General features: G+C 35.2%; 2 protein-coding genes and 2 long non-coding RNA genes across 4 annotated transcripts; 3 read left to right on the forward strand and 1 right to left on the reverse strand.

The window, feature by feature from the left end:
* Positions 1-1,103: 1,103 nt before the first annotated feature.
* On the forward strand, positions 1,104-15,216 carry LOC115927416 (putative uncharacterized protein DDB_G0275629; the record flags this gene model as incomplete). The annotated part of the gene is made up of 5 exons (XM_030993278.1): positions 1,104-1,154; positions 1,479-1,596; positions 13,290-13,292; positions 13,772-13,786; positions 15,203-15,216. Coding segments are annotated over 5 exons (201 nt in total), but the record flags the coding sequence as incomplete, so codon positions are not given.
* Positions 15,217-20,296: 5,080 nt separating this feature from the next.
* LOC115927554 lies at positions 20,297-23,338 on the reverse strand. Its single transcript, XR_004065733.1, has 3 exons — positions 23,159-23,338; positions 20,949-21,159; positions 20,297-20,378 (listed from the first exon to the last, which is right to left on the reverse strand). It is a non-coding gene; the product is annotated as an uncharacterized LOC115927554 (long non-coding RNA).
* A 10,639-nt stretch (positions 23,339-33,977) lies between these two features.
* LOC105440972 lies at positions 33,978-39,594 on the forward strand. Its single transcript, XR_004065477.1, has 5 exons — positions 33,978-34,283; positions 35,830-35,940; positions 37,494-37,612; positions 38,018-38,119; positions 38,884-39,594. It is a non-coding gene; the product is annotated as an uncharacterized LOC105440972 (long non-coding RNA).
* Positions 39,595-51,695: 12,101 nt separating this feature from the next.
* On the forward strand, positions 51,696-53,083 carry LOC115927175 (putative nuclease HARBI1). The gene is made up of 2 exons (XM_030992657.1): positions 51,696-51,746; positions 52,374-53,083. The coding sequence occupies exons 1-2, from the start codon at positions 51,697-51,699 to the stop codon at positions 52,654-52,656; spliced, it is 333 nt and encodes a 110-aa protein (XP_030848517.1). The 5' UTR covers position 51,696; the 3' UTR covers positions 52,657-53,083.
* Positions 53,084-55,063: the final 1,980 nt, after the last annotated feature.

The following is a 55,063-nucleotide window of genomic DNA, read 5'->3' on the forward strand; positions in this document are numbered from 1 at the left end:
TACTACTACTACTACTACTATTACTACTATAACTTATAGTCCTACAACTACTACTACTACTACTACTACAACTTGTAGTCCTACTACTACTACAACTATTACTACTACTACCACTACTGCAACAACAACAACTACTACTACTACTACTACAACTTATAGTCATACTACTACTACAACAACAACTACTACTACTACTACAACTTATATTCCTACTACTACTACAACAACAAATACTACTACTACTACTAACTACTACTACTACTACTACTACAACTTATATTCCTACTACTACTACTACAACTTATAGTCCTACAACTACAACAACTACTACTACTACTACTACTACTACTACTACTACAACTTATAGTCCTACTACTACTACATCATTTACTAATACTACTACTTCTACTAAAACTTATATCCATACTACTACTTCAACAACTACTACTACTACTACTACTACTACTACAACTTATAGTCCTACTACTACTACTACTACAACAACTACTACTACAAATTATAGTCCTACTACTACTACAACAACTTCTACTATTACTACTACTACTACTAAAACTTATATCCATGCTACTACTTCAACAACTACTACTACTACTACTACTACTACTACTACTTATAGTCCTACTACTACTACTACAACAACTACTACTGGAACTTATAGTCCTACTACTACTACAACAACTTCTACTATTACTACTACTACTACTACTACTACTTAAACTCATATCCATATTACTACTTCAACTACTACTACTACTTCTACTACAAGTCCTACTACTACTTCAACAACTACTACTACTACAACAACTTATAGTCCTACTTCTACTTCAACAACAACAACTACTACTACTACTACAACTTATAGTCCTACTACTACTTCAAAAACTACTACTACTACTACTACTACTACTACTACAACTACTACAACTTATAGTCCTACTACTACTTCAACAACTACTACTACTACTACTACAACTTATAGTCCTACTACTACTTCAAAAACTACTACTACTACTACTGCTACTACAACTTATAGTCCTACTACTACTTCAAAAACTACTACTACTACTACTACTACTACAACTTATAGTCATACTACTACTTCAACAACTACTACTACTACAACAACCTTTAGTTCTACTACTACTTAAACAACTACTACTACTACTACTACTTTTACTACTACAACTTATAGTCCTACTACTACTTCAACAACTACTACTATTACAACTTATAGTCCTATTACTACTTTAACAACAACTACTACTACTACTACTACAACTTATAGTCCTACTACCACTTCAAAAACTACTACTACTACTACTACTACAACTTATAGTCCTACTACCACTTCAAAAACTACTACAACTACTCCTACTACAACTTATAGTCCTACTACCACTTCAAAAACTACTACTACTACTACTACTACTACAACTTATAGTCCTACTACTACTTCAACAACAACTAATACTACTACTACTACAACAACAACGTATAGTCCTACTACTACTTCAACAACAACTACTACTACGAATACCTTGATAATGGAGCAAAACATGTGCATGATCAAACATTGTGCCGAATCCATCTTGCTTTCTAAAAATACATTTTCCACTTTGAATCATAATTTTAAAGAAATGGTTCCTCTTTCCTGACACCATGATAACAAAGCCTTCAAGCGACAATCATTACACAAAGCAATTGTGAATTGCGAATTGTTCCTTTAGAAAGAGCGTCCTCGATTGGCCGCGGTTGTGTGCAGCCTTTGTGTTAGTCTTATTCCAGACTCGAAAGAACATACAATATGTATTTGAGACTCGAATCCACACGTAGTTATATAACTCCACATTAAAAATAAAATTAAGGAGATAAATACAAAGCGCTCTAACAATTCCTTCCACTCTGAATAAAATGCCTGGCATTTAAATCAAAGATGTTTTCAGTCGATCCATGCTAGATGTAGGCGTATAGAGACTGAAAGGATAAACTACACGGAACCAAATTACTGCAAACCTCATGGGCCTAAAGTACTTATTTTCATAATTATGTTCATCGGGTTTGTCATTGCGCCTTCGCAAAAGGCACTGTTTTCCTCTTACCTAAGGTGTAGCCTGCGTAGTCGTAAATACATGTGTGTGTGTGTATGTGTGTGTGTGCGTATGTGGGCCTTTATTTGGACATTTGGTTAAGGTTACACACATTTAAGGGGTTAGTTATTCATTTGATCGAATATTAAAAGATGATTTGAATTATAAAGAAATTCTAAGTAAAAAAAAAAAAAATGCTTATATGGTGGAAAAAAAGGGATTTAACTATTATGGGTAAAATATATATTTTGTTTAAGTATGCGCTTTCAAAATCAAATTATATTTAATCTCTCGTTATTGTCCCTCATTGGGTATACAAAGAAGTTTCAGAAAGTTCATTTAAATTTATACAGCGCATAATGTGGATAAAACGTCTTTTAAATGGAGAGAAAAAATTGGGATGGAAATTGTTTTTTTATCATTGCTTACAGTTTGTGGGTGGTAGATTTTCTTTTTAATGTGATTATGATTTTAAAAAGATTTAACTCGTTTTAGATATTCCACATACTATATGGAAATGTTGCAAGCATGGCAAGAGAAAAGTAATTTAAGATATTTGGAGGGTTATATTAATTCAATTATTTAATAATAATATAAATATTTTTAATAATCGGAATATATGTATAAATGGAAAAAGTATATTTAATAGATACTTGTCTGAAAGAGGGATTGTTCAACTGAATTACTTGGTTGAGAAAGGCCATGTTAAGTCTGTTAAATATTTTATTAACCTCGGTATGAAAGGTAATAATTTGCTTATGATTATTGATATTTATGATGCGATACCCAGGTTATGGAAGGATGATTCAGGGTTAATAAAATTCCTCGACGTTGATTTAATAAGCTTTAATACTTATTTTCATATTTCAGGTAAAAAAAAAAAAAAAATTGGATGTGGGTTCAAGAACAATTCAAGATTATTTTATCAAAGCAATGCAGCAAACGTATGATTTGCAGGTAAGGGATATGGGCAAAATTATTGTGATTTTATAGATAAAGAATTAAACGAAATATTTGTTAGACCAAGTATTACTATACTCATTAGAAAGCAACGAGAATTTCAATTTAAATTATTGCATGGAGCCACATATACTAATGAGCATCTTCATAGATTTGGTTACGTTGGTGATAATTTATGTTCGTTTTGTAAGCAGGAAAAAGAAACATACAAGCATTTATTTTTATCTTGCGGGAGCGTTCAAAGGATATAGCAGGCTTTAGTTCAACTTTTTGAGTTAGATGAAATTAAAGATTTAGAATGGCGAAATATATTTGTTGGGTTGGCAGGTAGTTCATATAGAATACAAATGTGTAATACTATCATTTTCATGGTGAAGTATGTTACATCTATGTCAAGATAGGGGGGGGGGGGGCGAGTACCAACTTTAGAAAAGTATGTGTGTGAGAGAGGGAGGTAAAGGAGGGCTGGAGGAATGGTTGATGTTCCTCGTGTGTGTGTGCGTATGTCTGTGAGAGAGGGGGTGGAGGGGGGGGGGCTTGAGGAATGGTTGATGTTCCTCGTGTGTGTGTGTATATGTGTGTGTATGGGTGTGAGAGAGGGGTTGGAGGAGGGGCTTGAGGAATGGTTGATGTTCCTGATGTTGCGCTTTGACGTTTTACTGCAGTCAAAGAAAGTGGTATGTCGCATTACATTATTCTATACTTCAGCATATTGTATGCAAGCAATTTGGTGATATTTAATTCCGTTTTTTCTAAGTGTGTTAACAAATGAGGGCAATCGCCGTAAAATTCCCGATAAATGAAGAATACTTAGGAAAGCCAGTGAAGAGTAAACAGAATAATAAAACAGGATTGTGCCTTTGTTCTTTCCCTTGATGGAACGCAATGTATCGAAAATAATTTTGATTTTTGTATTGTGCCCGCTATTTGATAGTGTAGCAGGGGCGTCAATCAGGGGGGGGGGCAGGGGAGACGCCCCCCCGATTTTTCCTAGGGGGGATATCATATTAAATGTCCCCCATGTTTTGTCAGAAAAGAAGGGGGACCACCACGAACAACTACAACAACAACATTTAGTGCTTCTTTATACCCCCCCCCCCCTCGCTTATTTACCGGCTGGCTGATTCGCCGCTAAATATTTTCTCACGAATTGGAGAAAAAAATAGTGCTCCTTCGACAATTAAACATTTTCCTTTCTAATAAGAGTCATCTTCCCTTCTAATAAGTGCCTCCTTTAGTTTGACACGTGCCACTTTTCCTTTCTAAATACGTGAGCCTTTCCCTTTTGATAACTGCCCCTTTTTCTTCTATAATAAATACCATTCCGCATTTCTATAAATGCCCCCTTTCCACCTCTAATGAGAGCCCTATCCAATCTGATAGGTGCCCCTTTTTACTTTGACAAGTATCCGTTTTCCTTTGTAATAAGTGAAGTTTACCTCATAGGAAGAGCAACCTTTCTTCTCTGATGAGTGTCACTGTAAACATATGAGAAATGCATTATTAGGGATGATCTTCAAATATTCATCTTTTCGTAGTCCGAGATAGTGGTTTAGCACGATGCTCTGCTGCTGTGTGTGGTGTTCTAAATGTTCATTTGCAAGCGAGCCAAACGAGCAAGGAATTGTTCCAAATAAAATTGTGGTCACATTAGGACCGTTAGTTCTCAATATTACATGTAATAACCGGTCCTGATGGGTTTTTAAATCAAAATCTCATAATGAAACCAAGAAGAACCTCCATAGGCTACTTAATGAGATGCACTTTAAATGCTAGCGAGCGTAGCAGGCAAGATTTGGATTAGCAGCACATATAGCAGCACATTTATCAGCTATAATCGGTCATATAACTGTTTCTTGTCGCTCCCTACTAGATACAACTTAGCATACCTTAGTGCGTTATATCTGAGAGGGGAACAAGGGAATCTCAGAAAAGCTAGGCTTGTTGAGCGTGATCCCAGTATGCATTAAGAACTAGACCATGGTCTGCGTGCATCAAATCCTGCACATGCCTGCTCCCAGAGTCCAGAGAGACCCAAGACGCGCGAATTCACCTGCCCGCGCCAGATCCCCGGGTCTCCACCGCCGAGGCCAATTCCGCATACCCAATGGTGGTAGTGGTGGTGGAGAGGGTGGAAAATTGACATGACATGTTGTCAAATAACATTGAATAGTAGTTCTCACAATTGACATTTAAGTATAAATCCATAATGTTATAAACACAAGTTACTTAAACCATTATTGACCATAATAAGAGGATGTATGTACTGCTTTTCAACCTCCTATTTTTAGGAAAACATAACCATTATAAACCATGTACATGTTTCAAAGTGATTATATATATATATTATGTATTAACTAAGCATATTAATTTTATACCTACATTTTCTGTATTCATAAGGAGAAAATTCGGTCGGAATGTTTTAACTTTTGAAAATATGTGGACCATTTCTTATCTCTTTCCAGGTGTTTATGTAATATTTCGTAAATTAAACAAAATACATGTATACATAACAATCAAATCAGTTGAATAAAACCAAAATCCTCAAGATTTTCAATTCACTGAAGCCCGTTTCAATGTATGTAGAGGTGTTGTGGACTAGTGGACAAGTCACCCGACTGCAGATCACAAGGTACGGGGTTCAAGTCCCGCCGCAGCACTAATGTCCTTTGGCAAGACATTGATCTACATTTGCCACTCTCCCCCCAGGTGTAAATGGGTACCTGATATGCTTGAGCGCTAGTTACTTTGGCAGCTCGATCGGCTACGACCAGGGTAATATGTGTAAAGCGTCATGAGCGCCAGACCCTGACGGATACCGGCGCTACGTAAATAACCATAATATTTTAAAAATTTATTATATGTATTTCGTCTGCTCCAGAATAGCAATTGAACCTTCCTTCAACAATGCGGTCTTAATTAAAGACTGTGTGCGCTCAATCATGACAATTGTGACGACATTTCCCATAATAGCTCTATGCCATAATTATAATCTGTACATTATAACAACACAGTGGGTCTACAAGCGCCACTTCGAGAGGGCCCAATATTTAAGGTAGGCAAAATGCTACATGAACGTTTAGAACAAAGTTAGGTGGATATGTTTGAACACATTATTGTTGTTGTTGTTGTTGTTTTTCGTACATTTGTCATCACAACTATATTTGATCTTATTGCTTCCTCCTTTGCAACACTCCGAGTGCAAGATATAACACTGCTACAGTAGACCTATATCCGTGTGTGTATTATGGGTGTGGGCCGGGCCTATTTTTCTTTCAATTTCGTGAACAGTTTGTAGTGATATACATCCGCGCTGAACGTTATGCACGCGAGCTACACGCACAACAGCCCCGAATTGAAGCAATGTATATACGGAGAACATCTGTATATCTAAAATGAAATACTCGTGTAAGTTAAGTACCTTCCGAAATAGTCTTCATAATTCAAGAATATTCCAGAATATCCTCAAAAATAGTCCTAACGGATTAAAGAAATACAGCGTGTTTGTCAAACTAAAAATAGCTAGCAGCATTGTGCGTAAAGTATTCAGACTAGCTGTGTACACGGATCGTGTGAAGTATGACCATACGTAAGAATAATGAAATATCACCATTGATGTTTACGAATTGAAAGAACTTATTATCACTCAAAAGGCATTGTGTGGTTAACATTGTTATTTATACATGAAGCTACGTATCAGTTTTGGCAAACGATATCCCTAATGGTCTTCTTGTAGATACCAAATTTGTTCACAAGCAGAATGTTTGTCATAGGCCCACTAGTTCCATTCCCGCACCGTGATGCGTTGCAAACAAGGTGGGGTTTGTGTCGGTTAATATAACGATTTGTAAACCCATGTCACGACTCATTTCAATGTATGTGTATGCCACAATAGAGGCATGTGAACATTACCTAATGTTTAAAAAGGGGGAAATATTTATCGGGCTTTCAAACAGATTATGTTGTACAAAAACAGCAGCACAACAAAAGTATTGGCAGCATGAAATTGAGATGTCAGAGTCATCACTATTCTATCTGGTAGTAAAGACACAAATAGTGCATACGGGACTATAAGTGAAGATGACTTATTGAATATGGGAATAGTTGATAAATATATAGATGTGCTATTTGAATAAACACTGAACGGAATTTTGGGATAATGCATCGCACCCATGCTAAAACTCTTGCAAAATATCGAGGAATAGGATAAGGATGCCTGCCATGTCCATTCTTTACCCAAACATGTCCCTTTCGGCCCAAAGTTCGAAATAGTGTCAGCAATCTTGAATTTGTTATTTGTTGACCGAATATATATTAACTGAAAAAAGACCCTTCAATTGATATAATGTTTATTATTAGTTCGAGGTAATAACATGTCTAGTATACATTTTAATTGTTTGTTATTGCACACATATGTATGACACAATGAAACATGAAAGTGAGATCTACTTAGGATATAAAACACGGCCTATATGTCAGAGTTTGTTACACAAATAGACAATCAATTCAGAATAACAAACAATGCCAAATGATTAATACTGTTGTCTAGAACCATCATTTATCATAATCTGCTGGTTTTGCCATAACGTTGGTTGTGGATGTGACCACCATGGCCGTTTCACATTTGAATTATGTGAATACCACACATTTGTATTTGAACGTATACAAATATATGCGTCAAACTACATGTAATTTGACATTTCAGTTTGATTTCGTGTGTACATGTATTGCTAGTTATCTAGGTTTTGATATATTAAAATATTTTCGTGTCATAACAAAAACACTGCCTGTAGGTCTCTTCATTTACTATAAATATTACCAGTATATGTGGAAACACTGTATCTTTAGAAGGGGTGGTAACCTCTAGGAAGAACAGAGCCATTTTAATAATGGCTCTGAATAGAGCTTTCCAGCCGTTTTTTAATTCTTGATTTGTATTATTTGTAAATTGTATTCTTGTATGTATTGAATTTTTATACGGAAAATAAAACCAAACCAAACCAAACCAAGATGTCAACTAAGCTTTACTAGGCAATATGTCTTAAGCTTCACTAGGCAATATGTATTCATACAACTTTACCAACAAAAAAATAGCAGCCTCTGCCCTATTTATACAGCCTAGTTGGTAACTAAAAGGTCTCTATGTCAACTTAAACTACATTAGATGTAACTTATAAACAACTAGTATTCGTTTGGAACTAAATATCTTGCAAAATTTAGAGTTGATGTAAAATGTAATTGAAATCACTAGATGGCAACTTGTAATTTCATTACCGACTGTTAGATGTACAATAGTAGTCAGAAGGTCGTAGAATGGGTACATATTTGTCACGGAAAGTGAAGAGGGAGGGTACTTTTCACTTTTCATGACAGGAGGAATCCCACAGACATGTAGTGATGCAAAAAGCCGAGTGTTATCTAGGTTCCCCAGAAAAGTTATCATAATACCTGATTTACCTTACATTCCTCATGTACAAATTATGATTTATTTTGTAATGAATATCATCTCAATCAAAGAGAATATTTACATCTTCTGATGTGAAAATTATACACCAATCGGTCGTACTTAGTGAATACTTAAGTCTATTCACGTTATCTTGGGTTAGTTTACGACAGCCAGTTGTAAACTTACTGTTTAAACTACCAGCATTGAAGTTGTATTTCTAGGTTTCAAGCTCATTACACTTGAGATGACCATCACTCTACCAGAAAACAAGAGCCAAGTCATCAGAGATGCTCGTATGGTTTGCTCAGAATGAGGGCCCCATCTATAAGCGAAGTGGCGAGAATAATTGGAAAATTAGTATCCACCTACCCTGCTGCATAATATGGGCCTTTGCATTATGGAGCACTTGAAAATGACCAAACTTGAAAGTTGGGCCTATACGCAAGACAATTTCGTTTGTGGTGTGCACTCCTTAAGACAATACATCCGTAGGACTACGGATATTAGAAAGACAGAGAGATATATGTCTGTCACCTATCGAAAGCCTCACAAGTGAGCAAGCACATACACATTTGTTAGATGAGTCAGGGCGGTCCTTAAAGCTTCTGGCATTGACACAACTAGGTGCACAGCTAACTCTACCAGAGCAGCATATACACCTTTTCAAGCACCACGAAGTGCCCCTTTGTAACAAAGGACCCTTTCCCTTCCCATTGGTGCTCCATTTCACATTCGATGAGTGCCCCTTTATACGTGCGAGAAATGCCCCTTTTTACTGCTGATAAGTGCCTTTTTGTTTCACACTTGCCCTTTTTCCCTATGTAATAATTGTCCTTTTCCCATCTGATAAGTGCCCGTTTTCCTTTCTGTTTAACAGCCGTTTGATGAGTACCTCTGTTTACCTTTATTTCCCATTGTCGCATCAAATATTTTGGTCATCTTTCTGAATATTTTTCTTTGTATTCATTTTAGTATTTTGTAAGCTCACCACGATAGAATGATTGGGTGTTTTGGAAATGCTATCACCTATCTATGATAATTTCTGAGCATCGGTTTTGAAATTTTAATTTTCAAAACATGTTTTCTAATATAATTATATTGATATATATCTTTTTTCCTCTGCCCTTGGTCTTCTTTCATAGGAAGTAAGTATCCATACATATTCCCAATATATCTTTGTTATATGTTCTGGTCATTTTTTTCGGAATCTTGTCCATGTATTCACGAATTCGCTTTTGTTCAGCTCACCACGTTATAATGCTTAGGTGTTATATATTTTATACCACCTATCCATGATAACTTCAACTCATAGGTTTTGAAACTTTATTTTTAATCATTAATAAAGTCACGGATGGTATGCGTGTATTGTGTGTTAAGCTATGGTCACAACACCAAAAGGTAGCCCGGGCGCGAAATTTTTATTCCCAAACAGGTTTGCAATTTCTTATATTTCCGTTCTCCTCAATATGTTCTCCGTCATTAGCAGCTTGGAAAGAGGTCACAAACAATTAGATTTTGACTTTTTAAGAAATTGCAAACCTGTTTGGGAATAAAAATTTCGCGCCCGGGCGGCCACCGAGCGTATTTTGGTGGCCCGCCGATCATCGGCCGGCCTCCGGGCAATTTCCCTAAAATCAGCCGGGAGTCCGCTCTGGAATCGGTGGGTCATCAGTCGGTCACTGCCGGGACGCCGCCCGGAGAAGCTCCCCGATTTTGCCCAGTTTTGACCTTAAATCGACCGGCGACGGCATCGCCCACATCACTGGGGCTCTACAGCCTGCTCGACGTTTCCAAAAGTTGTTGGGCGATGCCTAAATTCCAGGCGACCGAGCAGGCTACAAATCGGTGGGTCGCCGCTCTGAGTTGTGACCATAGCTTTAGTTTAACTTACTTTTACAGACTGATGTTAATGTCGTGAGTTTGCCTTACTTAGGCGAGGCGTCAAAAATAAATATACCAGCCAGCGGCAGCTAACTGCACTTGTGCGTCCTGGCTGCATTTTTTAAATTAGCTCAGCCGGCTACCGCTGGCGGTAGGACCCTCAATTAACTCATGATGTCATCATAATGGTCTCCGAACAAAAGCATGCGCCGGCTGCCGCCTTTCGAATGGAAACCGAGCCTCAGATCCCAGCCTGGCGCAAGCCGGCTGGGCTAATAAGTGAAAAATAATTGCCCCAGCCAGGCTTCGGCCGTAATTGCAGCCTCGATGCGCCAATACGTGAGGCGGCAGCCTGCTGGTATCGATATTTTTGACGCCTCGCCTTAAATGAACTAGTATTATAGTCCTTCGGTAAGAAGGAATATTCGTAAACAATGATGAAGGTATGTTTCCCAACCATTCAAACCCAAGATGTAATTGAAAAATAAAGGCATGGAAACTGTCTTTAAGGCTTCCAATTGATGATCTCCTTCTTCCCCCTAAAAATGAAGATTAAAAAGATGAGAATCATATGTATATACAAGTTGTTTCTTATATTTATCTTAATCTATTTCTCTCTTCCGTTTGGCTTCGTTCATAGTGGGTAAGTATTAATCTAAATTTAATTATAACTTCTTTCTATATTCCGGTCATCTTTCTGAATCTTTATCTATTATTCACTGTTATTTGTTTATTAAGCGTGCTACGATATAAGGATTAGCTGTTGTGCACATACTATTACCTATCTATTTTGGGCATTAGTTTTGAAATTTTCGTTTTAATCTTTTATAAAGGCACGGATTTCTTTTTTATTTTATATGTCTGTTTTACAATAAGCATTCGGTGAGAATGGATATTTGTTTTCATGAATAAATATATGTTTCCTAAACCATTTCCCCCATAAATAGTCCATTAAAATAAAGGTCTGAACATTGTATGTAAGGCTAACAACTGATGATCTCCTGCTTCCTCATTAAGAAAAAGAAATGAAAAAAAAATGAGTGTCATTAGTATATGTAATGTATTCGTCTTTAATTTCTTTCTTCTAACTTTATTCTTTGTTCATAATTCTTAATTCATTCATAAATTTTACTTTGTTCTGGTCATCTTTCTGAAATGTCATTTTTAGTTGTATTAACTTTAGTGCTTTTTTTTTTTAGCTCACCACGATATAATGCTTGGGTGTTGTAAAAATGCTACCCCTTATTCATGAAAAGTGCCAACCATAGGTTGCGAAACTTTCATTTGTTCATCTCTTATGAAGTCACGGACTGTACGTTTATCTTGTTTGTTTGTCTTACTTAAAGTAGCTCGGCGAAGAAATTTCACATATTCACTCAAAATGGGCAAATTATACATGTCCGGATAGCGTAGAACAATATAAAGACACACATTCTGCTCTAAAGTCTTGTAAATATAAATGAAACGCGGTAAGAAGCTTTTTCCAAGAAACTTTTCAGAACTTAAATTCCTGGCTTGAACATTTTGTTCGCGCAGTAGGCCGATTATGACGTCCCTGGTTGGGCACGATCGCAATTCTAGGCCTCAAGCTCGCCTCTCGCACAGCTCGCGTGCGGTATTTTGCATAGCTATACGTATACATTATCCAGACTTCGCATGCTTCATATCCTGACCAGAAAGTGGAATAACAATCTCTAGAAATCATGTAAATACATATAATATTAAGCAAATTTATGTAATATAATACGAGGGGTGAATCATGCAATTCGATTTGTCCAAATACCCTTCCATTCTGTGTAATTTGCTGAGATCATTTGTTCGGTCATCATGCCTTGGCGTGATAGTGATTGCTGTTGATTATATACGGAGACCATGATGAGTGAATCGCGAGCGTCCTTTTGCATTTGTATGATGTCCTGCAGCTGCAGTTCTATTTCTGAATGGTGCATATTTGTAATTGATTTTCGCCAAATATAATCTCACATCTAATCATCTTTGTTTTATTATCCGTGAAATTTGCCAAAAAGCCCCACACATCCCGAAAAATTAGAAAATGTCTCGCCCAGTCATGACAGATCGATCGCCAGTTGAGCGGGGCCGGGGGAGCTGAGCGGCAGCTGGCAGCTCAGCCAGCTCGCGCTGATATGCTATCACTTGACCTGCACCAGCATCGACGCCGTCTTCTCCGAACTGTTCTCTTTCTTCCATCTCCCTTACATCCCAATCATCATCATCATCATCACTATCACTACCAGTACCACTGTTGTGGAGCTGTGCTCATCAACTTCGAATTCTAAATCGAGTAAAACCTCTTCTTCGAGCTCGGACATTTTGATCAGATATTTAGCGTTCGAGTGGCGTTTGTATACGTATAACGCATGCAGGCGAGAGTTGTGTGAGAGCTTGAGGATCGCACTCTCGCTCATGTGCCCAACCTCCTACGTCACAAATCGTACGTCACAATAGCGGGCCGATCAAGGGCGGAATAATCGGGTAGTAATTTCACCACTTTTAAAAGCAGATAAGTCAAATCTGTAACAATTTTTGAAAACTAAATATGAACCATTAGAAAGATTGTAACATTAACTTTGCAATGATACCAACATTATTAAGGTTAAAAGCCTTTCGAAACCTTCGCTCAGCTTCTTTAAATACACTTTTCTTGTATCCCTTCAGTAAGAATATTCGTACGCAATGATACAAATATGTGTCCCAAACCATTGTAACCATAAGTTCCTCTTATGGCATGAAAACTGTCTGTAAGGCTTTCAACTGATGATCTCCATGTTTCCCATAAAGACAGAGAAATTTAAAAGATCATTATCATTTGTATATTAAGTGTAAGCTAATATCATCTGCATTTGTTTTCCTATCCTCTTTGTCCTTGTTTATAGATTGTAAGTATCCATAACGATTCAAATGTATCTTTAATAAATGTTCTGGTCATTTTTCAGAATCTTGTTCATGTATTCCCTTTTACGCTTTTTTGTTAAAGCTAACCACGTTAGAATGCTTGGGTGTTGTAGAAATATTGCCACCTATTTATGATAACTTCCAACTATAGGTTCGAAATTTTTCATTTTTCATCTGGAATAAAGTCCTAGATTGGATGTTTATATTGTGTGTTTGCCTTGCTTGAATGAACTGGAGTTGTAATCCTTCGGAAAGAAAGAATTTTAGTGCACAATGATAAAGTTTCCTACACCACTGTTACCATAAAAGTCATTTAAAAATAATGGCATGAAAACTGTCTTGATGGCTTTCAACTGATGAACACCTGCTTATTTAGAAAGAGGAATGATTGAGCTGAATATCATTTGTATATATATAGGTTGATTCTAGAATTAATCTTTATCTATTTTCCTCTACCTTTTAGCTTCGTCCAGAGCAGGTAAGTATCCATCTGAATTTAATTATAACTTTCTTATACATCCCGGTCATCTTTCTGAATCTGTTTATTTGTATTTACTTTTAATAAGGCTCTTTTAAAGTTCACCACGAGAGAATGCTAGGTTGTTGTAGAATTGCTACCACTTGTCCATGATCACTTCTATCCATCGTTTTTTTTTAAATAATACATTCTTATCTGTTAAAACGAACGAACTATTGTAACCATGAATGCCAAAGTATGTATTTTGAATATTTATATAACTTGTATTCTTTGTTAAGGCTTTTGTTTTATGCTCGCACCGATATAATGCTAGGTTGTTGTAAAAATGCTACCACTCGTCCATGCTCACTTTTAACCATCGGTTTACAAAATAAAAGAGTAATGTTTGAGCTGAATATCATCTTTATATAGGTGTATTCTAAAATGTATTTTTATCTTTTTGCTCTACCCTTTGGCTTCGTTCATAGCGGGTAAGTAGCGTGACTGTATGAAGTCACAGGTTGAAGGCTTATATTGTGTTTGTCTTACTTAAATGAACTGGTGTTGTAATCCATAGGTAAGAAGAGATATTCGTACACTATGATATAAATTAGTGTCCTTAACCATTGTAACCATAAATGCCACTAAAATTACGGCCTGAAAACTGTCTGTAAAGCTTTTTACTGCAGATCTTCATCTTGTCCATTAAGAATCATGAATGAAAAAGATGAGTATCATTAGTTGGTTGGTTGATTATTTTCCGAATAAAAATTTAAATACATACAAGAATATAATTTAGAAATATAATACAAATCATGAATTAAAAACGGCTGAAATGCTCTATTCAGAGCCATTATCAAAATGGCTCTGTTCTTCCTAGAAATCCAGAAATAATTAAACATAGAAATAACACACAAAATATTACGAAAATAAAACATTACAAACGCATTATGTACGACCCCCTCCCAAACGCTCTATAACAAATTATGAATACAACTATTACCATCCCTTACCCCTCCCCGTTCACACCAAAAGTTTATACATCAAAATCTAGTATCCATTCATTTAGGCCATGCCGAAATCGATTGAGTGAGTTTTGTCTACGTAAGTTAATTGGTAATTCATTCTACAATTAAGATCCGCGATAAAAGAATGTTCGTTTACAATAATTAGTTTTCGGTTTGGGCAAGATTAAGTTATCGACATTACCTAGGGCATAATTAATTTCTTTGTAAACAGAGATTATTTCGCATATAATCTGGAGTTAAATTGTGGACAATCTTATAAGTGTATTCTAATATTTATTTTTCTTCTACCCTTTGGCTTCGTTCATAGAGCATAATTTTTAATCTAATTTCAATGATAACCTCCTTATAAAGTTCTGGTTCTCTTTTTGAATATTTCAACCTGTATTCTTTTTGTAAGGTTTTTGTTTAGGCTCACCACGATAGAATTTAAAGCATCATTTTTTTTTTTTTTTTCAACTTTTTATTGATTTTCGAAATTTTTTGTAACATTACAAAAACAACAATCATACAAGAATTAAATAATTGTATAACATTAAAAGAACAATAATCAAATACGAATCACTGTAACAATTACCCCAAAAAAACAACAACAATCAAACAAACAAACAAACAGACCTGATGTAAAAACTAAAAAATCAGTCTCGGGTGGTTTGAACTATATCATTATCAAAATATAATTAGGGATAATTAGAATAAATTCTCAATAGGGGACCATTTTCTATAGTGCATGTTTTCTTTGTGCTTTTGTTTAGCAATTACCAATTCTATATGTCTGATTTTGCAAATGAACGTTTCAAAACCTATGAAACTTACTACTAAATTCCTGCATTTCTGAATATAAATGTATCTCTTGAATTTAAAGCATCATTTGTATATAAAATGTAATCTAATATCATCTGTACTTTTTTAATTTCCCCTTTTTCTTTGTTAATAGATGGTGAGTATCTATGACAATATTAATATATCTTTGTTATATTTTGTGGTCATTTTTCAGAATCTTGTTCATGTATTCACTTCTACGCTTTTTGGTAAAGCTTACCACGTTAGAATGCTTGGGCGTTGTAGAAATGCTCTCACACATTATGATAACTTCAAACTAAAGGTTTCGAAATTGTTGTCGTTCATCTTTATTCAATTCACGGCATGTAGGTTTTATATTGTGTGAAGTAGTCTTGTAATCCTTCGGTAAGAAGGAGAAGTCATACAAAATGATAGAAATAAGTGACCCAAACCATTTTAACCATAAAAGCCACTACAAATACGTCATGAAAACTGAATGTAAAGCATCAATTAATGATCTCCATCTATCAAAAAGATGAATTTTGTTGCTGTATCTATTTGCCTTTACGCTTGGGCTTCGTTTATAGTTCATAAGTATTCATGTAAATTTAATTACAACTTCTTATATATCTCTGGTCGACTTTGTTTTTTAAACTTGTATTCATTTTTAAGGCTTTTTAATGTTTTTTTCTTACTTAAATGAACTGGTGTTGTAATCCTTTAGTAAGAAGGGATATTCGTGCACAATGATAAAGATACATTCCAAAACCATTGTAACCATATATGCCATTCATAAATTATGGCATTAAAATTTTCTCTTAGACTTCCAATTGATGATCTCCATATTTCACATTAAAAAAAAAAGAAAAAAAAGATGAGTATCATTTTTATATAAACTGTATTCTAAGATATATTATAGTATTAATGACTGCTTTGAGAGAAATAGTTTTTTTTATACGCACAACCCTGCTGGAAAGAACACACTAATTCACACTCATTCACAGTGTGAATCACACTGTGTTTCACACTGTGAATCATAGTGTGCTTCACAATGTTAAATTGGGCCGTTTTCACACTGTGCTCCACAATGATAAATTGGGCGCTTCACACTGTGCTCCACAATGTTTAATTGGGCGCTTCACAGTGTGCTCCACAATGTTAAATTAGGCGCTTTACACTGTGATCCACAATGTTAAATTGGGCGCTTCACACTGTGATCCACAATGTTAAATTGGGCGCTTCACACTGTGCTCCACAATGTTAAATTGGGCGCTTCACACTGTGCTCCACAATGTTAAATTGGGCGCTTCACACTGTGCTGCACAATGTTAAATTTGGCGTTTCACACTGTGCTCCACAATGTTAAATTGGGCGCTTCACACTGTGCTCCACAATGTTAAATTGGGCGCTTCACACTGTGCTGCACAATGTTAAATTTGGCGTTTCACACTGTGCTCCACAATGTTAACTTGGGCGCTTCACACTGTGCTGCACAATGTTAAATTGGGCGCTTCACACTGTGCTCTACAATGTTAAATTGGGCCGTTTTCACACTGTGCTCCACAATGTTAAATTGGGCGCTTCACACTGTGCTCCACAATGTTAAATTGGGCCGTTTTCACACTGTGCTCCACAATGTTAAATTGGGCGCTTCACACTGTGCTCCACAATGTTAAATTGGGCCGTTTTCACACTGTGCTCCACAATGTTAAATTGGGCGCTTCACACTGTGCTCCACAATGTTAAATTGCGCGCTTCACACTGTGCTCCACAATGTTAAATTGGGCGCTTCACACTGTGCTCCACAATGTTAAATTGGGCCGTTTTCACACTGTGCTACACAATGTTAAATTGGGCGCTTCACACTGTGCTCCACAATGTTAAATTGGGCCGTTTTCACACTGTGCTCCACAATGTTAAATTGGGCGCTTCACACTGTGCTCCACAATGTTAAATTGGGCCGTTTTCACACTGTGCTCCACAATGTTAAATTGGGCGCTTCACACTGTGCTCCACAATGTTAAATTGGGCCGTTTTCACACTGTGCTCCACAATGTTAAATTGGGCGCTTCACACTGTGCTCCACAATGTTAAATTGCGCGCTTCACACTGTGCTCCACAATGTTAAATTGGGCGCTTCACACTGTGCTCCACAATGTGAAATTGGGCCGTTTTCACACTGTGCTCCACAATGTTAAATTGTGAAAACGGCCCAATTTAACATTGTGGAGCACACTGTGAATCTATAGTTATTCACAATGTGAAAACGCCCCAATTTTACATTGTGGAGCACACTGTGAATCTATCGTTATTCACAATGTGAAAACGCCCCAATTTAACATTGTGGAGCACACTGTGAATCTATCGTTATTCACAATGTGAAAACGCCCCAATTTAACATTGTGTAGCACACTATGATTCACAATGTAATTCACACTGTGAAATTCACAATGTGACCACACTGTGAATCTATCGTTATTCACAATGTCAAAGCACCCCAATTTAACATTGTGAGCACTCACACAGTGAAATGCCCACCACACTGTGAAACACCAAACACACTGTGAAACGCGCACAATGTTAATTTGGGGCGTTTTCACATTGTGACACATTATATTGTATGAAATTATCACACTGTGAAACGCCCACCACATTGTGATACAAGTTTAGTTTTTGAATTCTATGTGAAATATTTTAAATTATGACAATGTAGTCGTGTAGAGCTTAGTACGTATAAATACGTAGGAGAAAAGGTTTATAATCAATGTCTCACTTATAAACTCAACTTTAATAGAAATATATCCCTGAAACATCTGAAACTAATACAATAATCTAAACATATACATGTATTTCAAAAGCTTATATTTATTTTCGCTAAAAGGACTTATGAACATACATCCTTTTAAGTATACAAATATTGTAGTAATACTATACTTACAGATAAACAAATTTTACTCTGTGAATGCCAACATAATGTAAACCAGAATGAAAACAAAGACAAATGAATCCAAACAGTTTACATTAGATAGTAGAGATACTTCTGAAAAGAGAACTTGATATCTACAGTGAAATCTCATTATAATAAGCACATTGGTGTCCACTGAATTGACCTCTTTATATCAGATATCTCATTGTACTAGGGTTTAAAACAATGCATTACACAAAAACATGGAATGGTGAAAAAAAACCTTGCCGTATCAGGTACCTCCTAAACACGTTATAGAGGTTCCACTGTATAACATTGAGGCATAAATTACAGAGACGGCAACAAATTAGCACATATCATCAATATTTCCCTGAAAATGTATTTTAAAGGTGTAAAGACACTCGTAAAACATAATAAAAGCACATTAGCATGTTACAGCAGTAAACAAAATAGTTTTAGAGCGTCTCTGGCAATATATCTTAAACAGTTTTGTAGGTATATTAAATTTATGAACATAAATTTTATGGCTAGTATAAAATATCCACACATGATATGTAACTTTGGCAATTGCAATGTATCAGAAAATCTTTGGCACATACAGGTTCTTCATAAACCTATTAAGATGATAAAAAGTTTCAAAATATCTCTGTCAATACATCTTGAAAAAAGTTGAAAACATATCTAATTTAGGCAGACACGTTTTACTTTTATGGCTACATAAATCTTTACAACTAATACTAATCAATACCTGAAGATGAGAAAAAATAGCTTTTGCTCATTTTTGTACAAATAAATAACCATACACTCTATATACGGTGGCACAGAAAAAGAGCAGAATGGCATACATAAATATATGTACTTCCTAATAACTTCCTAGACTACATAAGTAACTTATGATTTTTTTTGTTTTGTTCTAGTGATACTATACTGATGTTAGGATATTATAACTAGATGGAACTTCCGACTGTGTAGTCAAAAATAGTACCTCCACTATCATGCAATTTGTTAAAGCCCGAATTTTCATCCCCCAGATCTTGAGATATCACTTCATTCCACCGTATGGTGTATCATGTACGTCAGGTCTGGTGTCGCGAATATACAGTGCAAATTTAAAACTTTCTATAATATTCTATGTGCAGTTAAAAATTCTTCTTCCCCTTCTAACGGAGATGGACATTTTGTACCTCTTGCTTAAAAGCTTTAGCGAAGGTACAGTTGACAAATCCAGCAGGTAGCAAGTTCCAAAGCATGATGAAATCAGGGAGTCCTTGTAAATTGTATTTGGAATTGCTGGGTATGACCATGGTTGGATGTTAACACCGATAGAAGGTAGATTTTGAGAAACTCTGAGTGCAGGTTGACAGTCCCGTACACCATCACCATCTTAAACCATCTTAAACCCTGCGTTCTCGGAGAGATGGCCATTTGAGATGTTGCAGCATTGGTACGATGCTGCTGGTATGATGGTAATGCCCAGTGACAAACCGGGCGTTGCGGAGCTGTACCATTTCCAGCCTGTGTATGTTGTCCTGGGTGTGAGGATCCCACACTGTGCACGCATACTCCAGGATTGGGCGAACAAGAGCAAAGAAGCGCAACGTTTTCGTCTCTCTTAGGCAAGGCCTAATGTTCCACTGCAAAAATGCACCGACAGAGCTGGCTTTATTTGTTGTTGTCTTTATGTGATCTGTCCAATTCAGGTTGCTCTTGAGGTGAACATCAAGATATTTAGCAGTTTCCAGTTTCAAGAAGTTGCCCTTGGATGCTGTATGACCATTAAGGATTTCTCCTGCGTGGTACCCTGGTGTCCTTCAGTTTTTGGCCCATCTTCCTCTTTTTTCTGCGGAGGTCACTCCTAGCAATCTTCCCATAGCATATTCTATCATGAAGAAAAAAATAAAAATAAATGAGAGAAATGTTACAACTTCTAATTCAACTGCTAGCATGAACTTGTAATCATTAACAATGATAGGTGATGAATACAAAACATGTAAACATCTGCATATCCACCCTACATTACCTGAAAAGAAATATCATAAAGTAAATGTTTTCCTAAATTACATTTTGCCCTCCCAGACATTACAAATTATTCGCTTTCTTGTTAACAAGATGCTAGGTAAACTAACATACATTGTAAACAGTTGTTAAAGATATGCTTGAGTAAAAGTATAGGTTCGTAAATTCTAAATTTGCAAATAAACATGCTGTATAGCATCGAATATGAGAAAATATTGCTTAGATACCAGATTAAAGGTTATAGTTTCATATTTTGGTCTACATATAATTAGTCAAAGTCTGAAATCAACTGAATTTAAAAAGAAAACTTTAAAAACGACATACATTCAGCAATTTATTATGCTTTTTCTAATCAAAAGCAATTTCCCATTAGCATTGTTAGTACTATGAGCCAAGAGGCACTGTCAGTATATTTTATAGTAAAATGCCTCACCAATGATGGCATCCACCTTGTCTTGGTCAAGCAACTGCTTCCCTTATTCTCCTCCTTTAATCTAAATGCTGAAACTATGCTGTCTGCCATCTCCTCATAGGTAAAGAGCATACCCATTAGTGCAAGAACAGCACATGACCAGGATTGCTTGTGTAGCTCCAGCATTCCCAGCTGCACTTGGGTCAAGTATGTCCGAACCTCATGTATGGAACTGTGGAACAGAAAAGAAATGTCAAGTATTACTGAAAAGAAAAGCACGTTTACAGATTTAAATAAAATAATCAGACATACGCAGCCTAAATTTGACATACTCGGTATGCCACACTTCGCAACCCTACGCAGATCGAGTGTGAAAGTTGTAGTACGACACAGTTCACATCCAAACAGTATTCATACTACTCCTAGCTCAAGGAAACGCTAGACAGACACATTTTCATACATTTTTGGACATTATTATTGAACATATGTCATTTCTAGTGAGCTAGGCCTATATCTTATTTTTATGCATTTTCGTCCGACTATCTTTTGCCGACAGAAAACATGAAATAAATTGTAGCAACATTTGTTTCTTACCTGAATTTTTACATGACTCGGAATATGGGATCATTCTCTTTAGAATCTAGGGTTGATTTGGTTCAGATATGCAAACAAATTGGAAATATCTGCACTTTTCTCGGCAGAGTTTTGTGATATAGGGTCTAGTCCAGAGCCTAAATGCCGGGGGGGGGGGGGGGGTACTCACGTATATTGGGTATACGGGGATGTCCTGCTCGGAAGGGTGACTTTTTCAGGAAAGTTCCTTAGATATGGGTTCCCTTTTCATAAAAAAATCCTTAGACATGGGTCCTCTTTTTCATTTATTCCTTTCCCCTCTTTTCTCCCTCATTTTCTCCGGGATTTTGGGATTTGCTCCTAAATACTCGAGCCTACATTGTAAATGCCTAAATCTCTCCCATCTCTAAATAAATCCTGGGCCTAAACAATGCCGGGGAATCCTTCTGTGATTGCATTTCCAGTGTACGAGGTGTACGTAGCTCGTAAACTCAACTAGACCCCGGGGTACCACATATATCAGGACCCCATGGGCCCTATACCGGGTACTCATATGGCATAATGCGCGCTAGGTATGGTATCCGCCCGTATAGGGGTCGTACCCCCGGGAACTTGTAGCGCTTCGCGCGCTGAAAATGATATGATCGGCAGCTATACCCTGCGTACCCTCTGCCCAGCAGCCGGGCAGCAGCGGGGCTCAAGCAGGGAGCTATATAGCCGATGCTTGAGAGCTCGTGTACGGGTACGTTAATTAAAACAGGCAAAGTCCTTCAATTAAAACAGATGCTAGAGGTGCCAGCGCAGTATAATTATGTTGCATGGTGTTTTCATCTTTAATATGTGTAGCCTACTTCAGCTACTTGTAAACTACATGTAGTATGGTACAGTTTACTAATAAAGAATTTCATCAAGAAACTGCAAAATTATTGGCCATTGTGTTATTACACACATAGGTGCATTACTATCTTGGCTGTGTATTAAAAGCTGGGGCTGTGCTATTGATTCTCAACATTTCAAACACCACTGTACAAAACTCAACCGATTTCTCTAAAAATCGGTACTTTAGTGACAATTGATGACACCTAAATAGCAGTAAGATACATTTTTTCAACTTTCTGATGTTAGAAGGAATAATACAAAAAAATCAAATTGTGAGTCCACTGTCAAACTTGCCGATCAGCCGCATCGGCATAATTGTGTGCATCTGTGTGTTATGAGTGTATTGACTATTAATGTATTTAAATGCTGCCTATTAACGCGTAGTGCAGTGCTAAAGGTCAATACGCATTAGCGTTAACTCTCTATATGCTTTGCTAGAGTGTATTATTACAGCTTAAAAAATGTAATATTTGAAATTTGAAATTTGAAATCCTTAGACATGGGTCCATTTTTCACAAAAAATCCTTAGACATGGGTACCTATTTACAGCAAAAGGACCCTTGGATGTGGGTATGGGTTCGGAGGTCTCAGCCGCACACCCCCGTCCGACTATAATCTGAGTACCCCCCCCCCCCCCCTCCCGGGCCTAAAATGGCCGATATACACTACTTAACAGTTTGGGTGTTTAACGTGCACAATTATAATGTCCAAAAATGTTTGAAAAAGTGTCTTCCTAGCGTTCCCCTGAGCGAAGTACGTATAGCAAAGATGATACTCACCATTCAATGACAGCCACGCAGCAGCACGGAAGCAGCCCGTCAGCACCCTCGCCTGATAGCTATCCTAGCCGTTGGGAAACTTCACCATGCAGGCCATGTCCGCCATTCCAATTATGTTCTCATCCGTCAACATGTCTTTGTAGTTGTACATATTCGTCTGATATCACGGAAACTTGTTTGGCCTCGATCCAATACACGAGAATTCGATTTTTTTTTTCTTCAGTTGTTGTCATCTTATTTAAAACTATACCGGAACAAGACAAATTACGAGCACGATCGAGGACCACATTCCTGCCACATTCTTGAAAACGAAGACAGCTGCATGCACGCGCACGTAGTATGTATTGTACGCTATACGGTTAGAGGTCAGTGTATACGTACACACATGGGCGTAAATCCTTACGTAATACCTATTGTTCAGGGGGGGGGGGATGATCTATTCATTCACCCCCCCCCCTGAACAATAGGTATTACGTAATGATTTACGCCCATGCGTACACAACAGTATGCTACGCGTGGTACGGTATGGCCTTTGAGCAAATACATATGCAAAACAAAACTGTTAATGATCAGGATTCCCAATGTGAATGAGGAATTCATTATGTGTACTGTATTTATAACACTGACCACACTATGTAAATCTACTGTTTCACACTGTGAAATAGTTTTCAAAGAGCGGCCACATTATGAATGATACCGCTCACACTGTGAAATATTTGTCACAGCTAGAGTGGCCATACTGTGAAATTTGTACAGGGCGGCCACACTGTGAATTTTACTTTTCACACTGTGAAATATTGTCCTCAGGGCGGTCACAATGTGAATTTTTTTTTTCACACTGTGAAATATTTTTCACAGAGCGGCCACATTGTGTATTTTAAAGTTCACACTGTGAAATATTTTCCAAAGGGCGGCCACACTGTGAATTCTATTTTTCACAATGTGAAGTATTTTTCACAGAGTGGCCACACTGTGAAATTTACTGTTCACACTGTGAAATGTATGTCGTAAGGTATTCACACTGTGAAAATCTATTTATCACAGTGTGAAATATTTTTCACAGTTTGGTCACACTGTGAAATCATTTTCACACTGTGAGCGGGTACATTCACACTGTGAAATCGAATTTCACAATGTGAATACTGTGTGGTTTACCACATTGTGACGGTGTCCACACTGTGAAAACACTCCGTTCACAGTGTGAACTGTGTGTTCACACTGTGAATGAGTGTGAATGAGTGTGTTCTTTCCAGCAGGGAATGGAAGGTTATAATTGTGCTATTGCCCGAGGCGTGCCGAGGGAAATAGCCCAATTATAACCTTCCCGAGAGCGTATAAAAACAACTATTTCTCCAATATTAAAGCAGTCATTAATACTTTTATATGCCGAAAAAAACAGAGTCAACTTATGACACCACCTTGGCCTTTCTCTAGTTTATCTACACGGTTTTTTTTATGAGTGTATCTGTGAGAGTAGACTAGATCTGGATTCTAGTCTAAGCAAGATATTTTTACAATTTTGGGGGTGGGCCGGCCCAGTGGGGAATATGGAGAAGAACCTGCGCTTTCATATGACACCTCACTTAACGAGTATCACCTTCAGGATCACGAGCAATATTAGTTTGAATCTCATTTTGGTAATTGAAACATCGACCAAAGCATCGACCAGTGGCAGTGCGCAATGCATAGAGATGTGTAATCTCTATGAGAAGGATTTTATTTTTAGCACTAGATCTATTAGATCTATTTTGAATATGTATATGGACAATTTCACGTACCCTTTTTGGTGTTCTTGCTGTCAGCAAGTCTTGCATATGATCATCATCAAGAAGTTGAAATCTTGGGAGAGTTTCTTCAGCCATTTTTGCCTTATTTGCCGTACGGTGCGCTGTGCTAAAATACCGACCAATTCTTCGCACACGTACGTTTTCCGCGATCGCTCAAACCAGTTTTTAACATGTGAACCTATGGGTATTTCACCAAGACTGAAATATTTTCCCGACTTTCTGGAATTTTGCCGGGATTTTAGAACTATTATTTTAGAACTATTACATGGGTTTGGAATTTTACCGGGAATTTTACAGGAATAGTTAAAGTTTATGAATGCAATTTCGACCAATCAGATGGCTGGATTTCTTAAGTGAGGTATATAACTTGATCTATTTCCCTTTAACCTTTGGCTTCGTTCATAGTTTGTAAATATCCATTTAAATTTGGTTATAACTTTTTTATAATCATTTGTCATCCTTCTTGATATTTCGATTCGTAGTCACGTTTTAGGTTTTTATGTAGCTCCCCACGAAAGAATGCTACACCGTCGCCCAAAAAGGTGGAATATTTTTTTTTTTACCCCAATTTATGGAAATATTGTAAAAAATAATTTAAAAATAATAGATCTAGATAATAGTATACATTCTCAGATTTTATTGAATAATAATTTGTGTTTGCGTGACTGCTAAAGCATGTGTATGCTACTATGCCTATCAACTAGGAGACCTACGCCCTTAAGTCATAAATGACAGTAATGAGAATTAATGCCCCACAAAAGGGCACTAATATAGCACATCGACACGGCTTCGATCCTGGGGCCTGACAGTTACGAGGCCATTGCTCTGTCAATGAACCATGACTGTACGCAGGGGGGGGGGATTGGGTAGGGGGCAGTTTCCAAAAATAAAAATAAAACACAGAAAATGCAAAAAATTTCAATAATTTATTGCATTTTACCCCGGTTCCCGACATAACAAATCCTCTGGTGCCCATGCCCTGGGCCATAATGCATGGCCGTCTAGAGGATTTTTTTATGTTGGGGACCGGGGTAAAATGCAATAAATTATTGAAAATTTATTGCATTTTCTGTGTTTTTGTTTATTTATGGAAACTGCCCCCTACCCTAGCCCCCGCTGCCTACAGTCATGGTTCAGTAACAAAGCAATGGTCTCGTAACTGTGAGACACCAGGATCAAAACCGTGTCGGTTTGCTATATTAGTGCCCTTTTGTGGGGCATTAATTCTCATTACTGTCATTAAAGACTTGAGGGCGTAGGTTCCCTAGTTGATTAGCATAGTAGCATACACATGCTTTAGAAGCAAAACACACATTGGCAAATTATTGTTCAATAAAATCTGAGAATGTATACTATTATCTAGAACTATTTTTTAATTTTTTTTTGGAAATAATTCCATAAATTGGGGTAGAACTAAAATATTCATACTTTATGAGCGACGGTGTAGGTTGTTTTAGAAATGCTACCACTTGTACATAACCACTTCTTACCATCAGTTTAAAATTCAAATTGTTCATCTTTCAGAAAATCACGTATAATTTGATTATCTTATCTTTTTTTCTTACTTAAATGAACTGGTGTTGTAATCCTTCGGTAAGAAGGGATATTCGTTCACAATGATAAAGATATGTTTCTAAAACAATTGTAACCATGAATGCCACTTAAAAAAAAAGTCACGGCATTATTTTTCAGGCTTCTAATTGATGATATCCTTCTTTCCTATAAAAAATAGAAATGAAAAAGATGAGAATCATTTTAAAATAAACTGTATTCTAATATATATCTTGATCTATTTCCCTTTAACCTTTATCTTCGTTCATAGCGTGTAAGTATCCATCTAGATTTGATTATAACTTCTTTAAATTCATTTGACGTCCTTCTTGATATTTCGATTCGTGGTCATTTTTAAGGCTGTTTTAATGCTCACCACGAGAGAATGCTAGGTTGTTTTAGAAATGCTACCCTTTTTCCATAACCTTTTTAACCATCGGTTTAAACATTCAAATTTTTCGTCTTTCAGAAAGTCATGTATTGTATGATTATCTTATCTTTTTTTCTTACTTAAATGAACTGGTGTTGTAATCCTTCGGTAAAAAGTGATATTCGTGCACAATGATAAAGATATGTTTCCTAAACCATTGCAACCATGTGAATGCCACTTAAAAATGAAGGCACGACATTATCTTCTAGGCTTCCAATTGATGATATCCTTTTTTCCCATAAAAAGAGAGAAATGAAAAAAAGATGAGTATCACTTGTATATTAAGTGTAATATAATATAATCTGTATTTGTGTTCCTTTTACCCTCATCCTTTGTTTGTAGACGGTAAGTATCCATCTAAATTCAAATATATCTTTTTTTAAAATATGTTCTGGTCCTTTTTCAAAATCTTGTTCATCTTTTCACTTCTACGCTTTTGTTTAGCTCATCACGTTAGAATGATAGGTTGTTTTAGAAATGCTACCCTTTTTCCATAACCTTTTTAACCATCGGTTTAAACATTCAAATTTTTCGTCTTTCAGAAAGTCATGTATTGTATGATTATCTTATCTTTTTTTCTTACTTAAATGAACTGGTGTTGTAATCCTTCGGTAAAAAGTGATATTCGTGCACAATGATAAAGATATGTTTCCTAAACCATTGCAACCATGTGAATGCCACTTAAAAATGAAGGCACGACATTATCTTCTAGGCTTCCAATTGATGATATCCTTTTTTCCCATAAAAAGAGAGAAATGAAAAAAAGATGAGTATCACTTGTATATTAAGTGTAATCTAATATAATCTGTATTTGTGTTCCTTTTACCCTCATCCTTTGTTTGTAGACGGTAAGTATCCATCTAAATTCAAATATATCTTTTTTTTAAATATGTTCTGGTCCTTTTTCAAAATCTTGTTCATCTTTTCACTTCTACGCTTTTGTTTAGCTCATCACGTTAGAATGATAGGGTGTTGTAGAAATAATACCACTTTTCCTTGATCACTTCTAACCATCAGTTTAAAAATTAAATTTTTCATCTTTCAGAAAGTCACGTATTGTATGATTATCTTAACTTTTTTCTTACTTGAAAGAACTGGTGTTGTAATCCTTCGGTAAAAAGTGATATTCTTGCACAATGATAAAGATATGTTTCCTAAACCATTGCAACCATGTGAATGCCACTTAAAAATGAAGGCACGACATTATCTTCTAGGCTTCCAATTGATGATATCCTTTTTCCCCATAAAGAGAGAGAAATGAAAAAAATATGAGTATCACTTGTATATTAAGTGTAATCTAATATAATCTGTATTTGTGTTCCTTTTACCCTCATCCTTTGTTTATAGGCGGTAAGTATCCATCTAAATTCAAATATATATATCTTTTTAAATATGTTCTGGTCCTTTTTCCAAATCTTGTTCATCTTTTCACTTCTACGCTTTTGTTTAGCTCATCACGTTAGAATGATTGGGTGTTGTAGAAATAATACCACTTTTCCTTGATCACTTCTAACCATCAGTTTAAAAATTAAATTTTTCGTCTTTCAGAAAGTCACGTATTGTATGATTATCTTAACTTTTTTCTTACTTAATTGGACTGGTGTGGTAATCCTTCGGTAAGAAGGGATATTCGTGAACAATGATAAAGATATATTCCAATACCATTGTAACCATAGATGCAATTTATAAAATATGGCATTAAAATTGTCTCTTAGACTTCCAAATGATAATCTCCATATTTCCCATAAAAAAGAGAAATGAAAAAGATGATTATTATTTTAATATAAACTGTAATCTAATATGTATCTTTCTCTATGTTCCTTTACCCTTTGGCTACGTTCATAGAACGTAAGTATCCATCTAAATGTAATCATCCCTTTTTCATAATAATTTTTCGTCCTTCTTAATATTTCGAGTCGTAGTCACGTTTTAGGTTTTTGTTAAGCTCCCCACGAGAGAATGCTAGGTTGTTTAAGAAATGCTACCCATTGTTTATAACCACTTGTAACCATCGGTTTAAAAATTCAAATTGTTCGACTTTCATCAAGTCACGGATTGTATGTTTATCTTATGTTTTTTCTTACTTAAATGAACTGGTGTTGTAATCCTTCGGTAAGAAGGGATATTCGTGCACAATGATTATGATATATTCCAAAACCATTGTAATCATATATGCCATTTATTATAATATGGCATTAAAATTGTCTCTTAGACTTCCAAATGATGATATCCATATTTCCCATAAAAAAGAGAAATGAAAAACATGATTATCATTTTAATATAAACTGTTGTATAATATGTATCTTTATCTATGTTCCTTTACCCTTTGGCGACGTTCATAGGACGTAAGTATCCATCTAAATGTAATCATCCCTTTTTCATAATAATTTGTCGTCCTTCTTAATATTTCGATTCGTAGTTCCGTTTTAGGCTTTTTTTTTAGCTCCCAAAGAGAGGATGCTAGGTTGTTTAAGAAATGCAACCACTTGTCCATGATCTTTTCTAACCATCATTTTAACAATTCAAATTGTTCGTTTTACAGAAAGGCATGTAGTGTATGTTTATATTATGTTTTTTCTTACTTAAATGGACTGGTGTGGTAATCTTTCGGTAAGAAGGGATATTCGTGAACAATGATAAAGATATATTCCAATACTATTGTAATCATATATGCCATTTATAAAACCATATTTCCCATAAAAAAGAGAAATGAAAAAGATGATTATTTTTTTAATATAAACTGTAATCTAATATGTATCTTTATCTATGTTCCTTTACCCTTTGATTACGTTAATAGGACGTAAGTATCCATCTAAATTTAATCATCCCTTCTTTATAATCATTTGTCGTCCTTTTTAATATTTCGAGTCGTAGTCACGTTTTAGGTTTTTTTTTTTAACTCCCCACGAGAGAATGCTAGGTTGTTTAAGAAATGCTACCAATTGTCCATAACCACTTGTAACCATCGGTTTAAAAAATCAAATTGTTCGACTTTCATCAAGTCACGGATTGTATGTTTATCTTATGTTTTTTCTTACTTAAATGAACTGGTGTTGTAATCTTTCGGTAAGAAGGGATATTCGTGCACAATGATTATGATATATTCCAAAACCATTGTAATCATATATGCCATTTATCATAATATGGCATTAAAATTGTCTCTTAGACTTCCAAATGATGATCTCCATATTTCCCATAAAAAAGAGAAATGAAAAACATGATTATCATTTTAATATAAACTGTTGTATAATATGTATCTTTATCTATGTTCCTTTACCCTTTGGCGACGTTCATAGGACGTAAGTATCCATCTAAATGTAATCATCCCTTTTTCATAATAATTTGTCGTCCTTCTTAATATTTCGATCCGTAGTTCCGTTTTAGGTTTTTTTTTTTTAGCTCCCAAAGAGAGGATGCTAGGTTGTTTAAGAAATGCTACCACTTGTCCATGATCTTTTCTAACCATCAATTTAACAATTCAAATTGTTCGTTTTACAGAAAGTCACGTATTGAATGATTATCTTATCTTTTTTCTTGCTTAAATGAACTGGTGTTGTAATCCTTCGGTAAGAAGAGATATTCGTGCAAAATGATAAAGATATGTTTCCTAAACCCTTGAAACCATGAATGCCACTTAAAAAAGGGCACAACATTATCTTTTAGGCTTTCAACTGATGATCTCCTTCTTTCCTATAAAAAATAGAAATGAAAAAGATGAGAATCATTTTAAAATAAACTGTATTCTAATATATATCTTGATCTTTTTCCCTTTAACCTTTATCTTCGTTCATAGCGTGTAAGTATCCATCTAAATTTGATTATAAATTCTTTAAATTCATTTGACGTCCTTCTTGATATTTCGATTTGTGGTCATTTTTAAGGCTGTTTTAATGCTCACCACGAGAGAATGCTAGGTTGTTTTAGAAATGCTACCATTTTTCCATAACCTTTTTAACCATCGGTTTAAACATTCAAATTGTTCGTCTTTCAGAAAGTCATGTATTGTATGATTATCTTATCTTTTTTCTTACTTAAATGCACTGGTGTTGTAATCCTTCGGTAAAAAGTGATATTCGTGCACAATGATAAAGATATTTTTCCTAAACCCTTGAAACCATGAATGCCCCTTAAAAAAGGGCACAACATTATCTTTTAGGCTTTCAACTGATGATCTCCTTCTTTCCTATAAAAAATAGAAATGAAAAAGATGAGAATCATTTTAAAATAAACTGTATTCTAATATATATCTTGATCTTTTTTCCTTTAACCTTTATCTTCGTTCATAGCGTGTAAGTATCCATCTAAATTTGATTATAAATTCTTTAAATTCATTTGACGTCCTTCTTGATATTTCGATTCGTGGTCATTTTTAAGGCTGTTTTAATGCTCACCACGAGAGAATGCTAGGTTGTTTTAGAAATGCTACCATTTTTCCATAACCTTTTTAACCATCGGTTTAAACATTCAAATTGTTCGTCTTTCAGAAAGTCATGTATTGTATGATTATCTTATCTTTTTTCTTACTTAAATGAACTGGTGTTGTAATCCTTCGGTAAAAAGTGATATTCGTGCACAATGATAAAGATATTTTTCCTAAACCATTGCAACCATGTGAATGCCACTTAAAAATGAAGGCACGACCTTATCTTCTAGGCTTCCAATCGATGATATCCTTTTTCCCCATAAGGAGAGAGAAATTAAAAAAAGATGAGTATCACTTGTTTATTAAGTGTAATCTAATATAATCTGTATTTGTGTTCCTTTTACCCTCATCCTTTGTTTATAGACGGTAAGTATCCATCTTTATTCAAATATATCTTTTTTTTAAAAATATGTTCTGGTCCTTTTTCAAAATCTTGTTCATCTTTTCACTTCTACGCTTTTGTTTAGCTCATCACGTTAGAATGATTGGGTGTTGTAGAAATAATACCACTTTTTCTTGATCACTTCTAATACATCAGTTTAAAAATTAAATTTTTCGTCTTTCAGAAAGTCACGTATTGTATGATTATCTTAACTTTTTTTATACTTAAAAGAACTGGTGTTGTAATCCCTCGGTAAAAAGTGATATTCGTGCACAATGATAAAGATATGTTTCCTAAACCATTGCAACCATGTGAATGCCACTTAAAAATGAAGGCACGACCTTATCTTCTAGGCTTCCAATTGATGATATCCTTTTTCCCCATAAAGAGAGAGAAACGAAAAAAAGATGAGTATCACTTGTATAATAAGTGTAATCTAATATAATCTGTATTTGTGTTCCTTTTACCCTCATCCTTTGTTTATAGACGGTACGTATCCATCTAAATTCAAAAAAATCTTTTTTTAAAATATGTTCTGGTCCTTTTTCAAAATCTTGTTCATCTTTTCACTTCTACGCTTTTGTTTAGCTCATCACGTTAGAATGATTGGGTGTTGTAGAAATAATACCGCTTTTCCTTGATCACTTCTAACCATCAGTTTAAAAATTAAATTTTTCGTCTTTCAGAAAGTCACGTATTGTATGATTATCTTAACTTTTTTCTTACTTAAAAGAACTGGTGTTGTAATCCCTCGGTAAAAAAGTGATATTCGTGCACAACGATAAAGATATGTCTCCTAAACCATTGCAACCATGTGAATGCCACTTAAAAATGAAGGCACGACCTTATCTTCTAGGCTTCCAATTGATGATATCCTTTTTCCCCATAAAGAGAGAGAAATGAAAAAAAGATGAGTATCACTTGTATATTAAGTGTAATCTAATATAATCTGTATTTGTGTTCCTTTTACCCTCATCCTTTGTTTATAGGTGGTACGTATCCATCTAAATTGAAATATATATATTTGTTTTAATATGTTCTGGTCCTTTTTCCAAATCTTGTTCATCTTTTCACTTCTACGCTTTTGTTTAGCTCATCACGTTAGAATGATTGGGTGTTGTAGAAATAATACCACTTTTCCTTGATCACTTCTAACCATCAGTTTAAAAATTAAATTTTTCGTCTTTCAGAAAGTCACGTATTGTATGATTATCTTAACTTTTTTCTTACTTAAATGGACTGGTGTGGTAATCCTTCGGTAAGAAGGGATATTCGTGCACAATGATTATGATATATTCCAAAACCATTGTAATCATATATGCCATTTATAAAATATGGCATTAAAATTGTCTCTTAGACTTCCAAATGATGATATCCATATTTCCCATAACAAAGAGAAATGAAAAACATGATTATCATTTTAATATAAACTGTTGTATAATATGTATCTTTATCTATGTTCCTTTACCCTTTGTCTTCGTTCATAGTGCGTAAGTATCCATCTAAATTTGATTCTAACTTCTTTATAATCATTTGTCGTCCTTCTTAATATTTCGATTCGTAGTCCCGTTTTAGGCTTTTTTTTTTTTAGCTCCCAAAGAGAGAATGCTAGGTTGTTTAAGAAATGCTACCACTTGTCCATGATCTCTTCTAACCATCAATTTAACAATTCAAATTTTTCGTCTTTCAGAAAGTCACGTATTGTATGATTATCTTATCTTTTTTCTTACTTAAATGAACTGGTGTTGTAATCCTTCGGTAAAAAGTGATATTCGTGCACAATGATAAAGATATGTTTCCTAAACCATTGCAACCATGTGAATGCCACTTAAAAATGAAGGCACGACATTATCTTCTAGGCTTCCAATTGATGATATCCTTTTTCCCCATAAAGGGAGAGAAATGAAAAAGATGAGTATCATTTTAATATAAACTATATTCTAATATATATCTTGATCTATTTCCCTTTACCCTTTGTCTTCGTTCATAGTGCGTAAGTATCCATCTAAATTTGATTCTAACTTCTTTATAATCATTTGTCGTCCTTCTTAATATTTCGATTCGTAGTCCCGTTTTAGGCTTTTTTTTTTAGCTCCCAAAGAGAGAATGCTAGGTTGTTTAAGAAATGCTACCACTTGTCCATGATCTCTTCTAACCATCAATTTAACAATTCAAATTTTTCGTCTTTTAGAAAGTCACGTATTGTATGATTATCTTAACTTTTTTCTTACTTAAATGGACAGGGCCCCGTATTATAAAGATTCAGCGTAAGTTGGATTCATCATTATAATCCAGCGTATCTCACAATCAACTGTAACTCAATAGCCGATTTCCGTATTATAAACGCCCTTGGAAATCAAGCGTGAGTTACAATGGATTCGCGGTTAAAAAACTATAGTTTATAATTAAAGAGGCGACTAGCGGCAAGGCTACGACTTGGCTCATGCGCAGTTGCACTATTTTGCTTTCAGTGTCGTCTACCATCGTCAGCGCAACAATGAACCCCAATGAACCCAATTTCTGAGCTTGACATTGTTTTTCGTAGCAATTCCGTAAGTACAAGTCATATTTATTACCCAATACGAAGAATTAATTTCATAACTCGACATCTATGTGCTTTTTTTATTTGTCAATACTTTTCTGGCGGTTAAACAAAGATAGATTATGATAGCTCGTGTGCGAGTGATTGACCAGTTTCGTGCGGCATGCAGTGGGCAAGAGTCGACAGCGGAAGCTGCGTGTAGCGCCCGGCCTAGTGCCGGGCACTTTGGCATCAGTCACTACTGTCATCCGATGCTGTAATTATCCGGAGTTGGCTGTCGGTTTAATTAATTTAGAACCGAAAATCCAGTTTTATTGCAACCTAACTATCAAAACAGCAACTCCTGCAATAAATTGCAAGAACCAAAATAGTGTCTAGATTTCACTAGACTCTAGTTAGTCTAATCTAGATCTATAAATTATTAAATAGAAATCGACATTAGAAGTCACACTTTGCATGGCGAAACTTAAACTTTAATAAAGTTACTAAAAAAATAAAGTCGATCGTCGACTAGTCTAGGGTCTAGACTTCTAAACTAAAGTTAGACTCGTCTAGATCTAGATCTAGGCCTACGTAAAAAATAAATATGTAGGCCTCGATCTAGTCCTAGACTAGACCCTAGATTATTAGGAACCTAGTCTAGGCCTAGTCTAGACTATAATACTTAGCTTTGCCTTTGCTGGAGTGATCTAGACTAAGTTAGACTCTAACTAGGCCTAGGTCTAGTCTAGATCTTTATTTTTTGCGTAGTCTTGTGCAAACATAGATCTAGGCGTACTTACTGACTTTTGTTGTCAGTAACTGAACCTTGCTATTTTGCAACCAGGCCGGCCTGCCCTTGAATTTGAATGTCTCAAGTGATTCGCCCTCTCCCTCAGTGCCCAGTACCCGATAAACCCCCCACCTGAAGTAAACAGTTAGTCCAAGTACTGATTTTGTGACAAAGTGACCAGATTTGATTACAAAATCAGACAGTAATTGCATGGACTAGATCTAGATCTAGGCCTAACTCACTGTGATACTCGCAGCTGTCTTAACCCTATGTTAACTGGGGGGGGGGGGGGTCAATTTGACCCCCCCCCTGTACTATTAGTTATTACTACTCCGGAACCGCGGCAGATATAAAGTTTTCCTTTCGTGACTTTTTTTCTTTTGAGTCTTACACATCTTCTAAAACATTTTTTTGAAAATGCTCATTTTTTAATTCTAAGAATTAACCCCCACCCCCCCCCTCATTCACTTTTACAGGAAAATGTACAGAGAAACTTGTTGCAGTACCAAATGCTTGCCTTCTTTGAGTAGACCCTATGTGCTTGAAACAAAACTCACTGTGATGCTCCCAGGTGTCGTAACCCTATGTTAAGTGGGGTCAATTTGACCCCCTCCCCCTGTAGTAATTTACATGTAGATATAAAGTTTTCCTTGCATGACTTTTTTTCTTTCGAGTCTTACACATCTTTTAAAACAATTTTTTTGAAAATGCTCATCAATGCCAAGATCATGCTTATTTTTTAATTCTAAGAATTAGCACTCCCCTCCCCCACTCACTTTAACAGGAAAATGTACAGAGAGACTTGTTGCCATACCAAATGCTTGCCTTCTTTGAGAATGTGCTTGAAACAAAAAATGTCCTGGAGAGAACAGACCACCATGCACCATGAGAGAAGGTAAATATATTTATCTTTGATCTTATAACTTGATCTGTATAGTTTTGTCAAGTAAAAGAAAATTTTGAAATGAGGGAGGTCAAGGCCAAGTTGGAGGGGGGTGCAAAGGGCTGGTTTGAGAAGATCCTTTCAGGGGGGTGTCTATGCAGGCGCGGATCCAGGATTTCTTGGGGGGGGGGCCAAATTTGAAATCAATTTGAAATTTAGTGTGCTGAAATTGAAAATCGTGCCGGCAAATATTTCGCTCGAGGGGGGGGGGGGGGGGGGGGGGGGGCGGGGGGGGGGGGGGTAGTGAGCACTAATTTTTTTTCTTCTAAAATTGGAAATCGCGCCGGTCGATAATTCGCTCAGTGGGGGGTGGGGTAGTGAGCACTAATATTTTTTTGGGGGCCCCTCGTAAATTTGAAAAATTGCACCCCCCCCCCCTTGAGCGGGGGGGGGGGGCCTTGATCCGCCACTGTGTCTATGTGCCGGTATGCATCAAGAAGTATAGATGTCTACTAACAAGTTGCTGTAGTGTTTATTTCAAATATATCTCTTTTTAGAATTAACATTTGTAGCTCATGTAGAAAGGGGGAGGGAAATCCAATACATGGAAAGGAATGACAAGCAAAAAGAATACATAACTGACCTTTGAATTTTGCTAAAAAAAGTATACATTGAAGAAAACTAAAATATTAAATAATGTTATATACCTCACTTAAGAAATCCAGCCATCTGATTGGTCGAATTGCATTCATAAACTTCAACTGTTCCTGTAAAATTCTCGGTAACCATGCATAAAACATTTCAATATTTTTAATAACCATGGTTATTAAAAAAAGTTGGTCAGCCTCCATGGTTACCCCATAGGTTTACATGTTAAAAAATGGTTTGAGCGATGGAGGATGCCGTATGTGTGCGAAGGATTGGTCGGTAATTTCAATACAATTGAATCTCGATCGATCTTACCGACAATTTTATCTTGCATTGTTGACATGAAGACGAAAATAAACTTCCAAAAACAAAAAAACAACATCTGCCGATAGATCTTGATCTAAGTTCGTGCCAATATGCATTGCAAAAGTAAAAGAAGAGTCCGTATATGGAGCTTTTGCGAAGCATTCATCACACGCGAAGCCGGTTTCAATCCATTTTAATGTATATATCGTACAAAACTGCCAAGCAGATTAATAGCGCGCCATGGCCGAGAGGTCTGAGGCGCTGACTTTAGATACATCACCTTTTGTACGCAAGAGTTCGAATCTCATCTTCGACCAAAAAAATAAAGTATTTTTTATTTTTTATTTTTTAGTCTATTTTTTTTCGGCATATAAAAGTATTAATGACTGCTTTAATATTCGAGAAATAGTTGTTTTCATACGCTCTCGGGAAGGTTACAATTGGGCTATTCCCCTCGGCAAGCCTCGGGGAATAGCACAATTCTAACCTTCCCTTGAGCGTAATAAAACAACTATTTCTCTCAAAGCAGTCATTAATACTATACTATTTCGTTTTGTATTTTCTTACATGTATTGTCAATATTTATTGAAATGTTTATAATTCTGTTCCAGGAATTGAGAAGGACGGCTTCCTGTCGAGAGATCATGGGGTGCCTTGAGGTTCCAGCCTTGAATGTCTGCCCTTTACCTCAAAACGATGGCCTCTTGTAGGAGCAAAGCACAATGGACTGGTAATTCATAATCAATATTACATTTGTACACGTTGTTTAACCAATCTGGGAAAGATATAGAGATAATACCAATTAAAAAATGTATGCAATTTTTACGACATTGGCAATTGTTTACTGGTTATGCTGTAACACTAAAATTAATTCACCTTAATTCTGGATCTATTGCAAAACATAAATGTTTTAAAACATTGCCAGACCCAAAGTTAGGTATTCAACGCTAAATCCCTTTCTACATACTGTACTGGTGTTGTTCAAAGTTGATATTTTATTTTTATTACACCCTTACTTAAAGTTCTAAAATTTCTGCAAAAACATACCCTGCTGTTCACTTTATAATTATTATCTTACAGTGCTTTCAGGAACATGCCATAAAAGCGAATTCATTGTATGTCATTATACAAACAGGTGCCTGTACATGTAATGCAGAAGCTCATGATGATATGGTAGACACAACGAGGACCTTGCTGTCTTAAGCTCAGAGGCCAGATGACAGAGTCTGAAGTACATGTAAGTTGCCCAATAGAAGAGCATGAAATTTCAGTTGCAATCGTCAACCAACCCATCCCACTTTCACAACAGTCCCAACAGTAACGGTCTACATTCAACATTTGCTTTAGTAATGATTTAATCTCCTTTAAATATATAGGAATTTTTGTTGATGATTTTTTAGAATTAAAATGGTTATTGATTAAAATATTTATTTATATTTTGATTATTATAATTATTATTATTATCATTATTATTATTATTATTATTATTATTTTTTTTTTTGGGGGGGGGGGAGGGGGGGGGGGGGTGGTCAGCCTAGCAATACAAGGCCTTATTATCGCATGTGGCTATATCCTGGAGGTATTCGCCCCAGAAGTGTAATAAATAACAAATATGTTTGTTTACCGGCACAAAACAAAGCATGAAAAAAAAAGGAATGTACTCCTGTCAAGCAAACGGTATGTTAATGATCATAATAATAATAATAGTGTAAATTTATAGAGCGCACACACACTCCGGGGCGCTCATGGCTCTAGCTCTGCAACAGATCTCTTTAATACAAGTAAAGTAAATGTTTATTTGATAATTATACTATCAGAAACTCAAAAACAATTTTGCAACATTATTTGAAACTAATAGCCTTTTGAAGATTACTAGAATAAGTAGAAGAAAAAAAGGAGAAGAAATACACTGATGATGTCAGCTTTACATCTTAAAGTGCTTGTAAAATATTTGAAAATGTTTTTTTTTCTTCTTTTCACTAATATTTTGTTCATAAACAGCCAGCTTGTCAGAATTGGTTACAAAGATGCAAGTGGACTTGTCTTCAGTAGTGGCTAAAGAGGAGCAGTCAGCAGAAGGAGCGTGCAACTCCAAAACAATGTGGATACCTCTCTCAAGTTCATCTGTAATCAGACACATGGCTCTTCAGGAATCAAGATAAGACAGTGGAGGTAGAGGAGTCTGTGACCCTCCTGACTGTGGACTACTTGCATTATACATGTACTAAATTAATGGATTGAAGCACTACTGCACAAAACTCGACCAGCCATTTTGAACAAATCGTAATAAACACTTGATGAAGCATTGATTTATGTAACTGGTATTAGCCTTAAGGTACAGTTAAGGTTCTAAATTTGATAAGAAACCTCAAGAACCTCAAGCTGCAACCCCCCTCCCCCTCTGCTCTCCTGTAAACCCTTCGAGCAAGGGATCAAATGAATTAAAATCCTAACTTAATTACTAATGAATTGATCTGTTAATTATTGTCATCATTTCAGGATAGTTCTTTGTGTGGAGATCAGTGAATGGATATTTCCATGTACAATGCAAGTGAGGTGTCCATCTTCACTGGACATGAAGGCTGATTTTCAAGGAGAGAAGCAAGATAGATTGATGTGAACTTAATGACATAGGGAATGTTTCCCTGTATTGTCGGATTGAGGTTTGAATGGCATGGATGTTGAATAATGTGAAGTTAGTGAAAAGAATGGCAGAATATACTGAATTTGTACACCAGCCTATGGGAGATTAAAAAAATTGCTTTCTTTGGACACAGGTCTATGGAAAAACAAAGCAATAACAACATTTACTGCACCTCAAGGAGCTGCGGTAAATGTTACCGTTGGTATGACTGTTAAACTACAATTCCTGGTAGTGGGATGACTTAATGCAGGGGCAAGTTGATCCACGAGACAGAGTAGGCCAGCCCTTGTGAACCTGTATTTCCGCCAGATTTCACTGTCGGACCTATCCAGAGGGTCTACTCTGTCTCGGAAGACTCATTCCCTCCGTAGTTGCCTACCGGCCTCTTCCTGCAGAACTTGCAGTATTGCTGCCATCTTCAATTGTAACTTACCACTTGATAAAAATCCAGCGGAAAGTTACAATGAATTATCAAAGATCCGCTGGATTTTCCGCTTGATATCAAGCGGAACTTTCTTTATAATACGTGTTATCAAACTTCCGCTTGATTTAAAAAGATCCGCTGGATTTGTCAAAGATCCGCTTGATTTGTCAAAGTTCCGCTTGATCATGAATCTTTATAATACGGGTTATCAAACTTCCGCTTGATTTAAAGAGATCCGCTGGATTTGTCAAAGATGCGCTGGATTTATCCAACTTCCGCTTGATTTATTCAACTTCCGCTTGATTATAAATCTTTATAATACGGGGCCCTGGTGTGGTAATCCTTCGGTAAGAAGGGATATTCGTGCACAATGATTATGATATATTCCAAAACGATTGTAATCATATATGCCATTTATCATAATATGGCATTAAAATTGTCTCTTAGACTTCCAAATGATGATATCCATATTTCCCATAAAAAAGAGAAATGAAAAACATGATTATCATTTTAATATAAACTGTTGTATAATATGTATCTTTATCTATGTTCCTTTACCCTTTGGCGACGTTCATAGGACGTAAGTATCCATCTAAATGTAATCATCCCTTTTTCATAATAATTTGTCGTCCTTCTTAATATTTCGATTCGTAGTCCCGTTTTAGGCTTTTTTGTAGCTCAGCACGAGAGAATGCTAAGTTGTTTTAGAAATGCCTCCACTTGTTCTTTACCACTTCTAACCATCGGTTAAAAGATTCTCAGTGTTTGTCTTTCATAAAGGCACGTAGTGTATGTTTATATTATGTTTTGTCTAACTTAATTGGACTGGTGTGGTAATCCTTCGGTAAGAAGGGATATTCGTGAACAATGATAAAGATATATTCCAAAACCATTGTAACCATATATGCAAATTATAAAATATGGCATTAAAATTGTCTCTTAGACTTCCAAATGATGATCTCCATATTTCCCATAAAAAAGAGAAATGAAAAAGATGATTATTTTTTTAATATAAACTGTAATCTAATATGTATCTTTATCTATGTTCCTTTACCCTTTGATTACGTTAATAGGACGTAAGTATCCATCTAAATTTAATCATCCCTTCTTTATAATCATTTGTCGTCCTTCTTAATATTTCGAGTCGTAGTCACGTTTTAGGTTTTTGTTAAGCTCCCCACGAGAGAATGCTAGGTTGTTTAAGAAATGCTACCCATTGTCCATAACCACTTGTAACCATCGGTTTAAAAATTCAAATTGTTCGACTTTCATCAAGTCACGGATTGTATGTTTATCTTATGTTTTTTCTTACTTAAATGAACTGGTGTTGTAATCCTTCGGTAAAAAGGGATATTCGTGCACAATGATTATGATATATTCCAAAACCTTTGTAATCATATATGCCATTTATAAAATATGGCATTAAAATTGTCTCTTAGACTTCCAAATGATGATATCCATATTTCCCATAAAAAAGAGAAATGAAAAACATGATTATCATTTTAATATAAACTGTTGTATAATATGTATCTTTATCTATGTTCCTATACCATTTGGATACGTTTATAGGACGTAAGTATCCATCTAAATGTAATCATCCCTCTTTCATAATAATTTGTCGTCCTTCTTAATATTTCGATTCGTAGTCCCGTTTTAGGTTTTTTTTTAGCTCCCAAAGAGAGAATGCTAGGTTGTTTAAGAAATGCTACCACTTGTCCATGATCTCTTCTAACCATCAATTTAACAATTCAAATTGTTCGTTTTACAGAAAGTCACGTATTGAATGATTATCTTATCTTTTTTCTTGCTTAAATGAACTGGTGTTGTAATCCTTCGGTAAGAAGAGATATTCGTGCACAATGATAAAGATATGTTTCCTAAACCATTGAAACCATGAATGCCACTTAAAAAAAGGCACGACATTATCTTTTAGGCTTTCAACTGATGATCTCCTTCTTTCCTATAAAAAATAGAAATGAAAAAGATGAGAATCATTTTAAAATAAACTGTATTCTAATATATATCTTGATCTATTTCCCTTTAACCTTTATCTTCGTTCATAGCGTGTAAGTATCCATCTAAATTTGATTATAACTTCTTTAAATTCATTTGACGTCCTTCTTGATATTTCGATTCGTGGTCATTTTTAAGGCTGTTTTAATGCTCACCACGAAAAAATGCTAGGTTGTTTTAGAAATGCTACCATTTTTCCATAACCTTTTTAACCATCGGTTTAAACATTCAAATGTTTCGTCTTTCAGAAAGTCATGTATTGTATGATTATCTTATCTTTTTTCTTACTTAAATGAACTGGTGTTGTAATCCTTCGGTAAAAAGTGATATTCGTGCAAAATGATAAAGATATGTTTCCTAAACCATTGCAACCATGTGAATGCCACTTAAAAATGAAGGCACGACATTATCTTCTAGGCTTCCAATCGATGATAACCTTTTTCCCCATAAAGAGAGAGAAATGAAAAAAAGATGAGTATCACTTGTATATTAAGTGTAATCTAATATAATCTGTATTTGTGTTCCTTTTACCCTCATCCTTTGTTTATAGACGGTAAGTATCCATCTAAATTCAAATATATATTTTTTTTAAATATGTTCTGGTCCTTTTTCCAAATCTTGTTCATCTTTTCACTTCTACGCTTTTGTTTAGCTCATCACGTTAGAATGATTGGGTGTTGTAGAAATAATACCACTTTTCCTTGATCACTTCTAACCATCAGTTTAAAAATTAAATTTTTCGTCTTTCAGAAAGTCACGTATTGTATGATTATCTTAACTTGTTTCTTACTTAAAAGAACTGGTGTTGTAATCCTTCGGTAAAAAGTAATATTCGTGCACAATGATAAAGATATGTTTCCTAAACAATTGCAACCATGTGAATGCCACTTAAAAATGAAGGCACGACATTATCTTCTAGGCTTCCAATTGATGATATCCTTTTTCCCCATAAAGAGAGAGAAATGAAAAAAAGATGAGTATCACTTGTATATTAAGTGTAATCTAATATAATCTGTATTTGTTTTCCTTTTACCCTCATCCTTTGTTTATAGGCAGTAAGTATCCATCTAAATTCAAATATATATATTTTTTTTAATATGTTCTGGTCCTTTTTCCAAATCTTGTTCATCTTTTTCACTTCTACGCTTTTGTTTAGCTCATCACGTTAGAATGATTGGGTGTTGTAGAAATAATACCACTTTTCCTTGATCACTTCTAACCATCAGTTTAAAAATTAAATTTTTCGTCTTTCAGAAAGTCACGTATTGTATGATTATCTTAACTTTTTTCTTACTTAAATGGACTGGTGTGGTAATCCTTCGGTAAGAAGGGATATTCGTGAACAATGATAAAGATATATTCAAATACCATTGTAATCATATATGCCATTTATAAAATATGGCATTAAAATTGTCTCTTAGACTTCCAAATGATGATATCCATATTTCCCATAAAAAAGAGAAATGAAAAACATGATTATCATTTTAATATAAACTGTTGTATAATATGTATCTTTATCTATGTTCCTTTACCCTTTGGCTACGTTCATAGGACGTTAGTATCCATCTAAATGTAATCATCCCTTTTTCATAATAATTTGTCGTCCTTCTTAATATTTCGATTCGTAGTCCCGTTTTAGGCTTTTTTTTAGCTCCCAAAGAGAGAATGCTAGGTTGTTTAAGAAATGCTACCACTTGTCCATGATCTCTTCTAACCATCAATTTAACAATTCAAATTGTTCGTTTTACAGAAAGTCACGTATTGAATGATTATCTTATCTTTTTTCTTGCTTAAATGAACTGGTATTGTAATCCTTCGGTAAGAAGAGATATTCGTGCACAATGATAAAGATACGTTTCCTAAACCATTGAAACCATGAATGCCACTTAAAAAAAGGCACGACATTATCTTTTAGGCTTTCAACTGATGATCTCCTTCTTTCCTATAAAAAATAGAAATGAAAAAGATGAGAATCATTTTAAAATAAACTGTATTCTAATATATATCTTGATCTATTTCCCTTTAACCTTTATCTTCGTTCATAGCGTGTAAGTATCCATCTAAATTTGATTATAACTTCTTTAAATTCATTTGACGTCCTTCTTGATATTTTGATTCGTGGTCATTTTTAAGGCTGTTTTAATGCTCACCACGAGAAAATGCTAGGTTGTTTTAGAAATGCTACCATTTTTCCATAACCTTTTTAACCATCGGTTTAAACATTCAAATGTTTCGTCTTCCAGAAAGTCATGTATTGTATGATTATCTTATCTTTTTTTCTTACTTAAATGAACTGGTGTTGTAATCCTTCAGTAAAAAGTGATATTCGTGCAAAATGATAAAGATATGTTTCCTAAACCATTGCAACCATGTGAATGCCACTTAAAAATGAAGGCACGACATTATCTTCTAGGCTTCCAATCGATGATAACCTTTTTCCCCATAAAGAGAGAGAAATGAAAAAAAGATGAGTATCACTTGTATATTAAGTGTAATCTAATATAATCTGTATTTGTGTTCCTTTTACCCTCATCCTTTGTTTATAGACGGTAAGTATCCATCTAAATTCAAATATATATTTTTTTTAAATATGTTCTGGTCCTTTTTCAAAATCTTGTTCATCTTTTCACTTCTACGCTTTTGTTTAGCTCATCACGTTAGAATGATTGGGTGTTGTAGAAATAATACCACTTTTCCTTGATCACTTCTAACCATCAGTTTAAAAATTAAATTTTTCGTCTTTCAGAAAGTCACGTATTGTATGATTATCTTAACTTGTTTCTTACTTAAAAGAACTGGTGTTGTAATCCTTCGGTAAAAAGTAATATTCGTGCACAATGATAAAGATATGTTTCCTAAACAATTGCAACCATGTGAATGCCACTTAAAAATGAAGGCACGACATTATCTTCTAGGCTTCCAATTGATGATATCCTTTTTCCCCATAAAGAGAGAGAAATGAAAAAAAGATGAGTATCACTTGTATATTAAGTGTAATCTAATATAATCTGTATTTGTGTTCCTTTTACCCTCATCCTTTGTTTATAGGCGGTAAGTATCCATCTAAATTCAAATATATATATTTGTTTTAATATTTTCTGGTCCTTTTTCAAAATCTTGTTCATCTTTTCACTTCTACGCTTTTGTTTAGCTCATCACGTTAGAATGATTGGGTGTTGTAGAAATAATACCACTTTTCCTTGATCACTTCTAACCATCAGTTTAAAAATTAAATTTTTCGTCTTTCAGAAAGTCACGGATTGTATGATTATCTTAACTTTTTTCTTACTTAAATGGACTGGTGTGGTAATCCTTCGGTAACAAGGGATATTCGTGCACAATGATTATGATATATTACAAAACCATTGTAATCATATATGCGATTTATAAAATATGGCATTAAAATTGTCTCTTAGACTTCCAAATGATGATATCCATATTTCCCATAAAAAAGAGAAATGAAAAACATGATTATCATTTTAATATAAACTGTTGTATAATATGTATCTTTATCTATGTTCCTTTACCCTTTGGCTACGTTCATAGGACGTAAGTATCCATCTAAATTTGATTCTAACTTCTTTATAATCATTTGTCGTCCTTCTTAATATTTCGATTCGTAGTCCCGTTTTAGGCTTTTTTTTAGCTCCCAAAGAGAGAATGCTAGGTTGTTTAAGAAATGCTACCACTTGTCCATGATCTCTTCTAACCATCAATTTAACAATTCAAATTGTTCTTTTTACAGAAAGTCACGTATTGAATGATTATCTTATCTTTTTTCTTGCTTAAATGAACTGGTGTTGTAATCCTTCGGTAAGAAGAGATATTCGTGCACAATGATAAAGATATGTTTCCTAAACCATTGAAACAATGAATGCCACTTAACAAAAAGGCACGACATTATCTTTTAGGCTTTCAACTGATGATCTCCTTCTTTCCTATAAAAAAATAGAAATGAAAAAGATGAGAATCATTTTAAAATAAACTGTATTCTAATATATATCTTTATCTATGTTCCTTTACCCTTTAGATACGTTCATAAGACGTAAGTATCCATCTAAATGTAGTCATCCCTTTTTCATAATAATTTGTCGTCCTTCTTAATATTTCGATTCGTAGTCCCGTTTTAGGCTTTTTTTTTAGCTCCCAAAGAGAGAATGCTAGGTTGTTTAAGAAATGCTACCATTTTCCATAACCTTTTTAACCATCGGTTTAAACATTCAAATTGTTTGTCTTTCAGAAAGTCATGTATTGTATGATTATCTTATCTTTTTTCTTACTTAAATGCACTGGTGTTGTAATCCTTCGGTAAAAAGTGATATTCGTGCACAATGATAAAGATATGTTTCCTAAACCATTGCAACCATGTGAATGCCACTTAAAAATGAAGGCACGACGTTATCTTCTATGCTTCCAATCGATGATATCCTTTTTCCCCATAAAGAGAGAGAAATTAAAAAAAAGATGAGTATCACTTGTATATTAAGTGTAATCTAATATAACTTGTATGTGTGTTCCTTTTACCCTCATCCTTTGATAAAAAGACGGTAAGTATCCATCTAAATTCAAATATATTTTTTTTAAAAATATGTTCTGGTCCTTTTTCCAAATCTTTTTCATCTTTTCACTTCTACGCTTTTTTTTTAGCTCATCACGTTAGAATGATTGGGTGTTGTAGAAATAATACCACTTTTCCTTGATCACTTCTAACCATCAGTTTAAAAATTAAATTTTTCGTCTTTCAGAAAGTCACGTATTGTATGATTATCTTCACTTTTTTCTTACTTAAAAGAACTGGTGTTGTAGTCCTTCGGTAAAAAGTGATATTCGTGCACAATGATAAAGATATGTTTCCTAAGCCATTGCAACCATGTGAATGCCACTTAAAAATGAAGGCACGACATTATCTTCTAGGCTTCCAATTGATGATATCCTTTTTCCCCATAAAGAGAGATAAATGAAAAAAGATGAGTATCACTTGTATATTAAGTGTAATCTAATATAATCTGTATTTGTGTTCCTTTTACCCTCATCCTTTGTTTATAGGTGGTACGTATCCATCTAAATTGAAATATATATATTTGTTTTAATATGTTCTGGTCCTTTTTCCAAATCGTGTTCATCTTTTCACTTCTACGCTTTTGTTTAGCTCATCACGTTAGAATGATTGGGTATTGTAGAAATAATACCACTTTTCCTTGATCACTTCTAACCATCAGTTTAAAAATTAAATTTTTCGTCTTTCAGAAAGTCACGTATTATATGATTATCTTCACTTTTTTCTTACTTAAAAAGAACTGGTGTTGTAGTCCTTCGGTAGAAATAATACCACTTTTCCTTGATCACTTCTAACCATCAGTTTAAAAATTAAATTTTTCGTCTTTCAGAAAGTCACGTATTGTATGATTATCTTCACTTTTTTCTTACTTAAAAGAACTGGTGTTGTAGTCCTTCGGTAAAAAGTGATATTCGTGCACAATGATAAAGATATGTTTCCTAAGCCATTGCAACCATGTGAATGCCACTTAAAAATGAAGGCACGACATTATCTTCTAGGCTTCCAATTGATGATATCCTTTTTCCCCATAAAGAGAGATAAATGAAAAAAGATGAGTATCACTTGTATATTAAGTGTAATCTAATATAACTTGTATTTGTGTTCCTTTTACCCTCATCCTTTGATAAAAAGACGGTAAGTATCCATCTAAATTCAAATATATATTTTTTAAAAATATGTTCTGGTCCTTTTTCCAAATCTTTTTCATCTTTTCACTTCTACGCTTTTGTTTAGCTCATCACGTTAGAATGATTGGGTGTTGTAGAAATAATACCACTTTTCCTTGATCACTTCTAACCATCAGTTTAAAAATTAAATTTTTCGTCTTTCAGAAAGTCACGTATTGTATGATTATCTTCACTTTTTTCTTACTTAAAAAGAACTGGTGTTGTAGTCCTTCGGTAAAAAGTGATATTCGTGCACAATGATAAAGATATGTTTCCTAAGCCATTGCAACCATGTGAATGCCACTTAAAAATGAAGGCACGACATTATCTTCTAGGCTTCCAATTGATGATATCCTTTTTCCCCATAAAGAGAGAGAAATGAAAAAAAGATGAGTATCACTTGTATATTAAGTGTAATCTAATATAATCTGTATTTGTGTTCCTTTTACCCTCATCCTTTGATAAAAAGACGGTAAGTATCCATCTAAATTTAAATATATCTTTTTTTAAAATATGTTCTGGTCCTTTTTCCAAATCTTGTTCATCTTTTCACTTCTACGCTTTTGTTTAGCTCATCACGTTAGAATGATTGGGTGTTGTAGAAATAATACCACTTTTCCTTGATCACTTCTAACCATCAGTTTAAACATTAAATTTTTCGTCTTTCAGAAAGTCACGTATTGTATGATTATCTTCACTTTTTTCTTACTTAAAAGAACTGGTGTTGTAGTCCTTCGGTAAAAAGTGATATTCGTGCACAATGATAAAGATATGTTTCCTAAGCCATTGCAACCATGTGAATGCCACTTAAAAATGAAGGCACGACATTATCTTCTATGCTTCCAATTGATGATATCCTTTTTCCCCATAAAGAGAGAGAAATGAAAAAAAGATGAGTATCACTTGTATATTAAGTGTAATCTAATATAATCTGTATTTGTGTTCCTTTTACCCTCATCCTTTGTTCATAGGCGGTAAGTATTCATCTAAATTCAAATATATATATTTTTTAAAATATGTTCTGGTCCTTTTTCCAAATCTTGTTCATCTTTTCACTTCTACGCTTTTGTTTAGCTCATCACGTTAGAATGATTGGGTGTTGTAGAAATAATACCACTTTTCCTTGATCACTTCTAACCATCAGTTTAAAAATTAAATTTTTCGTCTTTCAGAAAGTCACGTATTGTATGATTATCTTAACTTGTTTCTTGCTTAAAAGAACTGGGAGGTGTTTCACAAAGAGTTAAGTCCTGCATAAAGTCCTGCGTAAAGCCCAAAGTCCTACGTAAGTGGCTAAGTCATGCGTAGATTCTAGGTCATAAGTATATTATGTTTCACAAAGGTTTAGGTCATACGTAACTGCACTAAGTCATGCTTAGAATTACGCAGGGTCCAGACCCTGCGTAATTCTGCTTAAGTCATGCGTAAATCTACATGTAAAATGGCTGCCATGGTGGAGGAAGCTGTCGGTAGAGCTCTCCGGCGAGAGAGAGTTTTTAGGGATCGAACCAACCCCTTAGACGCCTATTGCGACACAGAGCTCCGTAAGAGGTATCGGTTCTCTCGCCGGGGATGCATCTACCTCATACATCTCCTCCGTATTGATCTCGAACACCCAACAGGAAGATCGAGGGCCCTCCCTGCTTCATTGCAGATATTTCTAGCGCTAGCATTTTTTGCTTCGGGGGCCCTCTTGACGACTGTTGGGACAATGCATTGGATCAGCATTGCCTCGACTTCAAGGGCCATACGACGGGTCACCAAGGCCCTATTCCGTAGAAGAAATCAAGTGAGTAGACATTTTTTTAACTTAGTTTTTAGAAGTATCCAAACAATTCAATGTGTTGCTTTAATTTCAATTTAGACAAGTTCTTTAGCAGTCACTGATTTTTATTTTATTTTCATAATTTATACATTTTGATTTTCAAATTTTAGCAGTTTTTAGGAGCATTAGCATGATTAGATAACATATTCTGATTTCTGAAAGTCTATTTGATGATAACAAAAGGTAGATCATAATCTAGAAGTAGAATTTACTCCATTTTTCCTTAGTTTGCTTGCACTTATTGCAGTTAATTGTCGTACCGTATACGGTGGGTCTACGCTACGCTAGCGGCTAAGGCTAAGCTAGCTAGCCCTGGCTTGATCAGACTAGCCTACGAGAACAAATTTAGCACCTTAGCTAGCTATAATTTACTGTATTTACAGCCTGATAAGACAAGCACAATAATTACAATGTGATACTAAGCTATAATGGGATGACGTATTCATTTAATTTAGCTCTATTTTGTAACTTACGCCGTAGCAACTGTAGTTTCGGTCGCTAAAATTAGAAAACTTGCAAAGTCAGTCCCATGCATGTTAAATTGTGTCATGACTAATGTTATTTATCAACAATTATTGAACGCAATCCAAATTGCAAAAACAGAGCAATTATAGCTATCGTCACCTCGTATTTGCACTCTTTGGCACTGCCCACTCTTTCTTATATCAGTTCATCAAATTTCCGAAGAGCGAGAGGGATGTCCTCCATATTCAGGAGCAATTCTTCGCGGTTGCAGGTTTCCCAAAGGTGGTAGGGGTAATAGACTGCACGCACGTACATCTACATGGCAGCAAGCTGAAGCCCATATAACACCTATACGTGAACAGGAAGAACCGCCACAGCATCAACGTCCAGCTGATCTGTGGGCCTGATTTCCTCATCTCAAATGTGGTGGCAAGGTGAAGAAAAAAAAACCCAACCATAATAAGGCGATGGGGTAAACAGAGGGGGGATGTTAAACACCTTCTCAGATCTGTCCAAAAAAAAAGAGGGAAAGAAAGGGCCAAACTGAGATTAGAAATATTGATAGAGTAAGAGAAAGAGAGAGATAGAAAGAAAGAGAGAGAGAGAGAGAGAGAGAGAGAGAGAGAGATAGAGATTGATTTTCGGAATTCAAGCTGATTAAAATATTGGGGCAATCTGTACATTATATTTCAATTCAATTCAATTCAGTTTATTTAAGTAGAAGTGGGAGTAAAATATTAATTGCTCATGCTAGTTAATTAGGTCAGTACCCAACTATCAATGAAATGGGAGAATTGATTAATGAATGGATAAGAAGTTCTGTATCTGGATAAACGAAATAGAGCTCTGTAAAGTGTCAAGCAATATTGTCTGTTTAAAAGGTTATTTCGACTGGGGTATGGTATATTAAAAAAATCTATTCACTTCTCATTTGAAAACTATCCGTCCTATTTTGCTCTGGTATTTGAAAATTAAGGTACTTTATAAAGTACCTTAAATTTAATAATAATAGGCATGATAATAAATTTATTATCATGCCTATTAAGAGCTCCGATATCCATGGAATAACATCGAAATTGGGGAGGGTGTGCAAGTAAGGGCTACTACCTGTAACAAGGCCAATTACCATAGAAAGGGTAATTTCGGCTCTATAAAAGGGCACTCGATCCTGCCCTCTTGCAAATTAAAAACTGCCATTGTTTCCTTTGATGTTGTTCATAGTACCTCAAATTTAGATATAAATAACAGGTCAATAAACTATTCTTTTTAGGGGGAAGGGATGGGCCGGTACTGGTTGTGTGTACGTGATTTTTATTTATTATTTTTTTTGCAAAGGGGCACGATGTGCCTGTTATAGAAATTAGTTATTTATTTCTTCTTTTTCCTATAGGGATGGGGAGGGGACCGATGACCCTCCTAAATGTCTTATAGAATGATCAACGTTAGGGATTAGTTCCCTAAAAGACTTGACATTTTTTTCTTCCTTGTCCCAAGCACATTCATATATTGCTGTTATTTGCATGGTTATCATTAATATTATATAAAGTGAAATAACATGAACTAATCTTATTTTTTATAACTCGTATTCAATGAAGGTGGCCAGGATCGACCCACGACAGTAGAATACTACAAATGAGCAGACTCGCGAGGAAGTTCGAGCAGAGAGAGTACAAAGGAATTTTGCTGGGAGACTCCTGATACCCCCTTCTTGAGTGGCTGATGACCCCGGTGTTGAATCCCTCAACCGACCAGGAGAAATCCTACAACAAGTATGTACAGATTAAACCACCCAATCGTTATAATATGAAATCGGCCAAAGATGCATAATGATATACGACACAAGCCCAAATAACACTGCCTTAGGACCTCTAATAATACACTGCATAAATAAAAACAAAAAAGTGATTCCTTATAAACTGTTGAAAGTGTGTAGGCTAATATATATATATTCATCTATGTATAGCTTTTAATCGCCCTTTTTTCACCCCCTCTTCAATTTTGATGAAATACCATGGGTAGAAGCTCGTAGGCAACCCTCTTCAATTTTTTTTTTAGAGAAAAGGGACCAGTGGTTCATGGAGGTATAGTTATCAAACCTCAAAGAAAATAATAAGAAATGTAATCTATCTATTTCTCTTTTGAAAACTACCTGCCTAATTTTTTTAGAGGGTTATTACTTTGCCTACGATTGGGTGGGTGTGAAATTGAGGGTTACTTCTTCTTCTTTTAAATTGATGATGAATTAACTTAACTTAACTTCCATTCTTTCAAAATTTAAACAGAAAAAAGTGTCAACACTAAACCGTCTCTCTCTATCCACCCCATCGTCCCAAAACATGCTGATGCTGCACATATTTTACTATTATTTTCTTGTATACAATTGTCATTTCCTGCAGTGCCCATGTGAAGACGAGGGTAAAAATAGAAATGTTGAATGGCCAGCTCAAGAATAAATTCCGGTGTCTCATCGGCCACGGCTTAGCCATGAAGCCAAAGAGAGCATGCGACGTGATCAACGCGTGTTGCATTCTGTTCAACATTTCTAAGAAGCTGCGAGAACCTGATGTGGAGGACGACATCCAAGTCATTGATGAGGCTGATGATGCCTTTCACGGTGCAGAATATAACATTGGGGGTCAAGCTGCTCGATCACATATAATAAACAACTTTTTTGTTTAATTCATTTTGACCATTACATATATACTTTTTTTCTCACTCACTCTAGCTCTATCTCAGATTTTCAGGGTTTCTCTATATATCCGTGCATTTATTTTCATTCTATCTCTCTCGCATCTTTACTTTGTCAGTCCTCTCTCGACTAGCTCAAGTATACAGTTTCTGTTTATTTACACTATTTACAATACCGTAAATATAGAGGCCATGAGTTTTTCTCTTAAAATAATATGCAGTTTTCAAGATAATTATTTCAATATGCATATGACCACCTCTGTATTTGAAATCTACCAACACCATGCTAATTAATGTGTTAATGGCATCGTAACTGTGCTCCTGACATTGCAAATGATTTGCTTCATTGCTAAAGCATGTTTTATCGAAAAGCATGTTTCATTCAACCTTTGTTGGCTGAATTGTAAATAAATTGTAAATAAAACTGTAATATATCTCACTTCATGAGTTCTAGCTGTCCTATTTTCAATATCCGCTTGTCTTAAAGCTAGTAGTCTTCATTTACACACCCTTATCGATTTCAATAAAATTCCATGGGTAAGAAGCAACACATTTCCTTAGACGATGCTATACATTTCTTCAAGAAACTTTAATAAGTTATGCTGATAAATTAGATAAATAGTCATCAATAATTTTGAATAATTTACACTTATATGTACAAAACTAAAAAAATGAAACAATCCTATCAGATATAATACAATGTAGGAATGTGGTGAAATCGTGTTTCCAAAAAAGCTACAATATAAAGCTATTTACATTCTTAAAATATTAAATCCAATCCAATTTAAAAAGTTCATTAGATATACTATCTTTTTTCAATATGAACCAATGAAATAATTCAAACCTTATAATGTTATGCTCTGAACGTCTATATTATTGATATATTTAAATCTATGAGGTTTCCTAACCCATCTTGCACATTTCAGAGCAAATAATTGAAAGAGTTTATAATACATTCAGTCCTTTCAAAACGTATAGGTGAAGAAAAAAAAACTTGTCACTGTTCCAATGACACTTTCTATCATACTAATTTCAGATGGCACAGTCACCTACTAATAATGTAAAAATGAGAACATATCATTTCCTTTCGGTGGTGAGGTGGAGGAACGGAAGCAGAAGGCATGAGAGGAGTGCGAGGCCTTGCTAAGAGCTGCTGGTGGATGCCAGCGCGAGTGAAAAGATGTACGGAAGAAATGGCAGGAGTCGAAGACCAAGGAACTTGCATGCATGTCCAAGTCCAAAAATGACAGATAAAACTTTAAATACACCAAAGATGTATTTAGAGGGAATTGAATAATCTAAGATGAGGCCGGTCTTGAACAACGATGACATTGAAACGGTAGTTATATTTTTATGATTCCCTAATAAAGCCTGGTTAGCACTTTTGCACCCTCATAATTATATAATAATTTAACAAACAATAAAAGGATACAAAAGGTAACCAGGTCTTTAGAAGAACAAAATGCTGGAGAAAATTTACATTCAAGAAAATTATTTAACTATTCCAAATATTCCAAATATATAGTATTCTCCAAATCTCTTTGTTTAATCAGAGAATGGAATAATTTATGGAAACCCAAAATGCGGATGTTTTTAATTTTTGAAAGAAGAACAAGTGATTTAATAAAGTCAAAACAAAATAAAAAATGGAAAATAGAAAATAATTACTCTTCCTTTTTTTTGAGGAGAGAAATAATAATTTCTAGTTGAATTGAAATTGTCTCCAGCATTTTGTTCTGGTGGGACTGGCAGGGCAAGCACCCAGGATGCTGATGAGGAGGTGGTTCCTGTGGTAGAGTGATTGATGGTAGAGGGGTTGATGGAGGAATAAAAACACTTGGTCCAGCCCTCATCACTCTATCACTGGAACCTGCCTCATCATCAGCATCCTGGATGGCTCCTGCCAGGAGATCTATGTCTATTTCGGGGTCAATTTCTGGAAATTCCTGGCTGTCCTGTAAAGAAAACCAAAAGAAAACAGATGATTACTTGCAAGAATTGTTTATATTGTGGTATCAATAGATTCATCATTTTGTTTTAAAAATATTAACTTAAGTACAAGGCCACTCCACTGAAATGTTGAGCTGATTAGATACCGGTAGACAAAACCTAAAAAGCCCAAATCTAACTTGGTTTTGGAAAATGGTGCTCAAACTTATTTTTAATAATTTTTTTAATGAGCAAAAAACAAGTTAATGATCGAGCCGGTTCTCCCCCACAATGAATTGCGCAACATTTTTTTGTGATGTAGGGTCCTCACAACAGAGACACAAAAACATTATCGATGATTATGGAATTCATACTGTTTGACCACACAAAGTTAACACCCTAATTATATCACGATATGTAGTGTAATACTCACATCTACGCCGGCCACATCCTCGGACCCACAGATCCC

This window comes from Strongylocentrotus purpuratus, unplaced genomic scaffold (assembly GCF_000002235.5).
Source record: "Strongylocentrotus purpuratus isolate Spur 01 unplaced genomic scaffold, Spur_5.0 spur5_scaffold_20, whole genome shotgun sequence".
NCBI lineage: Eukaryota > Metazoa > Echinodermata > Echinoidea > Camarodonta > Strongylocentrotidae > Strongylocentrotus > Strongylocentrotus purpuratus.

Coding starts and splice junctions, on each gene's coding strand:
- LOC115927175 (XM_030992657.1), top strand. CDS start 51,697: ATGACCCCGGTGTTGAATCCCTCAACCGACCAGGAGAAATCCTACAAC. Junction 51,747..52,373: donor CAGGAGAAATCCTACAACAA/GTATGTACAGAT, acceptor CATTTCCTGCAG/TGCCCATGTGAAGACGAGGG.